Source organism: Trachemys scripta, chromosome 1 (assembly GCF_013100865.1).
Source record: "Trachemys scripta elegans isolate TJP31775 chromosome 1, CAS_Tse_1.0, whole genome shotgun sequence".
In the NCBI taxonomy this organism is placed as follows: Eukaryota; Metazoa; Chordata; order Testudines; family Emydidae; genus Trachemys; species Trachemys scripta.
Window position 1 is genome coordinate 150,173,516 of NC_048298.1, and position 69,664 is coordinate 150,243,179.

Below are 69,664 nucleotides of genomic sequence, written 5' to 3' on the forward strand. Positions count from 1 at the left end.
TGTCTCTTTGACTGGGAATCACACCCCAGCTCCCGTGTAGACATACCCTCCGTCACTTTGGTTCTTTTGATAATGCATGCAGAAGCCTAAGGAGACACAGACCGGGTACTTGTGCAGTGAATAAAAGTGCTGAGCAGTCTCTCCAACTAGCCTGCCTCTGGTGTGCTGTACTATTGGTAGATGGCCCAGGTTGAGATTCTCTTTTTTTGAATGCCTGGGTCACAGAAGTCATTAGCCAGGGTCTGAGGAAGGGAGGAGGCCTGTGATACCCAGGCCTAAACCGACACAGCTGGAAACCGCCAGCAGCCTTTGAGCTTCAGATGAAACCTAAACCTTTAAAGAAAACAAAGATCAGGCAACTTCCCTAAGCAGTAACATGCAACTCCAGCAGGCTTGTGACTTTGGACGTTTTCCAGGCGGAGGAAAGCAGATAGCATTTGCTGTCTGCCTCTTCCTATCTAGCTCTTTCCAACTTGAAAGTCAACTTGGGGAGGGGGAAATAGGGTTACAACAAAGATTTCCCATTGCCTTATTGTTCACTTGTGCTTCTGCATTTCTCCTCTGTGAGCCTGTTGCCCCAGCACACACCTCCCCTGCCTGCTGGCTTTCTGTGTGCATCACTCCAGGTTCCTCTGACAGAGGAACATGGGGAGCCCATTCATCCCCACATTCCAGTGACAATCACCCAGATCCAACCACCCCTACCAGGTGGTGAAATCCTCTCTTGCTCCCAGAGTGATAAGTACCTTGATGCCTCTTCCTATGAAGAAAACCTTCTTAATCTCCCCCAGACTGACTAGACATAAGTCAAGTCAATTGGATTTCAGGTTGCAAAGCCAGGGGTGTTTGGATTTAGGTCCCATTTTATTCAGATCCCGAAATGGGGGATTGGATAAACAGTTCTGGCTCATCTGACCTCTCCAGCTCCCCAAGCCCTCCCTCACCATCACCTTCCGAATGGCAAATGCCTCCAACCTGCCCACTTCCAATCCCTCCATCCAACCCCAAGCACGTTATGTAGGTTGTGAAAATTAGCCGGGGTCCCCACTCATTTGACTTCACATTGGGGCCTACACAAGCAGCAGCTATAGCATGGGATCTCACATCCACAGTAAAGACAGAGGGTGTCCCAACCTGTCCATCCCATTTGTCATATTTTCCATTGTTCCCCACACAGGAGTGGAGTAAGACTAAACAGACTGTGGGCCAACAAATTTCAGGGAACATCCTCTGCGATCAATAAAAACACACTCTTCTTCCTAGCCTAGCTGCCCTCCCCACCGTAAACCACTCCCAAGTCAGGCCAGTTCAAGCACACCCCAGCAGGCCATTAGTGGTGCACTGTATCATTGTCTATTGCCTTGCCTCTGCCTCACAGTTGAGCCCTTCTCTCCCTTACCACTGACCTCAAGGGCTGGATTGCAAGGATCTGACTTTAATGCAGCCCAACCTCACAACATTCATTCTTCTCCACCTGAACACCCTGATCTACTGGCCTCAAAACACTGGAGAGTTCCAGTGCCATGTTAGCCCACTGAGGGCCCTACACAGGAATATCCCGGCCCCCACCCCCCTCACACACCACATACTAATAATTAATAGGGGGCCCCATTGAGTAGCTCAGGGCCCTAAGCAATTGCTTAATCTGCTTATGCCTAGCACCGGCTCTGCTAGAGACACCGCCTGCTCTTTTATGGGCCTAGGCCCGTGACTTTGCAATGCACTTCCTTTCCAGTGTCCACCAGGAATGATCATTGGGCCATCTTCCAAACAGAGCTATTCTGTGTCCTGTTTGGCTTGTGTTTGTTTGCCAGCAGTGGAGATGGGAGGGCTTCAACATCTTGCAATGGTGCACTGATCCAAAGCCCATTGACGTCAATGTGACTTTTCCCATTGGTTTCCACGGGCTTTAGATTGGCCTTTAGTTGTTATTCTGCCTCAGACAGTGACCTATGCCAGATGCCTGAGAGAGATAAGGTTATCCTCCCTCCTGCAACCTTAATAATGCATCTAACTGTGCATATTATACCATGGACGTTAGTTTCTCCCTGACCCAGCTCTCAGTCAGTGTATACCTTCAAGCGTGAGTACTGGGAGCCTTGGACAGAGGAAGGTGAGTAGTGTGAGAAAAAAAGCAAAGTGTTTTTCTCCAGGATAAGTGATAGAGGAAAGAATGAGTCTACAGCTTGTTTATTATTTGACTTCACTTGACCCTCTACTGTGGGAAGTAAGGAAGGGTAATTGTTGAAAATAGGCTGTGATCCAAACTGTGCTGTTCAGGAACAGGAAAATGGACAGCCAGCCATATGCACAAACAGATGGCTCATTCTTCTAATTCGTTACATTGACCACACTGCTCCCAACCCCCAGACACCTCGCCAGCCACCCTGCTCATTTCAGACTATTGTTTGAATGGCCCAACTTGTCTTCAACTCTCCCTTGATGTCCCTAAGTTTTCTCTCTCCAGGGTATCTCAGGGACCCAGCGCCTGATTCACCATTGCCCTGCCCCCTCTGTAGCCATTGACACCAGCAAAGAGTGGGTGTAAAACACTACTAGATCGGGGAGAAAGCCTTAGCTCGTGTAAAGCAGCTTAGCTCCATCAACTTCAACAAAGATGTGCTGATTTACACCCGCTGAGGATCTGGTCCCAGAACTGCACCATTCCACACCCACTTTGCACTTAGTTTGTACTGGTGTGGCTACCAGCGGTGAAAGGCAACGGTGAATAGCATCCCCAGTTTCAGCTCCCTCTTCTTATCTAGCACCAACTGGCAGCCTCCTGGCTGTCCCTTCATACTGTCTCACAGTTGTGATGCAAGATCCTTCTCCTCCGCAGCTCCTGCCATGTGCAGCGACCGCTGTGTATCTCTCTGCCTCATCAGATCCTTGTTTAAAATCTCTTCTGAAGTCTTTGACCAGGCTTCAGCGTCTATCTCTGCTTTTATTTCACTCCATGGTAGCATCTGAAGATACAGTTTGTAGGAAAGAAAACAGGAAATGGCATGGTAGGCTTCCTTTTTGTGGTTCAGCCATCATTCTGATTCTGTCTGCACTGTATGCACGCACACCAAAAAAGCAATCAGGACTTTCAAAAAATACCATAAGATAGAGACCTGCCCTTTTGGCAACTTTTTGTTTTAAGCATTTGCAGATGGAAAACGTGGACATCCGCTGCATATTCTTTTCCCCAGTCTGAAATCTTACATGAGAGAGGGATTGCAGTAGAATTTCTAGAAAAGAAGAGGCTGCTCAAAGCCTTTTATGCAAGGCGCCGAGTTGCAAGTGGTCCTAAACCCCTTGGGTTCACACATAGAACTGAGACCCTGGGGAAGAAATACGGCACTGGGTAGCTGAGGTGAATTAAATGAATGATGTTGCAACGTTGTCTACTTTATCTTCAAGAAAAATAGGTTCATGTGTTAAACAGCTTTTGAATGATGTCTAAAACATGTGTGGTGATTTAGGGCAGATCAAAAGTGATTGATGATTTCAACGAGCAGCAGCAAATTACAGTTCCTACCCACACCCACCATCTTCCACTAACGTGCCTCTGCCTGGGCCTAGAGGGACTAACTCTCTGAGTGAGGGGGGATAACACTTACACACCATACAGGGCAGAGGGTTTTAGGACAGAGTGAAATGCTTTGAAATCCTCAGGTACAAGGTGCTATGGAAGTGAAAAGTATTACTATAATTATTATCTCATTTGTTAATTTCCCACTCATCCCCATTTCTCCTTGGCCCACTTAGTCCTTGTCCCCTCTGGCCAATTGGTAACACTTTTGATGGTGCTGTTTGCGAGGTGGACCCCCGTCCTCCACCCATCTATACCTGCAATCTAGATCTATCTTTCTTTTTAGGTGCTGTGAAGGAGTCCCACTCACTGCCGGGGCTTCTCCTTGTGGCTGGGTCTGGGAATTAGCTTTCACCCCCTCTGGTCCCGCCTTCCATCAGTAGCTCACACTCTGGCCCTCTCTATCTCCGTGACTTGGGGTGCTCCCTCTTCATGACTCAGCCCTCCGGCCAGGTCACTGTGGGTATATGCACAGTGCAATTAGACACCCATGAATGGCCTGTGCCAGCTGACGGGCTCACAGGGCCCAGCCGGTGGGGCTATTTAATCACAGTGTAGACTTCTGAGCTTGGCCTGGAGCCCGGGCCCTAGGACCCTGCAAAATGGTCTGCAGCCCTGCGCTGGAAGTCTACACTGAAATTAAGCAACCGAGCCCTAAGCAGCTGGCATGGGCAAGTCATGGGTTTTTAATTGCAGTGTAGACAAACCCAACATAGTCTCCCCTTGTGAGGTAACTAAGTCTCCCTGGACAAGCTGTCCATATGCCATCTCAGGAAGTCCTCTGTTACCGCTCCAAGTCCTGTGCCACTTTGCCAGGCTGGCAGGGGAACCCAGGCCCTTCTGCTACTGTGGGTTCCAGCCCAGGGATCCTGTGACTAGCAAGCTAGGTCTGCTCAGTCTAAGCCCCCCTGGGCTCCTTCCTATCTACCTCTAGCACCTTGCCTATCTCTGGGCTTACCACCAGAGCCTCCACCACCCCCATGTAGCTATTTCAGCCTTCTCAAATTCCCTGGTCCAGGGCAGGAACCAGGGCTTACTCCCCACCGGATCTCCTCCTTGACTCTGAGTCTGGCCAACTCCCCTGCCCACTAGAGACTAAGTGCAGAACTCCTCCCTGCAGCCCCTTCCTACTCTCACGCCCTGGCTTTATACTCCTAGCCCAGTTCTTCTCCCAGCTGGGCTTCATCTGCAATTATTGCATAGCAGTTCCTGGTTTCCCCTCCAGGGGCAGCATCTAAGGTTAATTGGCCCCTTCTGGCCCACATTAACCTGCTCAGGGCTTGCATGGGGTGGACACTTCATCACAGGACCCTACATTATAGTACTTAAGCACCAACTGGACATTAGCAAGTGGCCTGAGATCAGTTCATTTCACACAGGTCACCAGCTGGCATCTGGTTGAAAGCTGAGCTGGGGCAGCATTGAAAGGAGGGCTTGGGAATGGGATTCAGAAGCTGAGCTATCCAATCCCCACAGAACACGTGGCAAATTTAGATGTGAGCCCAAACCAAAATCCTGGATGTGAACACTCCCAACGGTTGGGAAAGTTCAGATCCAGATCCTGGGATGGTGAGTCAGGCCCGTCTCTAACTACAGTGTATGTTTTTATTCACTTACTTTCACAATCGCTTGTGGTCAGGAAGTAGGTCATATCCTGTAGGAACAGGAGGAAGAAACCCGGCTTTGTGCATGAACCGCTAAGAACGGAAGTTTAATGACAATGGCTTATGGCTCTTCCTCATTAGTTTACAAGGGTATGTTGGATAGGGCCCAGCAGGTGGTATGGTGGCCAGAAGTCTTATGCTTATGAAAAGCCTGAGGCCTTCTTCAATGGGTTTTGTCCTGGATGGTTTGGGCCCAAAGCAGCAGTAACAAAATGCTCTTCACGTGGTAATTCCAACCACATGCACATCAGCAGTTAGCTGGAAACTTTGTGAAGGAGCCTGTTCACATGAGATTTCCAGCTCAAATTTAGACCAATGAGGTTAAAAAATAAAAAAGCACTCGAACTTTGGGATACAGCCAAATGAACCTCCAGAACTTTTGAAGTTCACCTGTCACTGACTGACCATGCCCTTGCAGCCATTGAATTGACTACTCTCATGACTAGAAACAGGGCCGAGTTCTGAGGTGAGTTTAAGTGAGTCTATGCTGGTCCCATTTGCACCTCCTTCCAGACACTCACCCGGTAAATTATTCCAGTTCAGACTCAGAGGATCAGCTCCTGAAATGATGTATAAGGGAATATAAGTTACCTGTCAATAAGTGAGTGCTAATTGAAGTTGGTGTAATTTACATGCCAAGGATACAAAAGAAGGTATAAATTACACCATCTTAGACTCATTCCTACATTTGGCTCGTAGTGCTTAAATGGAGACCAAGGGGGCAAAAGCCTGCATCTCCAGGAGGAAGAAGTGAGCTTCACCCACAATGAAGTACTGCAATACAGAAATATAACAGATAGCTACAAGATACCTGCTGCTATTCCTCTACTCATATGCACCATAACAGCAGATAACCACCATCCTTTTCCATGTGGGGGCCATCATGTTCACCTTGGACTTTCTCTTCATCCACCCTTTGCTCATCTTAAAAAAAGTCATGTAAATGTCTCCCCATTCTCCTCCTGGAGCTTCCCCACCCTCTGGGCCTGAATGTTTCATCTTAGAAAAACAAGACTACGGAGTTGGAAATTACAAGTGGGAGAATAACCCAAAGAAGGGTAGTAGTAATAATAACGCTTTTCACTTCCACAGCTCTTTGCATCTGGGGCTATAAAGGTACTTTACACACCCCTACCGCCCTGGGCCCTGTATGGCAAGTATGTGTTATCCCATTTCACATGAGTCACAGAGAACTTAGGTGACTTGTCCACTGTCACACAATGAACCAATGGCATAGAAAGAAAAAGAACAGACATCTCCTGACACCCAGACTTCTGCTTTAAACCACTAGGCCATGCTACTGTCCACTAAGATGGAATCTATTGCAACCTGTGTCCCACAATTCTCCATGTAGTAAGAGGAGGTCCTGAGATATAAACCTTGGTATCAGAGGCCTGGTATGAGGCCTAAGGCCTGAACTAAAGTAATGGTCAAGATTTTGCTAACATAAAGCAAAGTTAAGCTGTGAGCCAGAGGCAGGCCCTGCTCACAGAAGCTGGCAAGGAAAGGGCTGATGCTGCAAAAAGAGACATATCTAAAAGGTACTGGACACCAGATATCAGAACATTCGCATACTTGTACATTCCACACACAACAAGGAACAGGCTGACCCATCCCAATGACAGGGCTAAAAGGGGAATATGATGGATAGTGTTGTTTTGTTCAAACCAACATGTACAAGGTGAGAGGCGGCACCTTGCTGCGTAGAGCGGTTGCACCTCAATACGTCAGGAGTGACGTGTAACTTGTTTGTATCTGTTATAAGAATGCATCCCTGAGTGGATGTCTTTGTCCGGCCACGGGGGCAGTGGAAAGTCCCACCACTGAGCTGGGTCCTTGCCAAGAGGCACTTTCTCGTAGTATGCCCTGAGTTAGGCTAAGAAACCAACAGGGAACTGCAATTGTGTCCAAGGTTGCAATAAACCTAGTCGATGTGACTTTGCATCTTACTAGACTCTGTGGTTATTGGGGGTTCTCTTCGGGTCTGCTGTGTCAGCTATTTGTGCAAAGCTGGGGCAGCACACAGAGGAAACAGACGCATGCAGCCGAGTGATATCAACATAGGAGAAAGCAGAGCACCACACCGGTAGCATCTGACAACACTCCAGACTATGTGTGACTGGTGTGAGATAACCACGTGTTCCAAATAAAGGGAGGCTATTGCGATAAGGCTCATTTTCAGACAATTTCCTTAATTAGATTTTTAACATTCGTTCAATGTTAATAATTTAAGTAGTTATTTGAAACAGAGATAGGGAAGTTTACTTTTAAAAAAAGGGTATTAGAACAACAGTGTCCCAGGGAAGGTTTCAAAAGGAAAGAAAAGTGGCTTTGTGGTAAAAGCAGGGACTCAGGAGACCCATGTTCAGTCCCTGGCTCTGCCACAAACTTCCTGTGTGACCTTAGGCAAGTTGTTTAGTCTCTCTGTGCCTCAGTTCCCCATGTGGATAATGCTGCTTCCTTAGTAGGCAGCCAGTTTAAAACAAATAAAAGGGAGTATTTTTTCACACAATGCACAGTCCACCTGTGGAACTCCTTGCCAGAGGATGTTGTGAAGGCCAAGACTATAACAGCGTTCAAAAAAGAACTAGATAAGTTCATGGAGTCTAGGTCCATCAATGGCTCTTAGCCAGGATGGGCAGGGATGATGTCCCTAGCCTCTGGTTGCCAGAAGCTGGGAATGAGCGACAGGAGATGGATCACTTGATGATTACCTGTTCTGTTCATTCCCTCTGGGGCACCTGGCACTGGCCACTGTTGGAAAACAAGATACTGGGCTAGATGGACCTTTGGTCTGACCCAGTATGGCTGTTCTTATGTTCTTATGTTCATTCATCAAATTTGTTTGTTTATGGTGTTGGTCACTCATCTTTGACCACTAAACTAGATCAGACAGTTGTGCTTTCTGGTTTTCATGCACTACTACAGTGTTGGTGTCTTTGGATTTCCAGTGAGATACAGGAGAATGTTTAAATCCAAATTACTTTTAATCAAATAAATAAATCATATAAATCTGAATAAAAGAAATACACCAACACGTACATTTCACACAACTCTGAAGAAGTGTGTCTTTTACAGCATACATACAACTACCTGATTTTGGCTAAATCCTGCAGTCTTTACTCGGGAGAAGCAGTGGGACCTAGTCTTTGGAGCACAGAACTGAGAGCCAGACACATAGGATGAGATCCTGGCCTTAGTAAGTCAGTGACAGTTTTGCCACTGACTTCAGTGGAGCCAGGAACTGTTCCAGTTCTGCCATAGTGAAATTGAGATTGCGCCATTGAAATCATTGGAGCTATGTCAATTTACATCTGCTGAGGATCTTCCATCTGCTCTGTGCCCACGGACAAGTCACTCAACCTCTCTCTTCCTGAATTTCTGCCATCTGTAAAATGGGACTACTACTACTCTGCAAAATACTTTGAGATGTACAGAAGAAAAACACTAATAAAAGTGCAAATGATGATTAATTACAATACTGAAAAGCTCACTTTGGGTTCAAGGACTCCAGGATTTGGGCCCTGATGCAATGCCCATTGAAGTCAATGGGAGTTTTTCCACTGACTTCAGTGGACTTTGGATCAGTCCCAAGATCTCTGTTGCAGAATGTGTTAGCAAGTGTTTTCCACTTATGTCACTTGCAGATCACTTAACCCCACCTGGAGTTTGATTGACCTCACTATATCCGTGCCTTTGAGCCTCAGAATAGAGGGACTCGAACAGCAGAGAAAGATGATCGATGAAAGTCTCACCAGCTGGCGGGGACCAAGAAATACAAGAATGGAGTGAGTGAGTGCCTCACTTCAGACACTTGAGTTAAGTAATGTGTTACAGCGCTACTGTAAATAGGATTCAGTGGAGGGGATGCTGGCTGGAAGCTAAAATGAGGCCATAAAGCCATGATGTTGAAAAAACAACTTGTCTGGGTCATGTAAAGCAATCTGCAAAGTGATCCAACATCTGAGATTCCTAAACTTTTCACCTAGGCTAGGTATCAAACCAACAGAAAGGCTTGATCTTCTATCAGCCATCAGGCTTTACTAGATGCTTCCACTTCTTCAACAGCCATCATCCTGAAGGAGCGAAAGCTAAGAGGCTTTCAGATGTCTCCTATGCAATATCACTCATGATCTGAACTAAAGGGTGTACAGATAAGTAGGGTGGCCAGATAGAGCTGAGAAGAGAATCCAGGAGTCCTGACTCCTAGTCCAAATCCTCAAACACTAGTCCAAGAACTACTGGAATGCCAGAAATGAAAGATGCCCTTGTGGTTAAAACACTGGACTGAGACTCAGGAGATCTAACTTCAGTTCTCAGTTCTGCCAGACTCCTGTGTGATCTTGGGCAAGTCACTTACTCACATTGCTCCTCAGTTTTTTCATCTGCAAAATGGGAATAATATTTCCTTCCTCCCATTCTTGCCTGTTTAAATTGTAAATTCTTTGACTGACAGACACAGTAAGAGACTGTCCCTGACCCAATCTCTAGCTATCAGAGATCAGGAGCATGTGGGGGACAGATTATCCCACATCAGACTAATGCAGGTATCTTACACCTTCTTCTGAAGCATCTGGTGCTGGCCACTGTCAAAGACAGGATACTGGATTAGATGGATCTCAGCTCTGATCCATTATAGCAATTTCTATGTCCCTAAATTAAACCCTTTTTGTAGAAATTTTTGGATTAAAAATGCCTTATATCAATTTATCTTAAAATAACCAATTTAAAATGCTCCCCATAAGGGAGATGCATGGATTTAACTAAATCAGTTTCCCAACTCATTTAGTTAAACTGGTGCATAAAATGCATGTGAACAAGGCCTCAGTTTGACAAAAGTGTTCCCTGAAGCTGCATCCCGTGGCTTTGTGTGAAATGCTTTTTCATGCTCCTTACTGTGCCTTCACTTGGATCTGAGAAAGTATAGGGGTTCTTGTTCCTGTGAAAGAATTGATAGGATCAAAGATGGAGCAATTACTTCCTCCAAGTGCATTGGATTGGCAAGAAAACCCAATTCAAAAATTGTATTAATTTTTAAGCAGTGCTTCAGACTGGGAAATATTAAGTGCAAGACAGGATCAATGATAAGGACATTCGTATTCTGAACCGAAAAGCCACCTCGATCAGCACTGGTTCCGTTTTGGCAGCTTTCTTGGTATTGACATATTTTTAGGATGGAAGAGCAATGAATTAAAAAGCATGTTTACCAAGGAATGCTGCTACATTGCCAGTGATTACATGGGCATCGCTTATTAACTTTCTAACTAGGATGAACAACTTGTCTAATCATGAGCTTCATTTCCTGTAAATGCCACAACGTCTAGCAGAGAGCAGAATGTAAACTGGGAGCATTCTCAGATGTCTTCAAGTGCCCAGAATGTCTGGACAGAGAATACCACACTGACAGATACATCAGGAATTCTCATCATCCATCCACCAAAAATATTCCATTGGCCTTAACAGATAAACAAAGACTATGATAATATGGAAAAGATGAGTTAATGACAAGGTAGAACAATGTACATTCAGGCTGAGTCAAATCCACGATTGTAATTGAATAGCCAGATAAAGTATAGATATGAGTTGATCCAGGTGATTTAAATCAAGCTGTAAAATTTGAACAGTATCCAGGGAAAACTGTTGAAGTGGCAACTACATTCTCCTAAGTAAAAACATATTTGGTATCAGTTGTGGGACAAGCACTTTGGCAGGTAAAGTTAGATGAGTCAGGCTCAAGGTAGTACTGTAGTTATTAATTATTATTTATTTGCATTGCTGTGATATCTAGGCCCCATTGTGCTATGTGCTGTACCAACACAGAACAAAAAGACAATCCCTGACCTGCCCCCAAGGAGCCTGGTTACATACTCGGCTTGCTAGCCTGTTCTAAAATCTGTGCTGTCACATCTTCACTACTATTGTTACTCATGCTAGCTTGATAAAGCTGGTGCAAGTATGCCAGCCTGCTCTGCAATCAGACCTTCGCTTGAAGTGTAGACATATCCCAAGTGTGAAATGAGAGACCACTGCTAGTTATAACAATCTGTCAGGAGAGCACATGCAAACAGACAATTGGGTAATTGAAAGGTAATGAAAGATAATGCTTGTGATACACCATTTGGAAGTTATATAGGTCAGATTCTCTACTGCCTTGTACTGTGTGTGGTTGGTGTAACATGTTACCAGATCCGAGTGGTAGTGTCTTGGACCCACCTTGCAGAAGTGTAAATAACCCTGCAAGGTGCAAGGCAGGCTTGACAGCATTGCCTGAACCTACCCTGCTGGTACAAGCATAGAAGTGGCTCTTACTAGCTTTGAAGCTTGCCCTCTGCTCTCCCCATCGCCTTCTCAGTGTGTTCTTAGTGCTTCACTCTCTTTGTTTTTCCGTTTCACATGTGGCTTCCTGCCAGTTTTGCTGAACTCTGCAAACCGTCCCTGACATCAGCTTTCCATAGTCATTGTTCCTCTGTGTAGTGCTCTCAGCTAAATGGGAGCAGGTTATTTTGGGACTGACCTTTGCTGTCTCTTCTATAAGAAATCTAGCAGCTAATGTCGTATTTATTCTGTTGGGAAGAGAGGCCTGCATGAATGGGAGGCCTAGCAATGGTTGCTCAGAAAAACACAAACTAGATGGTGGGAGACCCAGTAACAGTGGCAGAAATAATATATTTTTAGAAATAATTGTATATAAAATGGAACAAAATATGTAATTTCCTAAGGTTGACTGTTTTTATTAACTGGAGACTTTGTGCATTCGTAAACCATTCACATTAAAATTAGAAAAGAAGGAAATTATGTTATATCCTTAGGGCTGTATTTCAACAGATAGTGGTCAAGAATGCATGCAAATCCCACTGTACATTTGCAGAATTCCTATTGAAGCTTTTTGTTGCCTTCTGCATAGCTCTTTGAAAATGCATTTTATTTTGGTTGCCAGAAGAATCATTCAAAGTGAAATCCACTTTTAAGGCTGCCGGTGTGGAATAGTGTCTGGTGGCCAGAGCACAGGAATGGGACTGGAAATCCTGGGTTCTAGTCCCACAAAGGTAATAGAAAGAGACACAGATCAAGCCACTGAATGTCTCTGTGCTCCCCTCTCTCTATTGGTAAACTGCAGGTAATGGGGCTTGTCGTGAAGTATAAATTGTGCTTGAGATCTCTGATGGAAAATGTCATGATGTGGCTAAGTATTATCATTGCTGGGATGTGCTAGTGATGGATGAATTTATGGTTTCTTGTAGGTAAAATAGAAAAACAAGGTTTATGGTCCCAAACTGCTAATAATATAGGCCATATTCTGCCCTGAATAGAGCAGGTCAAAAAATGTCTAATTTAGAAAAATGTTGACCAAAAACCAAATACATTTTTTACAAAAATTTTCCATGAAAAAAACCCCTGTTGTTCGATCAGCTCTAGTCATGGCCACTGGGAATTTCCAAAAATCCGAACACTGCATTAAATGCACTAAACAGGGGCTGAGTCCTTTGAAGGTCCAATCCTGCAATTTACAGTGTGTGGGCAGACCCCTGCATTGGCACGTAGCCCCACTGACAGGCTCTGCATGGGCACAGCAGTTCAGTCGTTAACGGCAAAATCAGGTCCAACGCTCGCGTGTGCAAAGCTACACATGCATCCACACATCCTGTTCAGAGACAGGTAAATAACTGAAGGTCCCATCCTACAGTCCTAAGTAATTCCATTGATTTCAGTGGAATACTTCAGTTAGCAAGGCCTAAGGGTTTGTGGGATCCTGGTATTAGAGTCATTTACTGTACTGATATTTTCATAGATTAGATTAATAGATGTTTAGGCCAGAAGACACCATTCTGATCATCTGACCTCTTGCACAATATAGGCCACAGAACCTCACCCAGTAATCTCTGCATCAAGCCCATCACTTCTGTTTGAGCCAGAGCACCATCTTTTAGAAAGCCGTTCTGTCTCAATATAAAGAATGCTGGTGATGGAGAATCCATCTGGTCTGAATGCGCTAACTTGTTGTGGGGGCTCCAGTCATTTGGAGTGAGAGGTTGTAGGGCACATCCTTCCCTCAGATGAGCACATGCAGCTTTTGTTGGAGTCAACCCCTTGGGTGGAGCTGATGGGAGAACATATCCCTTAATAATTATGTCCCACAGCTGAAGAACCAATTTGTGACTGGAATTTGGAAAAGCCAGGTCTGTTTCAGATTAAGGGAATGTTTTCAGCATTTATGCTTGATGCTGTCTTAAAAGAACCACAACAACAAATGTTTGCTCTGTAAAATACCCCGAGTCTTTTGGAAGGGGCAGTGGGGGATGGGATGACCACTATATCCATGCAAAATAAATCTTGTGTCCAGGATACAAAAGACAATAGAGAAGTGGGGAAATAGAGTAGAATATGCAAGGGATGGGAGTTAAGTTACAATCTTGCCGCAGGATACGAAGGGCTTTGTAGCTGTCGCTGCTCAGAAATACTACATTTTTTTCAGACATGCGGTTTTCGTTAGCTTTGTTTTAAAAAAATGTACAACTCCAGAAAAAAAAAGTGTCAGTGCTAGAAAATGAAAAGTTTAAAGAACAATAGTTCAAAACTCCCAAATATTAAAAAACCAAAAGGCCTGGTGTATCTGATTTGTGTCTGGCAGGGCAGCTAGAAATAGAAGGAGGAACAATTGGCTTTTCTGTCGGTCTACCTCACCCCCGATCCCTTTTATTCCCCAGTGGTTTATGTAACTCAGATGTTTGTTTTGCATGAGGCTTGTCAAATGGCAGCAGTATCTCTGAGCAACTGTTTAAGTAGGCCCTTATTTTAACATGGCTTTGGGTAGGGAAGGTTTTTTATTATTATTTTAAAAATGTTATAATTTTTTCAGTGGAAGCTTATTTTAATTTTACCGTAAAGGGAGAATATTGATATAATTGATACCCTAACCTTTGTTGGGGATCCAAATAGAAATATTTTCATGTTATTTTACTGTCAATGAAATACTTTTTAAAATAATGTGAACATTCCCCTATAATATTGAAATCTCAAACAGGGAGAGGGGTTAATCATGGAAGTCAGATATTGAAACTGCGAGGAAATGGATAAGGAAATTGACCAGCCTAATTTCACTGTAGAATCTAAGTGAAGAACAAAAAAATTGAACAAACGGCATAGATAGTATAAAGTAAATTATGGACCAAATTCTCCTCTCATGTTCATTGGTGTAACTGTCAATGCAGCTGAATCTGTGCATGTGAGAGGAGAATTTTTGTTGCATATCTGTTTGCAGTTCGATTTAATGTGATGTAATAGTTATTGGGAAGGCTTTGAAAGTTGGATTTTGATAGGCATCCACATGTGTCACTAGATGGCGTTGCAAAACAGTTATGTTTCGGTTTAATGAAAATGTAACCTTTGGTAACAAGTTACAGTTGTTATATATTATACTATGTCAAGCTTTTGTCCACCCATGTCAAGAATCAGGGGATAGCCGTGTTAGTCTGTATCCACAAAAACAACAAGGAGCCCGGTGGCACCTTCAAGACTAACAGATTTATTTGGGCATAAACTTTCGTGGGTAAAAAAGCTCACTTCTTCAGACGCAACCACTCACGTTCACTCAAACTGGTTAGAGTTCAAGCTTTCTACCTTTTTAAAAAAAGATTATTTAACTTAAGTATAAATGGACTTGAGAGCATTTTCTGTTGAATTTGATGGAAGAAGACATGGTAGAAACTCAGCCAAAGGATAAATGAACTAGAAAGGATTATTCACAAGCTAAACAGAGTAGCTGAGAATCCTCCTATTTGTATTTGACATTATAAATATTTGGCTGGAATGTGTGCTCGGAGAATAGATGAATTCTGGAACTGGAGGATTCTATACACAAAAGGCCTGATATTCTTTTAGTCCAAGGCCACTCATAAGAACATAAGAATGGCCATACCGGGACAGACCAAAGGTCCACCTAGCCCAGTATCCTGTCTACCGACAGTGGTCAATGCCAGGTGCCCCAGAGGGAGTGGACCAACAGGCAATGATCTCTCTCCTGCCATCCATCTCCATCCTCTGACAAACAGAGGCTAGGGACACCATTCCTTACCCATCCTGGCTAATAGCCATTAATGGACTTAACCACCATGAATTTATCCAGTTCCCTTTTAAATGCTGTTATAGTCCTAGCCTTCACAACCTCCTGAGGTAAGGAGTTCCACAAGTTGACTGTGCACTGCGTGAAGAAGAACTTCCTTGTATTTGTTTTAAACCTGCTGCCTATTAATTTCATTTGGTGACCCCTAGTTCTTGTATTATGGGAATAAGTAAATAACTTTTCCTTATCCACTTTCTCCACATCACTCATGATTTTATATACCTCTATCATATCCCCCCTTAGTCTCCTCTTTTCCAAGCTGAAGAGTCCTAGCCTCTTTAATCTCTCCTCATATGGGACCCGTTCCAAACCCCTAATCATTTTAGTTGCCCTTTTCTGAACCTTTTTGAGTGCCAGTATATCATTTTTTAGATGAGGAGACCACATCTGTACGCAGTATTTGAGATGTGGGCGTGCCATCGATTTATATAAGGGCAATAATATATTCTCAGTCTTATACTCTATCCCCTTTTTAATGATCCCTAACATCCTGTTTGCTTTTTTGACCGCCTCTGCACACTGCGCGGACTCCACGATGACTCCAAGATCTTTTTCCTAACTTGTTGTAGCTAAATTAGCCCCCATCATATTGTATGTATAGTTGGGGTTATTTTTTTCCAGTGTGCATTACTTTACATTTATCCACATTAAATTTCATTTGCCATTTTGTTGCCCAATCACTTAGTTTTGTGAGATCTTTTTGAAGTTCATCACAGTCTGCTTTGGTCTTAACTATCTTGAGCAGTTTAGTATCATCTGCAAACTTTGCCACCTCACGGTTTACCCCTTTCTCCAGATCATTTATAAATAAGTTGAATAGGATTGGTCCGAGCACTGACCCTTGGGGAACACCACTAGTTACCCCTCTCTATTCTGAGAATTTACCATTAATTCCTACCCTTTGTTCCCAGTCTTTTAACCAGTTCTCAATCCATGAAAGGACCTTCCCTTTTATCCCATGACAACTTAATTTACATAAGAGCCTTTGGTGAGGGACCTTGTCAAAGGCTTTCTGGAAATCTAAGTACACTATGTCCACTGGATCCCCCTTGTCCACATGTTTGTTGACCCCTTCAAAGAGCTCTAATAGATTAGTAAGTAAGACACGATTTCCCTTTACAGAAACCATGTTGACTATTGCTCAACAGTTTATATTTTTCTATGTGTCTGACAATTTTATTCTTAACTATTGTTTCGACTAATTTGCCCGGTACCGATGTTAGACTTACCGGTCTGGCAGTGTGAAATTGCATTAAGGTGGGTACCTTCATCTAAATGAGAATTGGGGCAATGACTCGAGGTTGTATCCACACTTAGGTTTTATATTTCAGATTATGGCCGTGATTTGGCAAGGTATTCTGGCATGTGCCTAACTTATAGCACCTGATTAGTCCTGTTGGTCTCAGTTGGGGTCTATGTTAGTGCAGTTACACTCACAGTGATTTTGTAAAAACAGATCCCATGTTTATCATGTCTCAATGACTCCAGATCAAAATGTGCTCATTTTAAAAGTAAAAAGCTGTTTTTCTAACTGCCAGCCCTGCAACATCACCCTGGGATCTGAGAGTCAAGTTGGTGTCCTTCCATCTCACACAGTACCAACAACAGAACTACTACAGACCCTGTAGGCCAGATTTGGCTCTACCTTATAACTACCAATTGTCTTCTGAGTCTGTCTGATGCTGTGATGCCTCATGGGAAACAATGAGGTTGGCAGATAAAATGGTTTTTGGGGAGGGAGGACATTTCAAGATTGCATTAGTAGTTTAGTTAACAAATCAGTTCATGATGCATGAGTGAAAGTAGAATCCAGCTCTATCTCTTGGGGTTGTGCTAACTCTGTGGGGCAACCAGGAGGAAAGAATAATGTATTTTAGTCATGACAATCAGCAGCTCTAACTCTGATTCTTACAGGGAGCAGATCTCTTGAGTAGAAAAGGGATCATATTTTACTTAGAGTAGAAACACACTTTCAACAGCGTGGGTCTCTCTATTTTCATTTCTTCCTTCTAAGCTCTGTAGGGAATGTCTGTATTTGATACTTCAAGGAATGAAATAAGAGAATCATGGATGTTACAGATGGAAAAGGCCTGTTAGGTCATCTAGTCCGCATTCCCCCACCAATACGATATCCTCTAGTGCTCTGCCCAGTCCATTTTTAAATGATTCAGACAAAAGGAATTCCATCATTTCCCTTGGGATGCTTCTGCGCAGGTTTAATACATCTCATTACTAGGAAAGATCTCAGAATAGTCAGCCTAAATTTATCTTTGTTCAATCTGATCCCATTACCCCTTAAAATTCCTATAAAAATTCCTCTACCTCTTTGGCTTTGAGTCTACATTTCCCTCTTAGTTGTCTTTTGCCCAAGCTAAATGTATTTAGTTCCTTTAATCTCTCTTCATAAATCATTCCCCAAGCTCCTTAATCATTTGTGTTGCTCTTCTCAAAATAAGTGAAGTCCATCTCTATAAATAGCTCAGGTTGTCTTCCAACCTGCTGTTATTTTTTCCATTCCCATCAGTTCTTATCATTTTATAGCCCACTCTCTGCTGTACATGATGGTATGCAGATATTAGTCATACAAACGTTAGACATTTTTGGCCACTACTGTACCAATTAAGTAATACTTCTTTAACATCAAACTTTGAGAACTACCCTTAAAGAAAAATAAGCAATGGAGGGTTTGCTCTCTCTCTCTCTCTCTCTCCCTCATTTTATTCCTTTTTGTTGTTGACTTCTGACCAAACCTTTGTGCTTTCTCCCATGCTACCCCACACACTTGGGCGGTACTCCCTGTAAAACATCCACAAAGATACCTCAGTATCCTCCTTCAAATTGCTTCTTAAAACTCTCCTTTCCAGTGATGCCCCAAAAAGCTTGTCAACATCAGGCCACTGGTGTGCTGAGACCGCTGCTTATCACATTGGCCATATTGTCTCATTGTTTCCTTGCATTCCCCTGTCTGTCTGTATCCACCTGTTGTCCCTTGTCTTATACTTCCATGCAAGCTTTTTGATTTGTGTTTGTACACCAAGCACAATGAGCTCCTCGATACCACCACAATACAATTCTTATTCTTATTATATTAAGTAAAAAATCAACCTCCATTTAAAAACACCCAGATCCTTAATAAGTAACATGAGGTTATATCAGAAATGGTGATGTACTTCCAGTGGCTGGATTTAGGGCTAGCAAAGACCAGATCAATAGACACTGAACTAGGAAGAGGCCTGAGGATATAATAGGACACGTTATCAAGAACTGACAAGAAAGAACCAGATTCATGATACAGAGACCACAATTAAGATCCATTAATGTGCATCCCTGAACCTGTGCAGCGTCCCATTGATATCAGTGAGACTCTATATGGCCACAGGTATCTGCACTAGAGATCCCAGTTCAGGATCAGAATGTAAGTTTGTTCCCCTTGTTAACATGTAATCTATGTTGTGTTTGTGTTTTCTGGATAAGGTTTTGATATTGTTGAGGGGGACAAAGAAACTGAGTGTCAGGACTCCTAAATGATGTTCCCAACTCTGTTCTAGACTTGCTGCATGGCCTGAGATAAAGCCATTTGTCCTTTATGTGACTTAGTTTCCCTATCTGTATAAAGGGTGTTTCATCTTTAGAACTTGTTTTGGAAGCTATTAAAAATAACGAAGAAAAACTGGTCACACTTTAAGGCTCCATTTATAAATGGTTGATAAACAATTAATAGCACATGCGTAAAAGACATTATAGATAGTTATAGGCTTGGTTGTAAGTAACCTAGGAAACTATTGGCCTCTATAACATGTATGAAAATTGAGTAACCATTTATTTACCCTTTATGAACTATTTATAAATGGAATCTTCACATAAAGTGTGACTGAAAAATGTATATACTCTTTCAGAGAAAGAGGAAGGCTGGTTTTGTGGTTAAGGCACTAGACTATGCTATAGACCTAGCTCTGCCACAGACATCCTGTGTGATATTGGGCAAGTTGTTTAATTCTGCTGTGTCTCAGTCCTGCATCTGTAAAAAGGGAACGAGGGTATTTCATTTCTCCCACCCTTTGTCTGTCTTGTCTGTTTAGACTGTTAGTTCTTTGCAACAACGACTTGTCTCTTGCTAGATGCATGAACAGTGCTTAGCACAATAGATGTAGCCTCTCCATGCTATTGGAATACAAATAATAATAGAATAGAGAGATTTGTAGATCATTTTCAAGGTTAACAACATACATTAACTAATGGATATGAAATTGTTAATCTGAAGTAGAAAGTCTTCAATCTATTGCAATCTATTATGAACGGATTTACACTTTTAGCTAGAAGAACTGTGTTTTCAGAGAACGGATCTTGAATTAAAACCATACATGATAAAATATTTGATTTTATATTTGCTCCTCCAAAACAAGTGAGAAAAATGTCATATTACAAATAAATAAAAATAAACTGTGTCCTCAGCATGGGAAGCAATCTCATACCTTCAATATTTTCTTTAGCTTGATTGCAGTGGATCTGACCCTTAAGATGGTTAAAAGAAATATTTAAGATATCATTTCCTTTTTTTGCCAGATGTAGCTCATGTACCACCAGTTAGGAGGTGGAGAATGGAGTCGCTGGAAAAGAAATTCAAGGAGATTGATATTTGGGCATTTGTTTTGGATCATGCAAAGTTACGATGGATTTCCAAGAGTTTTGGAAGGCGTATTTATTCTCATGCTTCAGGGTATAAACCAAACTGTGTAACTAATGGGGGTGTTTGCAAGGAACATTCCCTGTGTGCAGGTTATTCCATAACTGCCTCCTGTAGGGCTTTGTGACCGTCCTCTGAGGGTATATATACACTGCAATAAAAGACCCATGGCCTGGCCATGGCTGGCCTGCGTCACCTGACTTGAGCTTGCAGAGTTTGGGGTGCGGAGTTATAAAATTGCAATATAGATGTTCAGGCTTGGGCCAAAACCCTAGCTCTGAGACCCTGCAAGGTGGGAGGGTCTTGGAACCCAGGCTCCAGCCAGAAGCCAAATGTCTACACTGCTATTTTTCGCTGTGCACCCCAAGCCCTGCAAGCCCGAGTCAGCTGACCCAGACTTTGAGACTCAGTGCCAGGAGTTTTTTATCATAGTGTAGACATGCCCTGAGCCATCTGATATTGGCCACTGTTAGAGATAGGATACCAAATAAGATGAACTACTAGTCTAATCCAGTTCCGATGATGGCACACATATTGGGCCAAATTGACAAGTGATGCATCCAATGGTATAAGCTAGACTTCCTTAGCTTAACAACCACCATTAGACACCCACAAGACTTAACATGCCCAAATTCTGTCATTTTGCTCAATGATTACGCTCTCCCATATTCTCTGATGCTTCAGTATAACTTATTCTCTCTGAACAGAAGTCTGCAGTCCACTCTCTTTCCTTAAATATCCTATTTCGTAGTTGGCTAAGTTGTACCTACCAAGGCTGGATTTGGACTCATCTCCTGTTGACTCCCTAAGAAAAGCAGCATTAACAGCTCTGGTATTTTGTGTGGTAAAAGTTCCACAGCTACTGGAAAAATCCCAGCTCACCTCCCCTTAGTGGATGAAAGCAGAATCTTACTATAATAGTGATGAGAAAAGTAACACCATCCAGACATGAAAACTTGGATCAATTATTTCACCTGGGATCTCTTACATAATATCTTAACTCTGTCTCTCTGTCTTACTTCTTTCTCTCTTTTTTTCTTCTTTCCCATTTTCTTTAATGTTTGGAAAAATATAATCCCTCTAAAGTGTTAATCTTAATTATATAATATTATGTATACACACAAGGTGAAATCCTAATCCTAACCCTATTGACATCAATAGGATCAGGATTTCAATCTCTCTCCATATGATATGATTGTTCAACCATGAAGATAAGCGAGCAAAATCACTATTGGTAATATTCATCTTTAACATACATTTATTTGAAAAAAATCTGTCTACAAAACTTTGTAAAGTTTATGTTGCTTATTGTTATTAGAATGAATTCTCAGTAAGATTTTTATCTTTGAGGAAGTCGTGTCTTGTGGTTAAGACACAGGCTGAGACCTCAGACAATTTGAGTTCAGTTACCAGTCCTGCTACAGACTTCCTCTCACTGAAACTCTGTGGGCCTCAGTTTGACCAAAAGAGCAATTTATTATCTGCATGTAATCCTATTTCCTACTCCCACTCCTCAGATCTGTAGATGATAACACTGGCTAAAGTTTCAAGCCTTAAATTGACAAGGAGATAGGGATTTGCTTAGTTCTCATTCAGCTTAGGCATCAATTCAGCAAAGCTTGTAAATATATGCTTGACTGTAAGTCAATGGAACTTGAGTGCTTTGCTAAATCAGGACGCTAAAAGGGTTTGAATGTTGTCCATGGACCAGTAGTGAATCTTGAGGCGAGCATGTGTGTGTAATATCTTTGTATACGAGTAATACTTTACATATTTCACCATCAAAGCCCTCTATGAACATTATAATGAATTCCCAGTCAAAAAAAATTACTAACATGTAATTAAAGTGGAGGATGGGTAAATAAGGGAAGCACATTCAAAGAATGTGGTTGTTTGAAAAATTCAGACATTAGAATGCCCAAACATTAGATGTTGAGGCAAAATTTAAAAAAAATAATAGTTTGGGTACTATAGAAATTCACATATTAAAATACCTCGACCCTCTTAGATTGTGTCCCTCATGAATAGCTTGTCTTGAGGGGCAGGGAGAAGGATGTGTGATCCTGAGACCTGCTGGTTAGACACACTGGACTTGGACTCAGGAAATCAGGGTCTGTTCTGAGCTCTGCCACTGGCCTGATGGGTGACCTTGAGCAAGTCACTTTGCCTCTTTGTGCCTCAGTTTCCCCAGTGGTAAAATAGAGATAATGATACCACCCGCCTTTGTAAACCCTTTGAGCTCTCCTGGTCAAAAGCACTAGGAACTATTATTATCTCCACATGCTCCCAAAGTATTTTCCATAGCTGATACGTACAGAAATAGCTTCAGCCATATCTGAGGGGTGGTGTGTGACAGCTGATTAACAGCTCACATCAGCACTACTCAGTCATAGCCAAACCAGCATATAGCCAAGACACTGGGGCTAATCCCCTCTATTCCTGTGAAGAATATCATGGGAGCTTTAAACAAGGGTTGGGGCCAACCTGATTTGCTGTGCCTAAATTTGAACCAAGTTTAAATAGCATAGGTCAAGCAGTTTGACTCAGATAATGTTGGGTTTGAGTTCTGTTTAGGAGAGACTGAAAAACGGAGCAGAGAGAGAAGAACCAATGGAAAAAAACCTGGGGGAAAAATAAATACAAATTAAAAGCAGGCACTACATCTGGGGCATCTTCTCATGCCAGCCTTGCTTTGGAAGTCTCTTTAGTCCCTAATACATAACACAGGCAATCCTCTATCTTGAAATACCCTTTTTTTGATCAACCAAACCACGCTTTTAAAAATCCCAAACCAACATGGATTTAAATTACAGGCCAAAGAAGGTTGACAAACTGGAACTGTTGACACGAGGCCTGGTAACCCAAAATAGCTTGCAGAGTTTGCTGAATCTCAAACTCTGTGGTATCAGCATCTTTAATGAGCACAAGGGTTCATCTGCTGTGGCTTACATCTCTGGGAAAAGAAGGAACCTCCAGCAGCACTCCTGTAACCCTGGGATACATGGTGAGGCACAGAAATAGTAATCAAGATTATTCTGAGTGAGGATCAACCATTTGTGACTCAGTGGGCTAAATTTGTCTCTTATTTACCCTGGTGGAATTCCATTGAAATTGCTCGCCCAGAGTAGCTGAGAGGAGACTTTTGCCTGTTACATGAATGAGGTTTTTGTGTTGTGTTTATTTCACTTCCTAGTGTAGTAACCCATGACTTCATACACTGAGACACCACAGTCGTCAGTGGTGACCAATCCCAGGAGCTTAGCACCAAGAATTCAAGCTCCTGCCATTTGAGCTAAAAGGAATTGCTTCAGCTGTGTGCAGCTGCTGTGCTCTGGCCTGGAACTTTCAGTCTAAGTCCATTTTGTACTACAAAGTGACTGGAGATGACCAGCAGAGAATTTCCCTTGTGTAAGAGAACTCTCTGCTAAGAGAAAACTGGCATGGCATAGTCATCTCCTGCATCAGTTACTGCCCCCTCGCCCTCCGCCAGAGGAAGGGGAGGGAGAGAGCATGTTGGGGAAAGGGAAGGGCATGGAGCTCCTTTGCAGCTCTGCACTGGGGCCATCAGTTAGGGTGACCAGACAGCAAATGTGAAAAATCGGGACAGGGGTGGAGGGTAATAGGCACCTATATAAGAAAAAGCCCTGAATATCGGGACTGTCCCTATAAAATTGGGACATCTGGTCACCCTACCATCAGTCAGCTGCAACTAACTCCTCCCACTGCACAAGCAGACATACTTGAGAAATCTGGCTCATTATTGTCACTGGGGTGAGCCACTTGAGGGAGACATGATCCCATTCACTCAGCCAGTGTATTACACTGCTTTAAAAAGGATACCCACCCGCATTTTATGGGTTTCGGGGACATTTCTCAGCTGTAATACCTTGAGGGATGCAAACAATAGGACTTCTCAATGAGGCTATACTTGGTGTAATTGAGATAATTTGGCCCTATATTCATATTTGGAGTATCCTAAATGGTAAGACTAGGGAGGGCCAGATTTTTTCCTGATTGATGAATATTATTTGTTCAGAGCTGTGTAAAGAGGAAAAAGCCATTTCCAGTGCACAACAACAACTTTTTTGGTCCAGCAAACTTAGGAACAATATTACATATTCATAAGTGCCTGTAAATGGTGATCTTTATATTAATTAACTGTCTACATGTACTCGCATACATTCAGCTTTATCTTTTTTATAGATAATTCCAACTGCACTAGTCAATATGGGGTAGAAGTTATATCAGTGCTGGCCAGACTATGTTTTGATCTCCCTGGCTGATGACTCCATTCCAGATATTAGCCAGACCCAGAACAAGAGATGTGTCCATGTGACAGCTTCACTCTCAAGAGGAAGTGTTGTAAACCTGACAGGGCGAGGTGCTGAGTTCAGGGACAGCACCAACACAGGCCCAAAAAAATACCCAAACACTGAAATCTCACTGCATCCAAATTAAAGCCTGGAGCTTTTGGCTACAACATTGCCAAGACGTGGATTATTTTTTCTAAAAAAAAGATGTTGGCATCAATGCCATCAATTTTTATGCTAAGTTCCCCATGGACTTCAGGGGAGAGTTTGACTTAACAACTGAAGGCCCAGCACAGACCATCGTATTTATCAAAGATTCTTTTTTTGTTTTAATGTCAAACTAGCCATGCAATATTTTCTTTGTCATATCATGTTAGAAACATAGAAGATCAGGGTTGGAAGAGACCTCAGGAGGTCATTTAGTCCAATCCCCTGCTCAAAGCAGGACCAAAACCAACTAAATCATCCCAGCCAGGGCTTTGTCAAGCCTGACCTTAAAAACCTCCAAGGATGGAGATTTCACCACCTCCGTAGGTAACCCCATTCAGTGCTTCACCACCCTCCTAGTGAAACAGTGTTTCCTAACATCCAACCTAGACCTCCCCCACTGCAACTTGAGACCATTGCTCCTTGTTCTATTATCTGCCACCACTGAGAACAGCCGAGCTCCATCCTCTTTGGAACCCCCCTTCAGGTAGTTGAAGGCTGCTATCAAATCACCCTCTCACTCTTCTCTTCTGCAGACTTAACAAGCCCAGTTCCCTCAGCCTCTTCTCGTAAGTCATGTGCCCCAGCCCCCTGATCATTTTAGTTGACCTCCGCTGGACTCTCTCCAATTTGTCCACATTCTTTCTGTAGTGGGGGGCCCAAAACTGGACACAATACTCCAGCTGTGACCTCACCAGTGCTGAATAGAGGGGAATAATCACTTCCCTCGATCTGCTGGCCATGCTCCTACTAATGCAGCCCAATATGCCATTAGCTTTCTTGGCAACAACTTGAAACCATGGTTTTTAATTCAGGCATTTAAAGTAAAGCATAGCAAAATTATTATTATTCTGCAACCGATCTGAACTCACCCTTTGTGGGGATGATCTGCATTTTAGGAATTTGTCAAATATTGTAAGTGTTACAGATAGGGTAATTGCATGCTGCCTTCCTAAAATTGCCCCCTGTAGTTCAAGTGGATAAAGCATTAATTTCCCTGAATCTTTGTGCAGAGTTGTTGTTTAACAGCAGTGGCTGCGTTTCACTCACGGGGAAAGAGATTCCCATATAAATACATTTATACGGCCTGATTATCCCTCCAAATTTTCCCATGAATAGAGAGTGCAGAAAACCCACTATAAATGCTAGACTCCATCACAGGGAAGGTATCTGAGACTAAGCAGCATCACTCCCCCAACTCCATACAGAAGCATTTTCACACATGAAGGGACCCATTGACAACAATACTCTACATGGCCCTACTGCTAGAGGAATGGAGCTCGGGGGTGTAATGTTAAGAAACCAGTATTTTTAGCTGCCCTGCACATTGCTCCACAGGTGGATATACTCATTCTGGGCCTGATCCAAATCCCACTGACATCAATGGAAAGATTCTCATTCACTGTGGATCAAGCTCTCAGTTCTTAGGCTCTGACCCTACAAACATTACTGAGCATAGGCTTACTGCCGTGACTATCGACTTCAAATAGTAAGTGCTTCTCTGCAGTAAGTGTTTGCCGGTCAGGCCCATAATTTGTAATCCACTTTAAGATCCTTGTGGACAAATGTGCTACAGAAACTTGAAATATTTGTATTCATTATTATTGTATAATTTTATTTCAGTATGAATGTACTTGAAGCGTATGAGGCTAGACACCTGCTACAGAAAAGTGGCTCTAACTCTGAAAGAGAGAACGACAAAAATGAGAAAAGGTTAGGGAAATACAACCTAGGAAGTACTGAAAAGGTGAAAGAGCCTAAGAGAACTCACCAGCGCCACAGCATCACCCTCTGTGGGTGGGGCATCCGCCTTCAGATTGTTAAGGCGGTCCATAGCCTTGATGCACCCTGGACTCTGCGCCGCTTCTGGGTACATGAAAAGCACCCTTTTCATACTATGGCTGACAAGAAGGTTATGCCCCATCCTGTTGGGGTGATCATGGTGGCTTAACCATGGTGATCCATGTGTCTGTAACCACTAGGCCGGAATGTCATTTTCTGAACCTAGCTATGAAACCATTGACCTTAAAACTACAACTGGTTCTGAACCGTCAAGCTTATTGGCACAGCAACACAGCCCCCTGAGTGCCCATCACCCCAGTGCCCTGTCCTCTTCACCAGCTCCCCATGGAATACCAAGTCAAATTTGAAGTTTCAGTCTTCATCACCAAAGCCCTCCACAGGACTGACCCAAGTTTCCTGAGGGAATACCTCATCCTACCTGTTCTTCAACTTTTGTTACATCCTTTTCTTGTATCACAGGAAGGTTTGGTCCAGGTGAGATTTGCTCATGCCCGGTGTAACAGGGGGCACTCACTTCCTGAGTGCCTCATAGTGGCTGGGTGAGGTACTGCACTCTTTTTCCTGCTCCTGGCACCTGTAGGTTGCTGACCTTGCTTAGCAGGTCTTCAGTGGCTCAACCCGCCGGGCAAGTCATACAGTCAGAATAAACCCCTTCCCGGGCAGCAATGAGTTCAACAAGCTGTCTGCCCTCACTAGAGTCTTCAGCCCTGTCTCTGGGCCCTTTAAATCCAGCCCTTCGCTCAGGCTTCTAAAGGACTCTTGTCCCCTTCCTGGGGCTTAGGCCACTTTGCCAGTCACTGGTGGTGGGACCCAGGCCTGCCCACTACTCTGGTCCCAACTCAGGGACCCTATAAACTGCAGTCACATACTGCTCCCTTCAGTTAGTTGCTGCTACTTCTTTAGGTCTCTTCTCATGGGTTCCCTTTACCTCCATCCGTTACTTTAGGGTTACAGTTCTCAGGTCCTCTCTATCTCCCTTGTCCAGTAAATGCAGCCCGTCGAGCTCATCTGGCCAGAGCAAAGCTCCCTTCCTCACACCTCTGGCCAGAGGAGAGCCCCCTTTCTTGCACCTCTGGCCCCATCCAGGAACTGCCCTGCTAAGGCCTTGCAGCTCCTTTTAGCTCAGCCTGGATGCTTCTGTGTAGCCTTTCTAGGCAGGCCTGAAAAACCCACCTTCACTGCTCCTTCCTGGGGCAGGATGTGATAGGACCATAGGGCCTCCAGCAGGGCCATGGACACCTCATCACACCCAGAAAGCATTCCAGTTTGGGCTCATCCTGATCACCCCTAGCAGGTTGTTCCAAAATCCACAGTGGAGGAATCCCTGCTGAGAATGTTCAGCTTCTGACTCCTAAAAATATCACCCTGGGCCTAATTCTGACAGCTTCTTCAATGAGAGCAGCTGTCTCACCAGATCATGAGCAGAAGGGAGGTCTCTAGGGAAAGGCAAATTTCAGTACGTTTCAAAGGTTCTGTTCTAATGGCTGGCCTTTGATGGCAAATCTTGGCAAGAAGGGACTTTCCCAAAAGGTGTCCAGCACTTCCTGCTCCCAGCAGAGCTGAAAATACCTTAAGAGCAGCCATTTTTTGCTATAAGATGGCATCTCCAGTCCTGGCCACTTCCAGATAATACACGGGGCCACGTGGACGTGAAAACTACTGGACAGTGTTTAATTAAATTTTTCTGAATCTCCATCCATTTTTTAGACGTTTTGAGGCAGCTCCTTAGTTTAGCCAAACAGTTCATCCATTCATAGATTTCAAGGCCAGAAAGGACCATTATGATCTAATCTGGCCTTCTCCATAACACAAAGCATACAACCTCACCCAAAATTTCTGCATCAGGCCCATAATATCTGTTGAGTTAGAGTATTCTTGACTTAGACTTCCAGTGATGGAGAATCCACCACCTCTCTAGGTAATTTGTTCCAAGAGTTAATTACCCTCCCTGTTAAAAGTGTGCACTTTATCTCTAGTCTGAATTTGTTTAGCTCCATCTTCCAACCACTGCCTCTCATAATGCCTTTTTCTGCTAGATTAAAGAATTGTCTACTTTCAGAAATCTCTTCCTCATGGAGGTACTTATAGACTATGACCACGTCTTAAGCATCTCTTAGCTAAACTAAATAGATTGAGTTGCTTTAGTTTCTCACTATAAGACATATTTTCCAGACCTCTAATCATTCTAGTAGCTATTTTCTGAACCCTTTCCAATTTTCCAACATCCTTTTTGAAGTGTGGATGCCAAAACTGGACACAGTATTCCAGTAATGGCCTCACTAATGCTGCATACAGAGGTAATATTACCTTCCTAATCATACTTGATATTCCCATGCTTATACAGCCACAGATCACATTCACCCTCTTAACTACTGCATCACATAGGAAGCTCATGTTCATTTGGTTATCAATCATGACTGCTAAATCCTTTTCAGAGTCACTGCTTTCCAGGATACAGTCCTTCATCCTATAAATGTGTCTTACATTCTTTGTTCCTAGATGCACAATGCTGCATTTGGCTCTTTTGAAACATACACTGTTCAAATGAGTCCACCTTAACAAGTGACCCAAATCAGCCTGTTTAGCTGATCTATGCCCATCATTATTTATATCTCCACCAATATCTGTGTCATCTGCAAATTTTACAGTACTGATAAAGATATTGAAAAGGATTGGGTCAAGGACAGGTCCCTGAAGGACCCCATTAGAAACACCCCTGCTGGATGATTACTTCCCATTTACAATTACTTTTTGAGATCTATCAGTTAACCAAGTTTTGAACTGGGCTACATTGATTTTGCATAGTGCTAATTTTTTATCAGAATATTGTGGGAGTAAATCACATTCCTACAAATGTCTCAGCATATTAGTGTAATAGAATATACAGTTGGACAATCCCTAACTACTGCAGTCAATAGATCTGCCCCAACAGATCTACATCGTGACCCTGTGCCACGCATGGTGGCTTCTCCTTGGCTGAGGAAGTCTAGACAGGCAGCTCTTCTGAGCTCATCAAAAACCCTTGACATCTCACTGTGCCAGAGTTGGGAGCTCGGTGGAGAGACACAGCCCTCCCAACTCCAGCTAGCCAGGGAACAACGCACCAGGGGCACTGGTCCAGCCACTGTTGTTTGTCTCCAACACATTGCTTTGCAATGAGCTTCTCTTATTAAGCCTGATCCTGGAGGGGGTTGCGGGTGAATGCTCTCCACTCCTATTAAGAGATTAATGGCACATTGCAGGATCCAGCCCTACATCAAGAGCAACCCATGAACCACAGAAATGTAACATTGCACCCATATGAGCGTAAAATAAAAACACCAGCAATGTTTTCCACAGCACTTGCCAACTTAAAACAAAAACAAAGCAAAGAAGAGACAGAGAGAGAATGAATATGCAAATACTTTGAAACAGAGGGGGAAAGTGTAGAGTGTTACATTTTTTTAAAAGGCCACTTAAATTTGATCAAACATTTCATCTAGGATTTGTAAATAAAACTAGGCTTTGTAAATAGGAATTATGATGATCATCATCATCATCTTTTCCAAATCAAAGAGCAATAGCAGTGTTTCCATTCTAGTACTTTTAAGTGTTGTATATCAATTACCAAGATGTGATGTTTCACCACCTCTTGGGTATTAGTCAAGAGTCTGTGGACCAAATCTTCAGCTGGTATAAATCAGCTTAGTATGTCTGTTTGCAATGGAGCTATGCCAGTTTACACCAGCTGAGGATCTGCAGTCAATAGATCTACACCAATTTACACCAGCTGGAGATCTGGTCTTTGCACATCTCTCTCTGCAAGTTTGCATCTTTTTGTTTTTGACTTGCATAATGCACACTTCTGTGAATCAAAATTAATATAAATATGTATTTAAATTTTTTGATCCAGTTTTTAAAAATCAACTGACCCCTTGGTTGTTTGCAAATTAAAGACTACAGCAATTGTGTATGAGAATATAAAAGAGGCATTGACTAGAAACTAAGGTGAAATTGACTGGTCTCTTTTTATTTTCCGGATTGAAATATAGAAAATAAACAAACAGTAAAAATGGGGGGAGGAAATCAGGTTTTAAGAAAAACTCTCTCAGCTTTTAACTATCTAATGTGCTGTTATTAACACAGGTAAGGAAATGAGTTTCTTAAGCATGTAATTTTTAACTTGATAGTGTCAGTTTAGTGGAATGAGAAAAGAAGACAAGGAAGGGAGGGCTAGGGGGGAAGGTCAAGCCAGTATGAGAGCTTGAGGTGCTTAAAGAGTTAAGGTCGCAGTCATCCTTTTCTAAAGTGATTTATGATGATGATGTGAAACGTTTCAACCCCCTAAGAAATTTCCTCCGCCCTCCCTCAGTGAGTTGAAGTGGGAAGGAGGCGGTGTTCTGCTGATCTGTTAAATTCTTAGTGAAGTTTCCCTCATTTCCAGTGGTGGCTGCTGTTTGAGTTTGGTTTAGAGCAGGGATGAGGTTATCCTGACATTTCTGGAATCACATCTAGCAAAAAGGAAGAAGAAGAAAAAGAAAAGATTGGGAAAAAAAGTGGGGCGATAAAGAGCAGGCTAAAGAGGGCTTCTTTTCTCAACATCGCATTCCTGTGTTTTGCTTCAGCCTGGAAAATATATTAATCCCAGGGCTTTTTCTCTCTGGAAACAAAGGAGCTAAACTAGAGTGAGGAGGAAAGGAGTGATTAGAAGGATCATGAAACTTTAAAAGAGAGAGAGAGATTCAGAAACAGCTGAGAGTTCACTTTTATTAGATGAAATGTGTCTCTCTGTGTGTGTGACTGATACAGAAACAAGACAGACCTGCAGGTAAATGGAGCAGCAAAGATCACAAAGGAAATTTCCTTTCACTTCATCCCACTTGTCAAGAAGGTGAAGAAAAACAAAAAAGTAAAAGCTCCACAGTGAACCGGACATTCTCTGGAGTCTGTTTTGTTACATAAAAACCAGTGAGCTGCAGCAAAACTCCATGGCATTGCTCTCCCTCTAAAGAAAGGGCTGGGGTACACGGATCTTGAACAGAAACTTTCCTGAGAGGGTAAGTTTTAAGTTAAAAACAAACTCTTGGCTTACCACCTCTGTGAACCACTGTGTGTGTGTGTGTGTGTGTGTGTGTGTCTGTGTGTGATGTAAACATAATTATTGTATTTTTTGACTTATTTGGATAGATAGATATATAGATTCATATTATAGACTGATTATCTCATTTTTGGCCTAAATTAATCTACTCTGTGCTTTTCTAGAAATAGCCTCCAAAGTTTTTATAGAAATACCATGACAGGACTAAGTTGTATTTAGTACTTTATATAACTGAAACTTCACAGTGTATGTGTTGCTCTCTGGTCACTAAGAAAGTGCAAGATATATCTGTCTATGTCTATATCTAAAATTCTACTATTAACATTTAACTTTTCTCCTCATTTCTTTTGAAGTGGATTGCACAATGAACTGGACACTCATTCTGAGTTTAGCCATGCTGTGGGCAACATGGCTAGTGTGTGACTCTGAGAAGACCGTGAGGCTAGCAGACAGAGGGAACCATGGAATTAGTTACTTGCCTCTCTCTCACAGGGCTAGCAATGGATCGCTGTCCTTCCTGAGAAGGTCGGAGGCATCCCAGAGTAGTTGGACGCCTTCAATGGGGAATCTCCAACGTCCTGTTGCCAAGAGGGATACTCCAGCATCAAAAAATGTACAACCTGACCTGCTGCGAGATGAAGTGCCGGCCCAGGCCAGGAGAGTCAGGGCCAGAGTAAGGCAGACGCAGAGACACACCACTGCGGCCAAACATCCCCAGCCTGAGATGATCAAGGACGAGGGGAAGTCTGCCGTGTCTCGGTCACGGATTGTACGTTTCCCTTCAGGGTCCAGTTCTCCCAATGTCCTGGCCAGCTTTGCCGGCAAGAACAGAGTCTGGGTCATCTCTGCCCCTCATGCCTCTGAAGGCTACTACCGGCTCATGATGAGCCTGCTTAAGAGCGATGTCTACTGCGAACTGGCCGAGAGGCACATCCAGCAGATTGTGTTGTTCCATGAGGAAGGGGAGGAAGGAGGGAAAGTCAGGAGGATAACCAGCGAAGGGAAAATCCTGGAGCAGCCTCTAGATCCCAGCCTCATCCCTAAGCTCATGAGCTTTCTGAAACTGGAGAAGGGGAAATTTGGCATGGTGCTGCTGAAGAAGACCCTACAGGTGGAGGAAAGGTACCCTTACCCTGTAAGGCTAGAGGCCATGTACGAAGTCATCGACCAGAGCCCCATCAGGAAAATCGAGAAGATGAGGCAAAAGGGTTTCATCCAGAAATGCAAAGCTGTCGGGGTGGAGGGGCAAGTGGTGGAGGAAAGTAACAATGGTGGCAGCACCAGACCTACATCAAGTGGTGGACAAGTCCAGCTGTCGGTAAGGAAGGAGGAGCCAAGGAGAAGCAATGCTCAGCCAACAAGGAGCAAAACAGTGAGGAAACTAATCACGACCCCAGTGGCTCCTCCTCCCCCTACAACGAGGGGCAGCACCCTCCCTCCCACAACCACCACTACCCAGGCAACCACCCGCACAGTGATGATGCCGAGCAGACCTATCACCACAGCCACACCCCTTCCGACCACTCAGAGAACTTGGACCACAAAGTCACACACCACTTCCGACTATGATAGGCTGCCCACAGCGCCCGAGGCAACTGCCCCGCGGGGAACAGCCACTGATGATTTCTACTCCCCTGTGTGGAATGAGAACCGCAGAGACAGGCAGCATGGTCACCCGGAGAGACACCCAGTAGCCACCCGGAGACCTGGCAAAGTTGCCAGCTACGACAGCTACACAGAGGCTCTCCTGGCCGCCTCAGAGCACTACACGAGGGCAAACACAGGTAGATTTAGAGACAACCGTACAGACCGGAAAGACTATATACACCGGGATCCCAGTGTCACACCAGGCCAACACAAACCAGCCAAAGCCAAGCCACCTAAAAAGAGAACCCAGGAAAAGATCCTGAGCAATGAATACGAGGATAAATATGACCCAAGCAAGCCTGCTGTCCCCCACTTGGAGCAAGAGATCGCAGCAGGGAATGTCCCGCCGAAGAAAGGGAAAGAGCCAAAGAAGCACGACCGACCAGACAAGCCTGAGAAGAAGAAGAAGAAGGAGAGACCTGATAAGCTGCAGAAGAGCGAGAAGCAGGCCAAGAAGGACAAAGCTGAGAAGAAGACCAAGCAGGACAAAGACCGCAGCAAGAAAAACAAGAAGGGGAGCAGGACTGAGAATGAGGGCCACCTGAAGCCAAACACAAAGCCTTTCGTTCAGCCCTCCAGGAAATCGGTGACAAACCTCCTGGATTTTTTTGAAGGCAAACGGCGACTCATTGTAAGTAGCATGTTCCTGAGCATTATCACCTTAGCCATTAAAATAATTCTCCCCATAGTGAGACTGTAGTGAATGGGAAATCTGGGGCGGGGTTATTTTTTTTAACATTGTTTTTTACAATGGCGGTGAAAGGTACCAGCCTGACAGCTTTGGAGACAAAGGCCTCCAGTGGGGAAGCTTGCATCAATGCCCTCTGCACTGTGCCTGTTCTTAACCTTGCATTGGTGGGACTCTCTCTCGGGCGAAAGGGGAGTTCATCATCCATGGCCCATTCAGTCCTTGACCTTCTGCTGCAACAGCCAATAAAGGGCACAATCATGTTGGCATCTTTGATATGGTGACTGAGAGTCCTGTGGCATCTTTAAGACTAACAGATGTATTGGAGCATAAGCTTTCATGGGTGAATACCCACTTCGTCAGACACATGGAGCACCCACGAAAGCTTATGCTCCAATACAACTGCTAGTCTTAAAGGTGCCACAGGACTCTCTGTTGCTTTTTACAGATCCAGACTAACACGGCTACCCCTCTGATACTTGATATGGTGGACAGCAGTCTGTGAGGAATTGGACCGGAGCCTTCTCATTCGCTTTGCCTGGAGCTACCAAACAGCCATCCTGGTTTTGGCTCTGTAGGGTGATGGGCTCTATATCTCGGATGATTAATGAAATGAGGTTGCAATGTGGGTTTTGTCCATCAACCAAATTGGGATGCTTGCTGGTGTTACCACTACCCACTACATTCCAGTTCCCAGCATGCTCTGCCAGCTGACATCTGTTTCATAGCGATGCTAGTGTCTAAACTCTGGAAACAGGCCAAGTGGTTGGGCACTGCTTGTGGGCATGTGTGAGCATGTATATATGCACACATGCTTGCACATATACATGCTGAAGGTAGAATTTTCAAAGCTGCCATTAATTTCTGATGGGAATTGGGCATTCAGGTTTCTCTGGCGAGCCCACCCTATGCTAGTTTAATTACAACAGGCTCTTCAAGTGAGGTTCCAGGCTTAGAAACTGAGCACAGCCTGGAGCTGCTTCTCCCAGGGTTTAATAATATTGTATGTTTTTCCATTGTATGTTTCTAAAAACATTTCACCTGTGAAAGGGAACAATTTAGCCCCAGTTCAAATGATTTCTTTGGTAGGCAGCATTCGCTTTAAAGGTTCATTTTGAAAAGTAGCTCTTTGAAAAATAGCATTGTGGGAGTTCTCATTCAGTCTCACAGGTTAGCTCAGTTTACAAGGATTTTTCAGTGGCCGGTATCACCAACAGCACCAGGGCTCCAAAAATCCAGCCAGGCTCTTCTGCCCCTTATACCATTGCCTGTAACAAAGATTCTGCCATCTGCCATGGGAGTTCAGTTGACAGTTCCGCTGATGATGCATGAGACAGCACAGAATCCAACTTTCTCTCCCCTCGTTGTATTAGCTCTGCAGGGCTAAAAGGAATAAATGCGCTAGAGCAGTGGATCTCAAACTAGGGTCGCCGCTTGGTCAGGGAAAGCCTCTGGTAGGCCGAGCCGGTTTGTTTACCTGCCGCATCCGCAGGTTCGGCCGATCGCGGCTCCCACTGGCCGCGGTTCACTGCTCCAGGCCAATGGGGGCTACAGGAAGGGCGGCCAGCACGTCCCTCAGCCCGCACCACTTCCTGCAGTCCCCATTGGCCTGGAGCGGCGAACCACAGCCAGTGGGAGCCGCGATCGGCCGAACCTGCGGACGCGGCAGGTAAACAAACCGGCCCGGCCTGCCAGGGGCTTTCCCTGAACAAGCGGTGGTCCTAGTTTGGGACTCACTGCTCTAGAAAGAGAGAGAGATCCAAACCAAAACAGCAGATTTGAACAGCACTGAATTTTGGAAACAGGGAGGGGACCATGTGTTTGAAAAAACCTGACCCTAGGGAATCTGAATTTTGCAAATGACCCTGGTCTTAATACTTGGCCAAACGAAGACCACAGATCAGAACTGCCCTGAAGTTTAGGGTCTTTGAAACCTGGCTTTAGTTCTGAACGTTGTGGCTTCCAAAAATTAGTGTCACATCAGGCCAAAAAAAGAGACGAGTACAGAATAGAAATCACAGAAGCCGGACAGCCACTGCTTTCCTCCCTGAAGGACCATGGTGACTCATCACTCAGTCTGGAATTTGAATCTCCCGATCTCAGATCACTTCTCAGCTGGAGCTCAGATATGAAATGAGTCATCCAGTCTCGGGTAGTCGGGCCGGAACAGGCTGCAGGCAAACACTGCTACTAAGCTGCATTAGAATTTGTCACAGTCCGGTACTACCAATAGTCTCCTCCTCCTGGAAGCTAGATTCATTATGCAGTAGTCATTAATGGAGGTGATATTAAAGATACAGCACATGGCTCTGCCTTTGTTTTATGTGACACATGCACAAGGTAGATTAAAGGTAACTGAAATCTGGATCTACTGACATTTCAGGCCCCTTAAAATAAAAACCACCTTTCTTTGCACTCTTTCTCTTGCACCCTTTTCCCCAAGCAGACTTTTCTATCCAGCTCTGCTATCTCTTCCTCTCGGGTCCAATTCTCCCAGTCAATTGCCCCAGATGTACAGTTCTCTTACATTCCCGAGTCCTTGATCTTCCTCCCAAAAGAATCAGCCCAGGTCTCTCTAGTATCAGCTCTGCCAGTGCAGTTTCCCACTGCTCTGCTACACTGTTCCCTTTGGGCCACTCGGATGACGGGGCCTGGCTCCAAAAGATCCTGTCTCAATCCTCCCCCCGAACGTGAAGTTAGAGAGAGAATCGCTGCTTATGGTGGTTCAACCAGCCACTTCATAGGGGCGGGTTAAGTGCTATAACTGGCTAAACAGAGAGCTGGGCCCAAATTGCAGATTCTGATCTGAATTTCAAATGTCCAAAAGTTTGTAGGGTGTTCAGAGCAAGGGCTTTGGTTCATCCCTTAATAGATATAGGGAACTGCTGTAAAATCTGTATCCACATCTTGATCTGGATTTTGAAACCCCACCCTGGTTCAGATCTGTGGTCAGAAAGTTTTGCCTGAGGGAGTTTGGTTTTTGTGTGTTATTCTGTGGTGATGAAGTGGAGACTGAGGGTTTTATGTAGCATTTCATTCACACACACACACACACACACACACACACACACACACGCGACATAGGCAAGTAGCAGTTAAAATGCAACCTAAAATTAAACCAATAAGTAAATCCCTGTTTCATAGAATCATAGAATATCAGGGTTGGAAGGGACCTCAGGAAGTCATCTAGTCCAACCCCCTGCACAAAGCAGGACCAATTCCCAACTAAATCATCCCAGCCAGGGCTTTGTCAAGCCTGACCTTAAAAACCTCTAAGGAAGGAGAATCCACCACCTCCCTAGGTAACTCATTCCAGTGCTTCACCACCCTCCTCCCCCACTGCAACTTGAGACCATTACTCCTTGTTCTGTCATCTGGTACCACTGAGAACAGTCTAGATCCATCCTCTTTGGAACCCCCTTTCTGGTAGTTGAAAGCAGCTATCAAATCCCCCCTCCTTCTTCTCTTCTGCAGACTAAACAATCCCAGTTCCCTCAGCCTCTCCTCTTAAGTCATGTGTTCCAGCCCCCTAATCATTTTTGTTGCCCTCCATTGGACTCTTTCCAATTTTTCCACATCCTTCTTGTAGCGTGGGGCCCAAAACTGAACACAATACTCCAGATGAGGCCTCACCAATGTCGAATAGAGGGGAATGATCAGGTCCCTCGATCTGCTGGCAATGCCCCTACTTATACAGCCCAAAATGCCATTAGCCTTCTTGGCAACAAGGGCACACTGTTGACTCATATCCAGCTTCTCATCCACTGTAACCCCAGGTCCTTTTCTGCAGAACTGCCTCCTAGCCATTCGGTCCCTAGTCTGTAACAGTGCATGGGATTCTTCCATCCTAAGTGCAGGACTCTTGTCCTTGTTGAACCTCATCAGGTTTCTTTTGGCCCAATCCTCTAATTTGTCTAGGTCCCTCTGTATCCTATCCCTACCGTCCAGCGTATCTACCACTCCTCCCAGTTTAGTGTCATCTGCAAACTTGCTGAGAGTGCAGTCCATGCCATCCTCCAGATCATTAATGAAGATATTGAACAAAACCAGTCCCAGGACCGACCCCTGGGGCACTCCACTTGAAACCAGCTGCCAATTAGACATGGAGCCGTTGATCACTACCCATTGAGCCCGACAATCTAGCCAGCTTTCTATCCACCTTATAGTCCATTCATCCAGCCCATACTTCTTTAACTTGCTGGCAAGAATACTGTGGGAGACCGTATCAAAAGCTTTGCTAAAGTCAAGGAATAACACATCCACTGCTTTCCCCTCATCCACAGAGTCAGTTATCTCCTCATAGAAGGCAATTAGGTTAGTCAGGAATGACTTGCCCTTGATGAAGCCATGTTGACTGTTCCTGATCACTTTCCTCGCCTCTAAGTGCTTCAGAACTGATTCCTTGAGGATCTGCTCCATGATTTTTCCAGGGACTGAGGTGAGGCTGACTGGCCTGTAGCTCCCCGGATCCTCCTTCTTCCCTTTTTTAAAGATGGGCACTACATTAGCCTTTTTCCAGTCATCCAGGACCTCCCCCGATCGCCATGAGTTTTCAAAGATAATGGCCAATGGCTCTGCAATCACATCCACCAACTCCTTTAGCACCCTTGGATGCAGTGCATCCGGCCCCATGGACTTGTCCTCGTCCAGTTTTTCTAAATAGTCCCGAACCACTTCTTTCTCCCAAAAGGCTGATCACCTTCTCCCCATACTGTGCTGCCCAGTGCAGCAGTCTGGGAGCTGACCTTGTTCGTGAAGACAGAGGCAAAAAAATCATTGAGTACATTAGCTTTTTCCACATCCTCTGTTACTAGGTGGCCTCCCTCATTCAGTAAGGGGCCCACACTTTCCTTGACTTTCTTCTTGTTGATAACATACCTGAAGAAACCCTTCTTGTTACTCTTAATATCTCTTGCTAGCTGCAATTCCAAGTGTGATTTGGCCTTCCTGATTTCACTCCTGCATGCCTGAGCAATATTTTTATACTCCTCCCTGGTCATTTGTCCAATCTTCCACTTCTTGTAAGCTTCTTTTTTGCGTTTAAGGTCAGCAAGGATTTCACTGTTAAGCCAAGCTGGTCGCTTGCCATATTTACTGTTCTTTCTACACATTGGGTTGTTTTTTTCCTGCAACCTCAATAAGGATTCTTTAAAATACAGCCAGTTTGTTTTGCAGAGAATGCCAGGCTATTTTAAAGCTATGATTTGAGGTTTGCTTTGCCTCTGAAATGCTTCCCACTTTATCTGACAAGATTTGCCAGAGTGAGACAAATTCGTTGCTCACTTATACCCATACAGTTACACTGGGCCAAATTCTGCATTCATATCCACACACTGGCTATGAAACTGGGAGCAGAACCTGGCTCGTTTTCTGGTACTTATTTGAGTTCTCAAACAATATTTAAAATACTTCTTTTTAAGCATTTTACTGCAACTTTAAAGTAACATGACTTGTGCTATAGATCAGTAATCAAATCGTCTTGTGTTCATATAACCTCTATGGGCCTGATTCTCATTTACACTAAAGCACTTTTTCATCACCAGGGTGATGTAAAGGGGCTTCAATATAAATGAGACTCAGGCCCTATAGGCCTATAGCTCGTCCTTGTAACTGAATGTACTGATAAACTGTATTTATAAAGCATGTTTCATACAAAGTATCCCAGAAAGCCTTACACAGTTAAGACAATATTATGTCTTGTGATAAGCCTAAACCACAAAATTTGGCTCCAGATTTCAACTCCCCCAGTGTTCAGCGGCGTTGGGATCTGGGGATTTTGGACAGAGTCTAGCTCTAGTTAGAACTATTCTGTTTCAAGTGGATGCAGGATTCTCCTCCACTTCCCATCCTAAACTGTTGTGTGGTGTTGCTGTGTAGTTAAACAGCTGCCATCTCACCTCCCACACCTGTATCTTTTGGAAAACACTTGAGGAGGCATTGGTGTGAACCTAAAAGATTTTTTTATTCTACTGTAATCATTTCCTCCTGCCCCGCCCCACACCACTTTACATATCTTTCCCCTCCCTCCTTGCTCAACAAATTAAATAAGGCCTACAAGTGGGAATTTCCAAGTGTTTTTGGCTAACTATGAGGTAGATGGTGCACGGATCTAATGCAACCATGCAGGTTAGTAGAGGGACCTCTAGTAACCTGCAGGGTAATTAATTGGCAGGCTGCAAGACATTTTGTTTACATTGACTGTCCACAGGCACAGCCCCCTGCAGCTCCCAGTGGCCATGGTTCCAGGCCAATAGGAGCTGTGCGAAGCAGCAGCCAGCAAGTCCCTGGAGCCCACGCCACTTCCCACAGCTCCCTTTGGCTGGGAATGGCGAACCGCGGCCACTAGGAGCTGCGGGGGGCCATGCCTGCAGATGGTCAACGTAAACAAAATGTCTCGCCGCCCATCAGTGGATTACCCTGACAGGCCATGTGCCAAAGGTTGCCAACCCCTGGCTTAGATCCTCAAAGGTATTTAGGCACATAACTCCCATTGAAATCAGTGGGAGCTAGGCACCTCAATACCTTTGATGATCTGAGGCTATGTACCCAGTGTTCTCGCCTCTATAAACAAATGGATGTGAGGGTGTGTCGGCCTACTCCCGCCTCGATGGGTTGGGCTGGAGAACTGACTGGATTCAGAAAGACAAAGATGTAAGAGGGGAGTATGTTGTTCCTTGTAAAGTCTGTAGCAACGTACTTCGCTCCTACCAGCACAACAGGGGAGCATCAGAGTGACTGTGTCTTGGAGGGGTGTCTCTGGGGCTATTCCTCTAGCTGACCTATCACCTTTTGCTCGGGGCTGGGCCTAAAGACACAATCTATCCCTAAACAAATAAATGTAAGTTCCTGAGCTGCTGGCTATTGTGTGGAAAAGAAACCTCAGGGGGCAAGCACTAAGATGCTGTTCTTCTTTGGAGAGCTGCTCCTCTGACATAGGGGCTCGCTATGGCTTTGTTCTGAAACTAATCAAACTCTTTGTCTCTGCCATCCCCTAGCTGATCACGACCCCCACGGCCGACACCACTATGTACGTGCAACAGCGAGACGAATACCTGGAGAGTTTCTGCAAGATGGCCACAAGGAAAATCTCAGTCATCACAATTTTCGGCACCATGAACAACAGCAGCATGAAGATTGACCACTTTCAACTAGGTTCATTTTTTTACATATTTATTTCTCTCCTGTCTCTTTTTTTAAGGTGGGCCGAACATGGGGGAGGGAAGGGAGAAACCCAACTGGGGTTAAAATCTAAGAGAGATCCTTTGTTGTGGCAACTTCCCCCGCCTACTGCCCGCACTTTGTATTTACATAGCTGTCTCTGGTATTTCCCATGTTTAGGTTTCCAACACTGTAAGGTGAAATGTGTGGTAGTTTCTAACACCAGTGAAAGAGTAGAAAGCAGAAAAGTGTGACCGGGGGAGGGCAGGACGATTATTTGGTTCAGGCCTGTAGACGTCTCATGTGTCCATCTCTTTGGGTAACTGAATAGTTACATTTCCGTGATATCACTGGATTTGTTTTGCAGACCATCAGCAGCAAGTGGCAGGCTACAGCCTATTATGCTTTAGGAACTGCCACAATAAATTGGCCAGTGTCACACACAGGAGTCATTTCACAACAGAGGGGGAAATTGGTTTTGATTAAATAAAAAGTTACTCACAACTCAGACCAACTCAACTCCCATTCTGAAGTTCCAAATGGTTCCCTTCCTGTTGCTGAATGTTACATTTTCTCCTCCCTTTGCACTTGGTTTGGTTGGAACAGATTTGGAAGCACCCTTCCAAAATGCCATGCAAAAGGCTTTCCTCACACACATGGGCTAAAACCAGGACAGACAGGAAACCTTACTAGACAGCTATTGTGTCAGAGTTCCTTCCCTTCTCTGAATCAGCTCTCTCCTCTCTAGCAAATGTCTGATTTTAGCATGCCCCCAGAATGAGTGTTCTCAGGCATGGTCATTGTAAGGGTGTGCTTTTCAGTATTTTCCCCTCTCTGTTAAACATGTTTTGCCTAGAGATGGCCCCCAACCAAACAGTGCAAAAATGTGGGGAAGGAAGTTTGAATCTGGTGCTGAGCACAGCTTTAGTTTACTTATTGTGGTGTGGATATTCTTTTGGATATCTGGAGCCTTTTCATTCTCTTAGAAAGGGCTCAAGCAAATGTGCTTTCTTTACTCATAAAGCAATGTACAACCAGCCTGGCTACTTTGGGTGGCTGGTGTACAGTTGTTCAGCTCATGGTGCTATGCACCACCCCAACTGTCAGTGAATGAACCCAGGGTTCTTCTAGATACTTTGTTCAGCCCATGCATGTTCCACTAAGCATCTAAACCAGCTACACACACCCTCTGCTGCCTTCTTTAAGGGGGGCATCTTCAAAGCGCCAAATGAGAGCTGGGTCTCCAATTCCCTTAGTCAGCTTTGAAAATCTGAGTGTACAAGTTCAGGTCCTGATGCAAAGCCTACTGAACTCAGTGGGAGTCTTCCTGTTGACTTCAGTGGGTTTTGGAGCAGGTCCTTAGTTCCCACTCCAGCAAAGTACTTAAGCTTGTGTGTAACTTTAAATATGTGAATAGTCCCATTGATGTCAAGTAGGGCTACTCCCGGGGTGTAGTTATGAATGGGCAAGTACTGGTAATATCAGAATGCCCCAAGCATGGGAACACCCCTGCCAGCATGGCCTCAGACGCACAGAGTATGCAAGGTCACGCTGTGCAGAGGATGCCATTTTGCTCTACAAAATGGTATCCTCTATAGGCCATGACCTCGGACACATAGTGCATGCGAGGTTATGCTGTGTGTAGGATGCCATTTTGAGAACAAAATGGCATCCTCCATGCAGCAAAAGTGCCGGTATGCCATTCCGGCGCAATCCCACTACATCACAGGGCTGCTCTATGCTTCAAGTTACATATAGGTTTATATACTTTGCTGGATTGCAGCTTTTGAAGAGCTTGTATAGAAACTATTGTTCTTTCTCATAGCTCTGCCACATCAAACCCAGTTTCCCCTGGGAGTTTAGCTGCTTCTCCAAACTTCTTGGGTAAGGGAGACTGGCTGGAAATCTCATGAGCTCAGCTCTTTCGTGGCATTTCAGGGCTGGCAGATAGCTGGTCTGAGGTTCGGGAAGTTGTGACGGAATGCCTGCTACCACCCTGCTGCCTCAGTGGAGGATCTAGGTCCCTGTGTCTGTGAGGGTTGTGACTCCCTGGGCCCATTTATTCCATCATCAAACACAACAGGAATCACCAGCCACTCAGAGCGGGGCCCTGAGAGCAGAGTCTAGAGAGCATTTCTGTGTCTCTATAGCACACCTGGAGCAGGGAAAGCTCTTTCTAAGTAAGTCTAAGTTTACTCAAGATCACCCCATGCATAGTTAGGCCCATACACATATCAGTGCCCTGATAAGGATTATATGTAGTTGCAATCTGGATAATAAAACAGAAATGCATTTTGTTTGACATACGCCATACTCCTTCAGCCTGTTCCAGGTTTAACCCAAACCCAGCAAAGTTCCAGAAACCATGCAAGTGTACAAGAGTGGAATCCTCAGATAGAAGAAAGAAACTAGGTGATGAAACACAGAAGGCTTACAGGGGTTCATCTCCGCTAGTGACACGAGAAAAACAACTTGGTTAAAATAAGAGCCCACCTGAACTTATGCCAAACCCTGAACCTTTGATGTGTTCAGAAAATAGGAATTTATTTTCCTTTTTCCCTTTTCATTTTTTATTTGGTCCTGTCTGGCTTCTTGTCAGGACCAGAAGCAGCAATATCTCCCAAGGAGAGCTGTGCTTGCAATATTTATGGCCTGACCAGATGCACTAGTGTCCAGCACAATGGTGTCCCTATCTTGGATGGGGCCTTCCTGCACTACTGTAATACAAATACTAAATGATAATAATATAATAATCTCATGCAAGAATCTCTTCTCCTGAAACTTCCAGCCTAAGGACATGCTCTAGCTCAACCACAAGATATGGGCTTGAAGCAGGAATCAATGGGTGAGGATCTCTGGCCTGTGTTGTGTAGAAGGTTGAATTAGACGGTTATAATAGGCTCTTCTGGCCTTAAAATCTATGGATCTAAAGGGAAGCATAGGTTTAAATCTGTCATCAGACACGAGTGAGCACTACTGACCGAGCTCATAAAGTCTCCTTCAGAGCTGGCCTCATTCAATGCACATTTGAAAAGATACGCACATTCAGTGGCAGGGTGGTTTCAAAAGCACTGGCTAGCTCTGCTCCTATTGTATCCCATAAGAGTCTCCCAACTGACTTCCCTAGACCAGAGTTAGGCCAGTGCTAAGTGCTTTTGAAAATCCCACTCCAAGTAGCCAAATTAGCCACACGTGCATGGGCTGCACAGTCCACCTTCACTCCAAATGCTAGGACCACGTTAGCAAACTAAGCATTGGACCTAAGACTACAACCCACACTGCTTAGGTCCGTAGCCAATGCTTAATGCACTGGGCCACTGTACTGCTCAGCCAAGCAACCCAACCTCGCTGTAACCTCATCTAAATCCTCTCCCCAAGCCCCTAAGTAGCCCGTCTGGGCACTGTGGAGATGTATGTGAGGGAGCGAGGGAAATAATTCTTCCCCCCAGTGGCAGAACTGCTCTGGGGCTGCTACTGAAGCCGTGAGGGTACCAGGGTTCCCACATTCCTTCTGTGACCCCTCCAGAAACGGTGGAAAGAGAGCAGCTTCCATGTGGCAGTAGATCGTGTGGTCCCTCTCAATTCCTGCCCTATCTTTGCACAGCAGAATGATGCTGGTCCTGCTGCTAGAGACCATCTCTGGCCATGGAGGTTGAGGGCAGGTGGTGAATAACAGAGTGGTCTTGAAATGGACCCCTGGGTTCCCTGGCTAGTAATCTCTTCCCAGTTTGCAAAAATGTCTAGTTCTGTCTCCTGCTCCTGCCTTTAACTCCTAGTCTTACTCTCTGCCTTAAGCTATCAATTGTGAAGAGGAGCGTTGTCAAATAGTTTGTCTTCTCTGGTCTCCCGTAACAGAGAAGCCCTAAAATGTCACCTCAGTACTGACATCTGCAATCTTAACAAAACAAATAGTGCCATGGTTATAGACACATGGTTAATGTTTATTTTACATTTATCTGGTGTCAAGTAACCTACCACCGAGCAGGCTGCAGTCACATTTCTCGGTGTTCTTTCTTGCCCTACTCTATTGAGATGGTTTGTCTTTGCTTTGCAGGGTTGTTTGCATTTATTAATAATTAGTATTAGTAATAATTATTATATGTTTTAGAAGTCACATTTTATAAGAACATAGGACTGGAAGGGACCTCTTGGGTCATTGTATCCAGTTCCCTGCTATCACAGGTAATCCCATCATATAATCCCCTTCAAAAATTTATCAAGCTCCATTTTACAACATTAGGTTTCTTGCTCCTGCTGTTCCTTTTGGAAGGCTGTTCCAGAAACTCACTCATCAGATGGCTAGAAACTTTCTTCTAGTTCCCAGCCTAAGTTTACTCCTGGCCAGTTTTACAGTTTAAGAATACATGTATAAATATTTCATATGATTTACAGCTGTTTTAATAAATGGTTAAGTGATTGTCAAAGTCCAGGGACTCAATAGGTTGCTTATAACCAAGGCTTGTAATCAACGACATCATCTTCTACCGCTGTGCTTATGACCGTGTTTAGCACATATGAATCCTGTCCATAACATGCTGTTAATCATGTACTAACCCTTCATAAACTATTTGTAAATATACCCATAATAGAAATTGTGACCACTGGAATATTCAGACTGTTGACTATTTCTATTAGAAACAGGCCCAAGCTACAAAAAGTTCAGATCCATATCTGAACTGGATCCAGGGTTTTTGTGCATCCAGTTATAGAGACAATGGGCCTGCAGCGAGCTTTGAATCCACACCCATATCCCCCATAGCATGGAGATGTTCAGAAATGCATGAAAAAGAAAAGTAATGAAAGTGAACCAAACTGTTTGCAGAGATCAAATATTCTGGTCAGTATTTATTTAGTTTATCCAACTTAGTTTGCCTCGTCTCTGTTCACTATTGTCTAATGGTTAGAGCAGGGGAGTGGGACTCCTGGGTCCTATTGCAGCTCTGCCACTGCTCTTTTCTGATTTAGGCAAGTCACTTAATACCTGTGTCTCAGTTTCTCCATCTGCAATTGGGGATAGCAATATATACATCTTGGGCTGTTGCGGGGGGGGGGGGGGCTTAATTAATGATTGCAGAGTGCTTTGAGATCCTCAGGTGGCAGGTGCTATAGAAGAGCATAGCATAGTTCTGACTGTACTCTTTCACAGTTTGTTGTTCCCCACATTTCCTTTAATGTCATTTTTCATGTATTTATTTCTCTATTGCTAGACGTTAATATGATTCCTGTGCTGTGAGATTTAATATATCTTATTGTTCCTGTTTCCACCTGCATTCTTAGGGAATTGCAATAGAAGATAGTGGGGGTACAGTATGATCTCACCCTCTGTTGCATGTACCTTTTAATATCTCTTTTGGATATTACAAACACTTTGGATTATGCACCTTTTTCTTTCGGTGCTGTGTTGTGGTAATAGCCACTTTAAAGATGACACCTGAGCCAGAGTTAATCCCATTTAACAGGTGCTTCACGTGCAATTGTGGCCTCCTTTACAGAAACTATACAAAACACTGCAGGAATGCTATTGTGTAGTGGAGTGTTTTAGATCGTTGCTGCAGTACTATAGAACAGCACTATTGACACTGTGGCTGAGATTGAGATGATGATGACATTGCTATTTCAAATCTTTTTTATGTCACCTGGCTATACCTTTATAATGGACTGAAATTTTTTATGGTTTCTTATGGTCACTTCTTAGAAGCAATTTTTTTTATTTTTCTGGTGCGTATGTGAAAGTGTCTGCAGGATCAGTTTGGTCACTTTGGTTATTCAGATGTAGGAAAACAAAAATAATGTTTTCACTTGTTAAAAATCTTTTCCGCTGTTTGAGATTTTGGTTAGTTTAGTTTTACTTTGGGGGGGGGGGAGGGGCTGCATGTGGATAACTCAAAGATGCTTTCTTTTCAAAATGAAAATACTGTCTCTGTGTTTTAGCAAGCCTTTTTGAATGTCTTCTGTGATCGCAGTAGAGATGAGTGTATTTACATAATCAGGCTTGACCTGCAGACCTTGCTTTTTCAATTTTTGAGTGCTGGCATGGGGAAGTGTGTGTGTGTATGATCAGTAGGTGGCACTCAGTAGCAAATCAGTACCCCAACATGGCACTAAAGGACTGGACCTGCTGCCTTTCGGATGAAACAAAACAGCAGTCCTGGTAATTTGTGGTCATTAAAGATCCCATGTCAATTTTTGCAAGAATAGGGATGTTAACTCAGGAATCCTAACCAAAATCCAAGTGTGTTAACTGTATTTTACAGTTTTAAATTCTCCGGGCTGTTTTATTTGGATATGTTGTTTTTCATAGAATGTTGCGGTGCACTGTTAAATAATCACTACATACCATTCCAGAAGTGACTGCATTTCCGTAGTTGTGAAATATCTGTGAAGATCTTTGAGTTCCTTCAGGATAAACTACACATGGCCTCGATTTTCAAAAGTGACTAGCAATTTTGGATGTCCAGCTCAAGATACCTTTAAGGGGCTTGATTTTCAGAAGGTGGGGACTGAAAATCAGTCCCCTTTACAGTGCCGCAAATTGGGCAGCCAAAATCACTTCCCTTTTGAAAACTATGGCCCGTTATGACTAGCAAGAGGGAGAGCGGGTGATGTTTGGGTCCCTTTTGTGACTTACATGATGAAACTGATGAGTTTGCTCTGTGATTCCATGTTTATCAGCAGTTTATTTGCTTTTAAGATAATGAGAAGCCGATGAAGGTGGTAGAGGATGATGACCTAGTGGACCAGCACCTCATCAATGAGCTGAGGAAAGAATACGGGATGACCTACAATGACTTCTTCGTGGTGCTGACGGATATTGACATGAGGGTCAAGGTGGGGAGTTGAGCTCTTTGAACATAAAGGCATTGGAAAGCAGAAATATGCTGTGGACTGTTATGAGATGCCCGAGAGAGGCTGATTCAGGGCCTTGCCATTAGTTGGAGGGTCATAAGGGTTTCATCAGCTAGAAGGTGGACAGCATGGGAGATTGACAGCAAACGGGAAGGGTGGAAGGCACAGTCCATCTTTTCAAGATGGGGGAACTCCAGTGGGAGGTCTGTGTGTGTGCTGGGATGGTGCTCTGGCAACTCACCACAAGCATAAAACTACCTCTATCAGAGCAGCTGAATGCAGCACACAATGTCCTGAAATGCAGCCTGGGGCTGCCATGGGATATCATGACACAACACGCTGATGCTGCATCGTATATGAATGATGTTCTAGGACACAGCACGATACTGCAGGATAACCTGATTCTAGTGAGTTGTGTGCAGTGTCCTGACACACAAGTTTGTCCTACAAGGCAAACACTTAAAGCTGGAATCCTAGGAATAGTCCAGTTCCTCACAATCAGACTCTGTGAAATCAGGGACAGTTTCCACCCTCTCTATCTCTTCTGGCAGTGGCATGTTATGTGCTTAAGGGCTTTGCTTGTAATTTGACCTATTCTTTACCTTTTATTTTATAGCAATATTATGAAGTGCCCATTGCAATGAAGTCAATATTTGATTTCGTTGACACCTTCCAGTCACGAATCAAAGATATGGAAAAGCAGAAGAGGGAAGGTATTGTCTGCAAAGATGACAAGAAACAGTCCCTGGAAAACTTCTTATCCAGGTATTACTTTCAGCACTGACCTGTTTCTAGCTGCTAGTGATAATTAATCATATTTAAAATATCTGGCATACTTTATTTTTAAGGAAAGAGGTTTTTTTAATAGACTTCGCAATATTGATCATTTCCAGCAAAGTAATGAGATTTAACCACAGTTAACTCTGATGCAGCTGCAGCATACTCTTGTGGAGAGTAGAGCCCTGGAAATGGGGTCTCCTGGGTTCTGTTTCCACAGGCTCACTGCACAGTCTTAGCCAAGACACTTCACTTTTCTGTGTCTGTTTCCACAGATAAAGTTAATCTGCTTCACAGGGGCAAGGGAGGATTAATTAGCTCATGTTTGTGCAATGCTTTGAACCTGTTAAGCTGTAGAATAGCATTACAATGTTTCTGTACTTCAGTCGCTGGACGCCACACGCGACAATCTCATTATTTCAGTTGCAACTCCTTCTGTGCAGTTCAGATCACGGACTCCATTTTCCCTAACGTCCTTCTTATCATGTCTGAAATAATTCTGCCTTTCTTTGCCCAGTGTTAGTCACCAGCCAGTATAAAAGAGCTGCTAATGCCTCCTGGAAAACATCTGAAAAAACCTGCCTAGAGAGACGGCTTTGCTCATGTAGTCTGTATATTCTGTATTACTCTTCTCCCCACAAGGCAAAACCCCTGGGTGTAAAATGTGCCTGGACTTTGGAGAAATTCAGATCTGAAGTTAAATGTTGCAGCTCTGGCCCATCTCCATTACTGGGGGATCTGCACAAAAATGAGATCTCCTGTTGTTCAGGATTTCATCTGCTGCTGCTGCATATTCCTCCCCTACCATCAAAATCCTCAGTTTGTGCTCTTATGCCTGATTGCTATGAAAATGACTGAGAGGACATTGAGGATTGTGACTCCAAGGGGGAATAAGCAGCCGGGAGAGGTGAATGCATAAGTCATTGGTTCTTTTTTCTGAGGGCCACTTCCTCAGAGAGAGCGAGTGAGAGCTTTTACCAGATCCACCACATCTCCAAACTCCCCCATTCCCCTCCTGCTTGGCTCTCAGAATGACTCATTCTACACCACCAAGAAGAACCGCACTTTGGGAACAGCTGTCCTAGGCAATAAAGAGGCTGTATACTTGCAGAGAAGGAAGCCACAAAATTGTGTTTCCCTAAAAATAGTCCTAGTAATAAAAAAACAACAGGGGAAGAGAAAGGCAGAAATAGAGGATCTATAAACACAACTGTCTCCAAAGATGTTTTTGTTTTCTAGGAAGTGAGAATCAATGGGTCTTTAAAGGGTGGATAGATCGTGCCAGTCACTGAATCTGGCCTGGCCCTCAGCAGGGCTCATTTTGTTTTGTCCATAAACTCTCCCTGTGAATGAAACTGCCAGAACTGAGTCACCCCCTGCTGTCTCTCATCAGGGAAGTCAATTAAACTGTAAATATCATTCTTAATTTGCGTCAATGGCATGGAAGGAAACCAGTAGTCAGAGCTGTCTTTGGGAACCCTTGAAACCCACAGATGTTCATGGGAAGTGTCCATTTGGAGCGGGGGCCAGTCCCAGTTTAACACAGGATATCTGACTATGCTGTCTGAGCTCACTGACCAGACTGAGACCATTGACCTCCCTTGCAGACTAATGTAGAGAATGGAGGGTGGTTGTAGGGAAAAGAGGTTGAAGGTCTGGATACAAAGCTGCCTGGAGGCTCTCAGATTCCAAATGCCAGGCCTGCTGTTTATCAGAAATAAGACCCTGGTGAAGGGGTATGTGGGTGCCAGTCCCTTACTAACTGTGGGAAGCACTGTATTGTCAATTATCTTCATCCTTGCACAGCTGAAGGCTCATGGTACAGGTTCCTTGGTAAAGTCCATCCCCAAACATCTACACTGGCGATGACAGCATAGGCTGAGTGAGTGATTCATTCCAGCAGAGCCAGAGGGTTGGGCTGAGTCAGGCCGGTACTTGGATGGAAGACCAAGGGAAAAGGGGACTCAGTGTATCAGACCTGTTTGTGCATCAGAACTGCGGCTACTCTTCCATCTCCTGTAGAACTTCTCCCTTCGGCCTTGCTCCAATTCTGCCCCCACTGTTTTTTATGAATTAACTTTGTGAATGTTTTTCTTAAATAAACAACTCCTGCAAGAGGCTCTCATCATTTATGAGCCAAATTCCAGCCTGATTTACACCTTAGTCCATGTGGCTGCATGGGTAGGTGCCATGGCAGAATCTAATCCAAAATTTCCATCCTAAGCCCCTACTTATAGCTAGGATGGGGCTTTTCCCATGTTAAGTTTTGAAAATATCACAAAGGAGATTTTTGGATTTTTTTTTTTAAAAGGGTGACGTGATTTTTCCCTTTCTTTCACTCCGCCCACGCACTCCCACATAGGCTTCCTCCTGCCAGCAGGGCACGCTTCAGGGCTTAAGGCTCCCTCCCAGGAATCTCTCTCTTCAGTCTTACTGGAATGAAGAAGTCAGGCCATTGATTGCCAAACCACCAGACCAGCTGGTTAGGAGCTGCCCTCGATTTCTTCAGCGTGCTCCATGGGGAAACGGATCCAAAGCCCATTAAAGGCAGTGGAAAGACTACAGCTACCTGACTAGCTGGTCTGCTGATGAGGTAATGGGCCTGGGTGGGGAAGCAGGGCCATTACCTCATCAGCAGACCAGCTAGTCAGGAGCTGGCTTGCATCTCTTTGCAATGCAATATGGCTGAGGAACTCAGCCATTGCTTCATCAGCTGGCATCAATAGCCTAAAAAACAATGTAACTTGTTTTTTTAATTAAAATAAAAAAGTCACAACAGCAACTCCCTGCCCCAACAAAAGTCCTGGCTTTTGTCCCAGAAGGCCATGCTGTGACACAAGCACTGGCCTACTTAGACCCTCCCCAGAAAATTACCATGCGCGTAGACCTTTCTTTTTGGACTCAGCTCAAAAATTTCAAAAAGACAATCAACTAATTCAGAGTTACCTGTGAATGGCGACACTGACAGGTTTTGAAGCTTTGGGATGTCTTACAGGCTTGTATCATACTGCTCAAAGTAAATACCGTTGTTATTATTATGTATTATAGCAACATCTGCCTCCATTTAAAAGAGCATTTCCTGGCACAAAAATATCCCTGCAGTTTTGTGAATTCTTTTAAACCTAATTAGTTTTGGATGGGGAGGCACCTTTACGGAAAAAAGTGTTGTTTTAAAATACTAAGTAACCTTTCATTTAGGTTTTTGAGACTGGTTACAAATCTTTCCCCGTCACCACCCTTCTTGGATAAGACAATGCCAGGTGGTCCTCACAGTGAAATGTTCAGTTAGAAGGAGCAGCTCTAATCCATATACAAACTGTCTGACTGCAACCTGTTGGAGCTCTTCTAGCAGCATAGAACAGCTTGAAAGCTAACGTGTATTGTAAGAAATTCAATGGTGATTTTTCTGTCCCAGTCTGAAATACAATTCCCAGTGCCATTATATTAACTAGAGATGGCAATGGGTAAAGATCTTGACATTTGGAGGGTCAAGTTGGCTGAGCATTCAAAATTCAGATGCTTAGTCAAGATGTTTGGATATGCAAAATTGAGATCAGGCTTTATCCTCTTCCACTCCTGGATAGAACTGGGAACAACATAGATATGAGAATTAGAGATGAAACTGAACTCCTAAATCCAGCACCCCCAAATATTGAGTGTGTTCAGACCTGGACCCTCAAGGTACATCTAGCCTATATTCCTCTACTGCAGAGGTTCCCAAACACTGGTCTGTGGAACACCTGATTCTGGTCCACAGGGAGCTGGCTAGTCACATGGTGCTGGCTCCTCCTTGTTCCAACTGCTAAAATGAAGCCAAGAGTACACTCAATATTTTTCTCTCGTAGCTATATATATGGCTCCCATTACCCCACTATCTGAGCATCTCACAGTCTTTATCACATTTACTGTCCCAACACCCCTCTGAGGTAGAGCAGTGCTATTACCCACATTATACAGGATGAAGAACTGAGGCAGAGAGAGAGAGAGAGAGACTAAAATAACTTACCCCAAGGTTACACAGGAAAGCCAGGGTGGAGCAGGGACCTGAACCCATGTCTCCTAAGTCAGCACATTAAATCACTAGACCATTGTTCCTCTCATCCTCCTTTTCCATGGAAAAAAATGCTCTAGTTGCCACAGGGACATTGTACTCATATATGGGAGGGGGGAGGTGGTTTGTACATTCATGAATGTGGGGGGGAGGTGATCATGGCAAACAGGAGCAGAGGAGATAAGCCCTTTATTAAGACGTGGGCCACACTATGAAATTAATGGAGAATCCCAGCTGTAAATGGGATGAACCAAAGTCCTAGATCTGAACACTACCTGAACTTTGAGACAACTCAGGTCTGGATACAAACTTTGCAGCTCAGGCTCCATCTCTAATTTGAATACAAATAATGAATGAAAACATTGACCAAACATTTGCGAACCTTCATAAACATATGGCTTGAATTTGGTTCTAGATTCAAATCTAAATTGGAGAAGGGAGTGTGGGGGGAGAGCTTGGGTTTATTTTTAAGCTGCTTTGCCCATCCCCTGTTTCTCATTCTTCATCTCTTGCCTTCTTTCCCTGCTTCCTGGAGCACAGTGATATGCAGACCTCAGTATTAAGGAGTCAAATTAGCAATGAACATTACCCACACCAGCCACAGTAGTGTGAATAATGGGGGAAATATTTAGTTTTTTATATATTATTCTCACAACAAATAAGTTAATAACTTAGTGCAAGTTGATAGCTTAATAACATAGTAAAAGTATCCTGATTGGTTAATAACAGACTGGTTAATCATTAAATCACACAGTGTTTTAATATTATATCCTGCAAAGAGTTGCAGGAGACACATTAAAGAGCCACTTGTGGTTAAAAGCCGCAGTCTGAGTATCAGTGCTGTAGCACATCTCCTCTAAGCTCTCAAAGTCGTCATCTGTTTTGCAGCTGGTGGTGTAATTTCCAACTTGGGTAGACATACACATGCTAGTTTTGATCAAGCTAGTGCACTAAAAATAGCCATGTAGCTGTGGCAATGTGATGGGCTAGCCACCCAAGTACGTACCTAGGATCTCAGCTAGGACTGTAGTCGGGGCAATTAGCCCATGCTGCTGCCAGTGCCACTGCTATTTTTAAGCACACTAGCTTACCAAACCTACCTCTAGCTGCAGTATAGACATACCCCCAAATATGAACTATGGAGCAATAATGAAAGCTGAGTTAAGCTGTTTTTCTATAGTTCTATAACCCCCCTAAGCAAGTTAGGGGAGCACATTCAGCATCTAAGTTAACACTAACAAACCTTTTAAAAATGCTTCCCCACTAGAGATGGGTGGGAATTTTCCTTCAAAATGATGCTCCCTTAGGAGCAAGATGCATTGTGCATCGTGTGAGTCACAGTAGCGTCCAATGGGCCCCCTTGGCTGCTCCATAAAGCACTTTGAAGGCTGTGAAATACCATATCTACTCTGACCCCTCAATTAAAAACAGTGCACAGGGTGCTTGAGGCAGCACAGAACAATGCTTCTCTGTTGTGTTCTCATCTCTTTCCAGATTCCGATGGAGGAGGAGGCTGCTGGTGATCTCTGCTCCCAACGACGAGGACTGGGCCTATTCCCAGCAGCTTTCTGCCCTCAGTGGACAGGCCTGTAATTTTGGTAAGTCAGACTGTATTACGCTCTTACTCCCCATACCACATCCTTCCGGAGTGCCATTTGGGGATGGATTCCTTCACTCAGATCTAAACCCAGACAGTCTGAGGAGGTCTGTTCAACTGAAAACTTAACCGAATCCACCCAGCTAGGGATGGAAGAAGACAAACCTCTGACATGAACCTTAGTAACCGCTGCCACCCAAGCATACCGTTGAGGATGCTGATCCCTCCTCTGAAATCCCTCATTTAGGTTAGGGAAGAGTTAAGCCCCTTCAGACTCTCTCTCTGATGGGCATTTTAGCAATAGAACAGCCCTGAGCTTGTCCATCTTCTTGTCACAACTCAGTAAATTAGTGGTATAAGCAAGTTGTGCTTATAGGAACCAATCATCAGCCCAGTACAGAGCCAGGATGGGCAGCAAGGAGATGCATGGAAGGATGGCGAGAGCTATGTTTTTCTTTCCTTCCTCATCCCAACTATGTAAAGCATCTTCATGGAGGCCACTTCAGCCCCTTAGCACGAAGAGCCCTCAGGGAGTCTATAGCCTTACTGGAAAGGAAGAGCTAGAGGATCCATGCAGTGGGGGCTCCCTCAGCTCTGCCTATTCCCTGTCCTACCCCTACCAGCCATGTAAATGGAGCAAGTACACCACTGCCCAGCTTTCTGGTGCGTAGCCTCCTCCATGCATCATAGCTCCACACTGTCTGGAGTCTTCTGTGCAGCTGTAGTGACAAGGGCTAGATTTTTTCCCTGTTGAACGGCGATGTAGTGGAATGCCTACTGTAGCAGAAGTCTCCAACTGTTTCACTGAATGTCACTGGTGCCTGAATAAACAGGGATCCACACAATGTCACTTAAGGTATGTCTTCACTACCGGCCGGATCGGCGGGCAGCGATCGATCCAGCAGGGATTGATTTATCGTGTCTAGTCTAGACGCAATAAATCGATCCCCGAGCGCTCTCCCGTCGACTCCTGCACTCCAGCTTGGTGAGAGGCGCAGGCGGAGTCGACGGGAGAGCGGCAGCAGTTGACTCACTGTAGTGAAGACACCACAGTAAGTCAATCTAAGTACATCGACTTCAGCTACGTTTTTCATGTAACTGAAGTTGCATAACTTAGATCGATCCCCCCACAGTGTAGATCAGGCCTTACAGAGTCACTCTCTTAATCGCAGTCTCACTGTAATACACACCCTCAGCCGCTTCCATTTTCCTTGATACCAAATTAGTGTGTGATGTGGAACCTTGTCACATACTTTCTGAAGATCTGCATACAGCCACTATTCACTTAACTCTCTTCCCTTTGTTGGGGATATCCTTAAGGAATTCAAGAACGTTAATAAGGCATGACCCTCCTTTTTTCCTCATGCCATGGTTGAATATCCTAAATCAAGTTGTGCATTTCCAAGCATCCTGCCTCTGGGTCACTAGAATAGTAGCTTCCAGGACTCTTCCCAGTATAGAAAGAGGTGCCTCACTAACTGGGACCCTGGTGCGTCTCCATGATTTTTTCTCAAAGACAACATTCCAATCCTCTGTCTAAAAAAGAAAAAATGGACGCCTGATTTAATCTGATCCACGTAGTAATTTCCCACTTGAGGGCTACAGGTTATGTTACCTCCAAACAGTTTGCCACTGTACATCTTATGAATAAGCACATTATTCTCTGCATGCTGACTTTTTCATGCATTTGGTGGGGTTCTCTCTTCATTTCTTTCCACTGATTTAAAATAAAGCTCTCACTACTCTTTGGATCTCCTGAGATTTTTTGCAAACGGAGGTAACAAAATCTCATGCATCAAGGCACGAAGAGTGGGATTCACAAATATATTTAGGGACCTAACTCCCCTTGATTTCAATGGAAGATAGGTACCTGAAATACCTTTGTGAATCTCACCCCAACAACTGCTCCATGGGTCAGGAAGGAGTTTTCATCCCCATGAGCAGGGTTGCGCAACTGGTCAGGAGTAATTAGAAGGGGGTGATTTTCCCTTCTTTGATACTTCTATTGCCAAAGGCAGGATATCAGACTAAGATGGACCAATGGTCTGATCCAGCATGGCCGGACACTCCCCTAGAGGGCTATGAGATTAGATGGACCACTGGGTTGATCTGGTATGGCGGGGGTGTGGGGGTGGGGTACTGGACTCATGGTCTGATACAGTAACATAGTTTTGCTTTGCACCTGGTGATGGTCTCTGACCATCCTTCCAGTATTAGGAGATCAACATGACACTTCTAAGGCTGCCTGATCAGTTACCAGACCCTACAGCTTCTTCCCTTGAGATTATTCACCCTGCCCCTCACAACCTAAGTTCCCTGTAAACTGCACGGCTGCGCAGCAGCACATTTAGCACCGCACAGGCGCTCAGGGAACCCGCCTATCCGGGACCAGCCGCAGTGCCCCTCCCACAGCCCCAACTCAGTCCTGGACCTGCGTGGCCCGGGCACCCCAGCCCCAGTGCTGCCACAGCAGGGAGAGGCACCTCTCCCCCCCAGCCCAGGTGCTGCTGCGGGGTGGGGGAGAGAGCTGGGAGGGAGTCCTCTCTCCCCCCCATAGCCCTGGAGCACCCTTCTGCACTCCAAATCCCTCATCCCTGGCCCCACCCCAGAGCCTGCACCCACAGCCAGAGCCCTCACCCCCTGACACACCCCAGCCCTCTGCCCCAGCCTCACCCCAGAGCCCCTCCCCAAACCTCTGCCCCAGCTCTGAGCCCCTCATCCCCAGCTTGCACCCCCGCAAACACCCCAACCCTCTGCCCCATCCCTGAGCCCCTCATCTCTGGACTCACCCCAGAGCCTGCTCCCCAACCCTCTGCCCCACCCCAGAGCCCACACCCCACGCCAGAGCCCTCACACCCCTACCCTCTGCCCAAATCCTGAGCCCGTCATTCCTGGTCCCACCCCAGAGTCCACACTCCCAGCCAGAGCCCTGACACCCTGAACATCAATCCTCTGCCCCAGCCCTAAGCCCCCTCCGACACTCCAAACCCCTCGGCCCCACCCCTACCACATGAATTTTGTATGTGCACCTCCATATTGGTGCACATACAAAATTCATTCTGCACATGTATGGGGAAAATTAGAGGGAACACTGCTCACAATCCATGCATTTAAAGCCAAGGGGCAGAGCGTATGCTCCCTAATTTGGGGAAATTATGAGCAATTTATAAAAGTGAGCAGTAAATTGCATCTGCCCAGCTTACCTGCCTTAACACGAATGCCCTAGTGGCTTTGTGCCAGGGTGAGCTGAGGTTCTAATATTTGTCTTTGTTTATATTTACTTTGTTCACAGTTTTTTTTTTTTTTAATGACTTAGAGCAAAATCCTGCAGATCTTAGTTGTTAGCAGTTTTGACTGAATAGAGCCATGGTGGAGGCCAAAACAACATGAGAGCTGCTCTTCCCATGGCATTTCAATTCCTGGGTGGCGGAACTAATACAAGATCACCAACTCACATGTTGTTTGGACCTCATAAAAGACTCTCTGAGTCAAACAATAAACACAAGTATGGAGCTATTGTTATGTATACCTGACCAGAGATGTGCAGGAGCTATTCTGTACTCTGGTTTATGCAAGTGTAAGAACATTAGCAGAAAATTTAGGGAACAACTTAAAAGGCTGGGCCTGGGACAAGAGGGCTCCTTCGTTCAGCCTCTGAAGAAACCATCCATGCACATGCCAGGAGACTCCATGACCGCTACTGCAGTAGCATCCACCTGCCATGTGTCCCTCTTGGTGCACCTCACCCACCCCACTTCCCTCACCCCCAAACCCACCTCCCATTGTGTGGGAAAAGGAAGTTATGCCCACAGAGTTGGCCTATGCAATTCCCCAGTGTGCCGGTCCCCTCTGTGGTTGCCTTCCCACGCAGCAGAACCACATTGGATGCTCCTGTGTCTCTGCTTTCACAACGTAAGTTGCACACTGCCTGTATGGATTAGTTTAGCCCCAAATTCCAACCCCTGATTAAGCTCACCATGCCACAGAATTATTTCAGGGAAATTCTACGGCCTGTGTTACGCAGGAGGTCAGACTAGACTATCAGAACGGTTGCTTCAGTCTATGGCTCACATGCAGCACTCCTATTGAAATCAGTGACAGTCCCTGCACAGAAGGGTGGGATTGGACCCCAACAAACAAGCATAGATCTGGACAGTTAAAATAACATCTGTCCATGACTGAGTGGAAAGATCTGGTGTCACCCAAAGCCTCTCTCGTTCCTTTGCAGGTCTGCGCCACATAACTATCCTCAAGCTGCTAGGACTCGGGGAAGAGATCGGTGGTGTCTTAGAACTGTATCCCATCAATGGTGAGAAATGGTTTTCCAGTCTTTAATGACTGCTCATGAAGGGCACATACACAGCACTGTGTGTTTTTAAGGGGCAGCTGGGACCTTTGCTTGAAAGGGTGGTAAGAGGCACAGCTATGACTAGAATTAAAGCACATTTTCTAACTTTCCTAACATTCCTGTTTAAGAGACGCTGCCAGGATAAAAATGATGGGCCTGAGCCTGAAAGGTGCAGCCAGGGCCATCCTTAAGGATACGCAGAATACGCAGCTGCGTAGGGCACCATGAAATTTGGGGCACCAAATTGCCCCAAATTTCATGGTACCCTATGCAGCTGTGTGCTTCGATGTGGCAGCGCCGGCAGCCAGCCCCATCCCCCAGCTGGCCCCACTGTGGGTTCCTAGGGGCGTGTGGGGCCCAGAACAACTCCCTCTGCCCCTGCGCTGCCCCAACCCTTCTCCCAAGCCCCCTCCCTCAGCGACGGACGCAGCCCAAGGGATTAGCGGAGGGACCTGGCGCTGGCAGCACGGGTCAGGCCTACCCCTGCATTCACCGGCAGTGGTGGGAAGCAGAGCGCCCCAGCCCGCTCCACTCCGCTGGCTCCCTGCTGTGTCACTCCGCTTCCTGCCACCGGTGAGTGCGCGGGGGGTGGAAGGGTGGACCCCTTCCCCCAAGCCTCTTCCCCCGAGCAACACGGCTGGGGCAGGGGGAGCAGAGCAGGCTGGGGATGGGTCGTTCTGCTTCCTGATGCTGGCACCAGGCCCCCCACTAATCCCCCGGGCCGCTCTGGGCCTGTGGGGGCCCCCAAAGCAGCCCCCACACCTCCTGCTTCCGCAGCCCCGCCGGCCTTGAGCGCAGCCCAGACCCTCTGCCCGGGAGGGGGGCGCTCGGGCTGTATAGGTACGGAGCTGGGTGCAGCATGTCTGTAGCTCCCACTGAAGTCAAAATAGAGTGGGTCAAATGCACTCTTCTCCTCGCCCCCTCCTGCGCCAAAGGGGTGTCCATACCATTACCTCCTATAAGGCTTAAGGAGAAGCTAATAAAGCACAGTCACAGCTACTTCTCATGTGTAGGCCTCTGGCTTCATTCAAGGTTCCTTTCATCATCAAGTCCTTGCTTCCTTCAGTACCACAAGGCCCACACGGGGTTAGCCTTGCACTAGAGATCTCACTACCACAGCACATGTTGGAGGCAGGGAGCTTTTCAGCTACGTAGCCCTATTAAGTACATCCACCAAAGGAGAGGTGAAAACAGGGAGGAACCTCACCACCTTTGCTCTCTTTTGGGGTATATAACCACTGCCCCAAATTGCATGGAATATCAGACATGTGCGTGAGTGTGTGATTATATCGCCCTCTGTTGGCTACAGCCTGCAGAACAAATAAAACCCTACTGAAACAAATGAATTCTTCTTCTGCTCACATGACAGTGACCTGTGTTTTTGGAAACAAGGAGGTCCTGAAGTCAATCTCTGCTGAGGAGGGTTGTGAGATCCTTACATTGACCAGGATCTTTTACAGAGGGCAGTAAAATAGGAAGAAAAGGCCACAGGGCATACTTTCCAAATTATCATTTAGCTGGGCAACCAAAACACCAGCATTGTTCCTGATTCTGTCCTTTTCTAGGAAGCTCCAATGTGGAGCGAGAAGATGTCCCTGCTAACCTGGTGAAAGACATCCGCAATTATTTCCAAATCAGCCCTGAATATTTCTCCATGCTTCTGGTTGGGAAAGATGGAAACGTCAAATCCTGGTACCCTTCCCCAATGTGGTCCATGGTGATCGTGTATGATTTGATCGATTCCATGCAGCTTCGGCGACAGGAAATGGCAATTCAGCAATCACTTGGCATGCGATGCCCAGAAGATGAGTATGGTGGGTATGGTTACCATAGCTATCACCAGGGATACCAGGAAGGTTACCAAGATGACTACCGTCACCATGAAAGTTACCACCATGGATACCCGTACTAAAAAGAGCAACTTAACCTTTGACTGCTGTCTCTTGCCTGCATCCTAATAGCTGTTCAAGCCGCAAGTGGCCAGACATGGAAATTCTTCTCAAGCCACCTAAATGCCCATGCCTCTTTCTTTCAGTATTCAGTCAAGGGCCTAAATAAACATTGTATTTGCCGTTTTGAAAATCCACAAGCCTTTAAGTGAAATATTTCAAACCAGTAGCACTGATGCTTTTAAGCAGTAAAGACTCCTTTATATTTTTTAACCCCTGTAATCAGAGGGCATCACCAGTTGCAGTTTGTTTGCATTAAACAAAAAACAAAATCTTTCCCCCGCCCTTTCAGCCACGGACCTCATACTGTAGCCAGGACACAAACTGTACAATAGACATTGTAACACTTTATATATTTTTTTCCAAGGAGAAAAACAAAGCATATTTATTGGAAAGTGAGAATTTTGTGTCATGCTGATGAACAGACACAGAGGATCACACCACAGGACTTTCCTGAGAAAGGAGATTTTAGGAAAGAAGTGTGGGGCAGGTTCGCTTTTATAATATTTTTTTAAAAACCCTTTTGAAATGCCTTGTCTAAAAAGACTGCATCTCTTTTATAACAGATCAGCTTTGTACTTAGCTGAGTTTCATCCATAACCTACCAAAATGTAACCTTAAGGGTTGCTAAAGGATTTGATACAATACAGCAGAAAAAGCTCTGAACAAGAAATCTTGCTGCATGTCACTATTTCTTTAGCTGGGGTTCTTGCTCCATGAGACAATTAAATCCATCCTAGCTACAGCTCTGCTTAAGCCAGAGCTGTAAGCTAGCAGGGTTCGAATTCTAGGTGGTTGAAAAAAATTGAATTTTGGCAGAAAAGGAAGAAATTTCTCAAAAATATTGGTGAACATTTTTACTTGCTTTTCAACCAGCAATTTCTAATAACATTTTGGTGAAAATTCCATCTCCGGAGCCAGTTAGATATTTTTACAAAAATTTTCATCTTTCAAATTCCTTCTCCACCCTCCCGCACCCCTCCCAAAAGGACAATTATTTTTTACAAAAATGTTTATGAAAATTTGGACCTGCTTATTCAGCTAGCTCTGCTTCTGCTATGGTTTCTGTAACTAGCATGCTCACTGGGTGTTTTTTTTTTTTTTTTTTTTTTTTTTGAGACCTGTACTAGTCACACTATGCCATAGGGAATAACTCCTGGGTACCAATCTTCTATCCTATTGTTTTGTAACATACAGTCTAAAAATATGAACTCCACCTACGGTGACCAGATGTCCCGATTTTATAGGGACAGTCCTGATTTGGGGGACTTTTTCTTATATAGGCTCCTATGACCCCCCCCCCCCCGTCCCAATTTTTTACCCTTGCTGCCTGGTCACCCTAACTCCACCCTAGTCAAGGAAACTGTGTTAGAATATAGGGGCTTGGAAAAATTAATTCCTAGAGAGCTCTAACCAACTCCCATTCAAATCAATGGGAAGGAGTCTATCTACTCTTTTAATGAGAGTTGAATCAGGCCTTTAACCCTTAAGGCCCTACAGCAAGATTCAGGAACATCCCAATGAGAAGGCCTCATGCAAGATGTATCTGATTTAGTGACTGCATAGTGGTCACTGCCATGATGGAAGGCACATCTAGGTGACCTTTAATCCTCGCTGATTATACAGAAACTTGATATCGTGATACACATCCCACCCATCACCCTTAGGGACACATTTGGAAAAGGATTCTTATCAGTGGTCAGAGCCACAAGGTAGAAACAAGTGGGAGCCAAAGTACAACCCACAGTGTGACATTAAGCAAGTAGTTGGAAATCTTTGTCTCCCCAGATGAGAACAAACTTTGGTAAAACAAGGGCTTCACTGAAAACCAGGTGTTTTCCTTAGAAACCATCTCAAAAAGTCCAGCCTTGTATGCTAGTTCTGGATAGGGTGACCAGATGTCCCAATTTTATAGCGACAGTCCTGATATTCAGGGCTTTTTCTTATAAAGGTGCCTATTACCTCCCAGCCCCTGTACCGATTTTTCACACTTGCTATCTGGTCACCCCAGTTCTGGGTCATCCTGATAAGCACAGGAAGAGTGAAACGTTGCCAGAAAGCCCAACTGGCTTCTGAAGCAGGCTTCCCTCAGCACCAGGATTCCCAGCCACCTTCTGGAGCAGGCTTTCCTCAGTACCATGAGGCCTAGTCATCATGGGGCTAGTTTGACACGCACATCCAGATCCTCAAAGGTCTGTAGGTGCTTAATCCTGTTCAAATCAATGGGAGTTAAAGATATTTAGGCACCTGAGGATCTGGGTCTCACTGTCTAGATAGGGAATGGTAATTGGGGCTTGCTGGTGAAGGGTGGCCCTGGAAGGAGCCATCTTGAAAAGACTGTTTACTTTGTAACTTCTATCTTTCAAGTTTGCTATTGCCTGCAGCAATTCAGCAGCTGAAGTGGAGGGGGAAAAGATTTTTTTTTTAAAAAGGCAAGAAGGAATGATAAAAAATAATGAGCCAGACTGAAGCACGTCTTAGAGGAAAGTCTATGATGTCCTATGGCTCAGTTTAAGAAAATAAGTACTGATTGCCTTAGTGCAAAACGGTCAGCTGCTTAATCGTCTTGGCCTAAGGCAGAAGCAGGGTAAGATACACCAGATGTTTCTCTAACACTTACGTCCTTTAGATGAAAGATGATGCCATTTTAAGGAGATTTCTCAGTCATTTAAAACATTTCCCTGTCTTTGTATTTTTGCAATGACTAAGTGAATGCACAGTAAATCATGAGTTAGCAGGAAGGTCCAGTGTTGGGGTGGGGGAGAAGGTACTTAACGTGCCAAAACAAATGGAAAAGTTCGACCAAATAGGCAAGATCCTGAGAATTTAAAATTGTGTATGCACCAGATGCTGATCCTGTCACTCTATGGGTTTAGCACTGAAGTCGAGATAGGTATGTGGCTGTCAATATATAGAGATTGTTTGGACCAAAGTCTGCATCTGAATACCGGCAAGATTTAGGATTTTTCTTAACGTGGATCTAAATTTTGGTGCTGACTCCTATTTCTAATAGACCAAACCTAACTTCCCTTTCTGAACAACTTGAAATGTTGAGGGATGAGGTTTCATATCCAGAGCAGGTCTGAATTTTGCAGCCCCTCTCACCTTATCAAGTCCCCTGGGCAGAAAACTTGGTTAACCTGGAGCTAAGGTTGAAATAATCTATCCCATAGTTAGCCAAAAAAACCCTTAAGAGAATATTGTACCTTTCTCAAACAACCCCCCTCCCCCCACACACAAACATTAGAAAGCTGGAAACTTCCAAATTAAGGTTCCACTTTACCAAAAACAAAAATAGCCCCAAACATTGGAAAGTATGTTGTTAGTCTCACAAACAACCTTAACGCTGCCATTCTCTAGCAGCACTCTGAGAACAAGCGGAAACAGAGACATGCTTAGCTATCCATCATGCAGGTATATTATGTTCATATTTCTATGCCTGTTAATGAAGCAATCCTTCATGGTAGATAGAGAACGATGTTTTGGAGTTTCTGAATGTTTGCAGGAGTCCTAGGATTTTAGGTCATTTTTCCTATGGCTCTCTCCTATCACCAATGCTGTTGTGTTTGGATTCACAATACTGATGAAATTTACCGAAGAAACAAAAACCTCTCAACTTCAAAGCGCTGCCTATGCAGCTATTTTTAGAGCACTAGCGCGAGTCTGAGGCTGTTGACCAGGGCTAGGATGCTCACTGCCACGGAACATGTAGATGTACCCCAAATAACACAGCTTGGAATGGTCTTCAAACATAATGCTCTCTGCCCAATTTATTTGTCAGAGGCCATGTGGCAGAAGTCAATGTTCTGCTCAGCCATTGCTCTCCTAAAGCACTCTGTCATTTGTGAGAGAAACATTGTGAAGGATGGCATTCACACCATCCTCGACAATGCTGCACATTTACTCACTGCAGTGTAAATGAAAATGTGTGCCCATTTCTGGGTGGGAGCCAATGTTCCTATTGCTGCACAGACGAGGTATGTCTCCCTCCCATTAGTAAGTTATCTACTTCTCTCTCCAATTCAAGAGAACCTCACTAAGGGCCCCATCCAGCTCTCTTGAAGTTAATGGAAAGACTTCCTCAAGAGTTGGATTTGGCCCTAATATCCCAAAGTCTGCCCCTCCTTGGAGAGTTGCAGACACATGGGCTGGTGTATCTCTACAGTTACATACCTGATGTCTCCATATGGTTAGACCTGGTGTAGGTACATCAAGCATGGAAGCATCATTCAATTTTCTTACAGATTTTTCAACCAAGATTTTAGGATGTGGAAGGCCTCTCCATCTCGCCGGACTCTGCACTTCCTCCTCTGGCAGTGGTGGGGCCTGGGTTAAATCAGCCCCACTTTAGACAGTGTTTGTCCTCCCGCTCCGTGTTCTCTTATTAGTCCTTTCAAAGTAGGCCTGAAGACAGGACCAAGGACGGTTCCTCCACCAAACAAAAAGGAACCAATTTACAAACACAAAGCAAAAGGGGAATACCTTTCCCATGCCCTCTTTGCTGGGGGAGGTGGGGGGGGGAGGGAGGTGTCCTGCTGTTGAGCCCGGGGTGTCAGTCCTTCCCCTAAACAGGCAATCCACCTTGGGGGTTTCCCACGGTAGGGAGGAGAGCAGCCTCTCACCCTGGAGAAGCCTATCTCCCTGCTGCCATTAGCCCGGCAACAGCTTCTCTCTCCTCCCCCTCTCTAATCAGAGGAGGGGCTTTTCAAGGTCACAGGCAGCCCTTAATTGGACTCAGGTGTCCCTAATGGACCTGAGGTAACCCCTTCGCAGTTTATAGGAAAAAAGGCTCACATACCTGCCTTCCATGACTCTCTTGCAGCTGCCCAGCTTAACTTTGTCACGTGGGAAACTTGGAACAATAATACCTAGCTCTTATATAGCACTTTTCATCAGCAGATTTCACGGTGCTTTACAAAGGTCAGTATCATTACCTCCACTTTACAGATGGCAAAACTGAGGCATAAGGAGGGGACACGACTTGCCCAAGGTCACCCAACAGGTCAGTGGCAGAGCTGGGAATTGAACCCAGGTCTCCTGAGTGCCACTCCATCCTCTAGCCATTAGACTATACTGCCACCACTACACTAAGCACATTTTATAAAGTTCAGAAATGGCTTTTCTCCATCTCATTTGTCTTCAGACAGAAATCTCAGGCAGGGAGGCCGAAAGCGTGGTTTTGGAGACCGTCTGAACTGGTTTGATCTTCAGTCTCTAGAGGTGTTGGGCTGATTTATATGCTCAGACTTTGCATGTGGGAAAACTCTCTGGAAAAGTTTATGTAAAAGCTGTCATTCTCCTTTAAATGAAATATAATCTAAAGCTAATGGTTCCATATGTTGTTCTTGGAAGTATCATTCTAAGGTTGACAGCTATCATGTTTGCAAAAGACAGGAAATTCAGGCACATACTGTATACTGCAAAGATGCATGTAATGGAAAGCAATGAAATGTGTCTTAAAGCAACCGAAATTTTAACAGTTAAGGTGTTTTGTGCATTAATGGTTTCCCTTCCCAAAACAGGCCATCGCCCATCAATGAAAATCTGGAAACTGCATTTAAATGTGTTTTCCTGTTACATTCTGTACAGGTTAAAGCAGGCAGGATTCTCTCTTTGTTAACGAGCTACCGTAAGAGTATAGAGTCTGGTTGTGAAGTTTCACATCTAAGTGTCACTTAGAAAGTAATGGCTAATAAATAAATCACAACCATGATTTGTGAGTTTTTGTCTGACTCTTTAAAATACACTAGAGAAAGGGCACTGCTCCCCTCAGGAGGAACATTTTTAAAAGCGAGGAACTAGAATACTACTTTTACATGCACACTGCTTTTCATCCAAGTGTCTCAAAATGCTTTAACAACTATTAAGACCCAGATTCCTAGACAGTAGCCTGGACTGTACACCCATATAATATGGAAGTAAGAGAAAGAGGTAAGTCGCCATCCTCCTGATGCCCCTGCATGGGCAATCCAGACCATGGGTCCAAGGATGCCGAGACAAGGGGTGCACCGTGCTACACACCTACTTACTCTCTCCCAGAGCAGCAATCTGGAGTCCGACTACACCCTCAACGTACTGGCCAAAAGAGCTCAGCCAGCACAGCGTGGAGGGTAGCAACTTGCACTAGCATCAAATTATTCTCCACCACAGGAGGGGGTGAATAGGGAAGGAACAGTGGCTCCTTGACACACAATTCCTTTCCTAGGATGGCTCATCAACATGCCAGAGACCCAATTTAATCCTAATTAAGCCTCAAAACATCCCAGTGCAATAAGCACGGGAGAGCTAAGGAGCCCCTCATCCACAGCTGGGGTGGACCACTGTAGCTGATTAGCTGCACTACACAGCTGTAGAGGGCGGGAAGCATATCCACTGAAATCGAAAGGGAGGGTGGGGGGGAAAATCAAACCTTATTCTGAGAAGTGTAATAAGAAAACTAACATGATGACCAACCTGAGAGATATCCATTGAAGCCTTCAGAAACCTGCACGTTGACATTAGCTTAGGGGTGTGGTTAGGGGATCTTGGCCATTTGTAATAGGTTCCTCACCCAAATTGTGGTTTGATGATTCATACCTTTAACAACTGTAACCCCTTCTCTGGCTTTCCAAAAAGCTGCTCTGAATCTCTCATTCATCCTATAACAGTGTGGCACTCACCTCTTGCGAGCACCCCCTGGCTGAGTATGTGTTTGTGGTGGGTCTTCGCTGACTCAGCCCTTCGGCCAAGTCAGACACAGTCTGTCTCAGGGCCTTGTCCTGGTGGAGTCCCAGCAGCCAGCCACTCCACTGGGGAGCACTATCCACTCCCCTCCCGCTCTAGCAAGGAACCGAACTCGCTCTGGCCCTGCACCTCTTCGTATACTAGCCTGCTGGGCCTGACTGGCTGCTTCCCACACAGCCGCTCTAGGCAGCTTGGAGGACGTCTCTACTGCCCTTTTCTGGGGCGGGGTGTGGCAGGAACACTAGGCCTCCAGCAGGGGGCCTCAGGGCCTAGCCCACACCATCTCACACCCTCAGATCCCTCCAAGCACTTTCTTGGTTTGCATACAAAGAGTTTAAATAGACAGACTTACCTAAGATGGCTCAGGTCTGGGAGGGTGCTATGGTCACGTAAAAGAACCTGGATAGAAAATAGAATCAGTGAGTCCAAGTAAACCACCTTTGACTTGATATTGGATGTGCAGGCCTCTCAAGTGCCGCTGTCTTCATCTTCAAGGCTCTTCGTTACTGTATCCCATCTATCAATCTGCAACCATTTATCAATACCACATGGTTGTAATGCTCTCTATATAGTATGGGCTGGAATAAAGCACCACAATGGGGCCCTAACCCTGAATTGCTCCCAGCTTTAGCGGTTTAAAATCAAGCATTTTAACACTGAGGTGAATTAGACATGCAATTCAGGAGCTGACTGCTGTAGCAGTTGGAGGGGAAACACCAAGTGCAACTTGACAGGTATTGGCACAACTGGAGGTTGGATATCACACTTGATGGACCAATTAACTGATCAAGCGTGGCAGAGAGTGTACATTAATAAGCCGTAGAACACATTGCCTCGTGAATTTTGGAGCACAAGTTCAAAGGCAGGATTTCCTTCAGCCCACTGAGAAACTCTGCAGCGGCACACGTGGGGACCCAGAGCCAGCTGCCTGCACTGGGAGCTGCAGTTTCCCTGTAAAGCCTGTTTGCGTTGCTCTGAATTTCTAGCTTGAAAATGGAGAGGTGCATCTGGGCACCTGTTTTGGAGTTGTGAAGTAGTGTGGGGTTGGGGGTCCCAGGTGTGTGTTTGTGTACTGGGCTCAGCCCCAGCTGTGAATTGCGGTGGCTGTCTCATCAGGAGTTTGGGGTGTGTTAAGCAAAGTTGAAGTGGGTGGGCTGTCAGTCTAACTTCAGAAAAGAGAAGGGGTGTGGTATTTATAGGATGCTGTCAACTCAAATTTGGCCCAGAGTTTAGTCTCTGTGAAAACTAAGTTCCTTCAACACCCAAGAATAGTATAAATCAGTGATACTCAGACCTCAGTGGTTCAGGAGCCAAATTAGCCATCAACATTACCCAAAAGAGTCACAGTAGTGTGACTTCATTGTTTCCATTTACTGTAGTATTATTCATAGTTAAACACAAGGGACTTTTTTTTTTTAATACATATATAAAAAAAATTTAAAAAAAACAAAACTTATCACAGTAGATAAGTTAATACCTTAGTGCAAGTTGATAACATAATTGGTCAATAATGAAAGCATCCCGATTGGTTAAAAATTAAATCACATAGTGCAGGGATCAGCAACCTTTGGCAGGCGGGCCGTCAGGGAAATCCGCTGGCGGGCTGGGACTGTTTGTTTACCTGCAGCATCTGCAGGTTTGGCCGATTGCGGCTCCCACTGGCCGCAGTTCGCCGTTCCAGGCCAATGGGGGCTGTGGGAAGCAGCGTGGGCCGATGGATGTTCTGGCCGACACTTCCCACAGCTCCCATTGGCTTGGAACGGTGAACCGTGGCCAGTGGGAGCTGCGATTGGTCAAACCAGCGGACGCTGCAGGTAAACAAATGGTCCTGGCCCGCCAGCGGATTTCCCTGATGGGCCGCGTGCCAAAGGTTGCTGATCCCTGACATAGTGTTTTAATATCATGTTCTGCAAAGAGCTGCTGCTGCACACTCTGGCATAGCTTAACAATGGAGCATGGATCATTAAATAACCCTTTAAGAAATAGTTTTGTGAGGAATTATCCAGTGGTTGTTTCCCCTATGAAAGATACTTCCTAGAAGGGAAAAAAATTATAGCTTCTTTTCCCTACTAGTTTGACTACATTTCTTCTAATTTTTTTTCCTCTTCTTTCAAGTTTACCTGAACTATATGGACCCCATTTCCCATCCCCAGATGTTCTTCTAGCAGCATTTCATCACCCAGCAGCCACTTTCAACTCACTTTACCCAGCATCTTGCATAATTATATATACACCAGTGCACAGTAGGTATAAAATGCTACCAGTGTAGAGAAACCCTACATAGCTAAGCGATTATACTTAAATTGCTTACCTTACAGAAACAACCAAATGTCATTATGTACTGCACCCTCTCTCATATGCTGCAACTGTCAAATAGGGTGACCAGATCACCAAAGACAAATATCGGGACGCGGGGGGGGTGACGTGGCGGGGGGGCG

The 69,664-nt window shown here is 44.7% G+C and overlaps 1 protein-coding gene across 1 annotated transcript; it reads left to right on the plus strand.

Moving 5' to 3' along the window:
* Positions 1-30,724: 30,724 nt before the first annotated feature.
* Positions 30,725-60,640, plus strand: CCDC80 (coiled-coil domain containing 80). The gene is made up of 8 exons (XM_034789498.1): positions 30,725-31,401; positions 31,796-33,720; positions 40,773-40,929; positions 47,627-47,763; positions 48,398-48,546; positions 54,104-54,207; positions 58,435-58,515; positions 60,120-60,640. Exons 2-8 carry the CDS (start codon positions 31,807-31,809, stop codon positions 60,464-60,466), a joined length of 2,889 nt encoding a protein of 962 aa, XP_034645389.1. The 5' UTR covers positions 30,725-31,401; positions 31,796-31,806; the 3' UTR covers positions 60,467-60,640.
* Positions 60,641-69,664: the final 9,024 nt, after the last annotated feature.

Coding starts and splice junctions, on each gene's coding strand:
- CCDC80 (XM_034789498.1), top strand. CDS start 31,807: ATGAACTGGACACTCATTCTGAGTTTAGCCATGCTGTGGGCAACATGG. Junction 40,930..47,626: donor GATTGACCACTTTCAACTAG/GTTCATTTTTTT, acceptor TTTGCTTTTAAG/ATAATGAGAAGCCGATGAAG. Junction 54,208..58,434: donor TGGACAGGCCTGTAATTTTG/GTAAGTCAGACT, acceptor GTTCCTTTGCAG/GTCTGCGCCACATAACTATC.